The sequence below is a fragment of the Triticum urartu genome, chromosome 3A (assembly GCF_056163025.1).
Source record: "Triticum urartu cultivar PI428250 chromosome 3A, HENAU_Tu73, whole genome shotgun sequence".
Classification (NCBI taxonomy): Eukaryota; Viridiplantae; Streptophyta; class Magnoliopsida; order Poales; family Poaceae; genus Triticum; species Triticum urartu.
In genome coordinates this window covers 479,733,496-479,801,489 of record NC_141875.1, presented here as the reverse complement: position 1 = coordinate 479,801,489, position 67,994 = coordinate 479,733,496, and the positions used below count along the sequence as shown (strand labels likewise).

Sequence of the window (67,994 nt, the reverse complement as noted above, 5' to 3'; positions counted from 1 at the left end):
CTCATGCCCGAGTCGAGAGATATGAAGTATCCGACAAGTTCTATAGTTGTAAGATGGAGGAGAATAGTTCTGTCAGCGAGCACATACTCAAAATGTCTGGGTTGCACAACCGCTTATCTCAGCTGGGAGTTAATCTCCCGGATGATGCGGTCGTTGACAGAATCCTTTAGTCGCTCCCACCTAGCTACAAGAGCTTTGTGATGAACTTCAATATGCAGGGGATGGAAAAGACCATTCCAGAGGTATATTCAATGCTGAAATCAGCGGAGGTGGAGATCAAAAAGGAACATCAAGTGTTGATGGTGAATAAAACCACTAAGTTCAAGAAAGGCAAGGGTAAGAAGAACTTCAAGAAGGACGGCAAGGGAGTTGCCGCGCCCGGTAAGCCAGTTGCCGGGAAGAAGCCAAAGCATGGACCCAAGCCTGAGACTGAGTGCTTTTATTGCAAGGGAAACGGTCACTGGAAGCGGAACTGGCCCAAGTACTTAGCGGATAAGAAGGCCGGCAATACCAAAGGTATATGTGATATACATGTTATTGATGTGTACCTAACCAACGCTCGTAGTAGCTCCTGGGTATTTGATACCGGTGCGGTTGCTCATATTTGTAACTCAAAACAGGAGCTGCAGAATAAGCGGAGACTGGCGAAGGACGAGGTGACGATGCGCGTCTGAAATGGTTCCAAGGTCGATGTGATCGCCATCGGCACGCTACCTCTACATCTACCCACGGGATTAGTTTTAAACCTCAATACTTGTTATTTAGTACCAGCTTTGAGCATGAACATTGTATCTGGATCTCGTTTAATGCGAGATGGCTACTCATTTAAATCCGAGAATAATGGTTGTTCCATTTATATGAGAGATATGTTTTATGGTCATGCCCCGCTGGTCAATGGTTTATTTTTGTTTAATCTCGAACGTGATGTTACACATATTCATAGTGTGAATGCCAAAAGATGTAAGGTTGATAATGATAGTCCCACATACTTGTGGCACTGCCGCCTTGGTCACATTGGTGTCAAACGCATGAAGAAACTCCATGTAGATGGACTTTTGGAGTCTCTTGATTATGAATCATTTGACACATGCGAACCATGCCTCATGGGAAAAATGACCAAGACTCCGTTCTCCGGAACAATGGAGCGAGCAACCAACTTATTGGAAATCATACATACTGATGTGTGCGGTCCAATGAGTGTTGAGGCTCGTGGTGGTTGTCGTTATGTCCTCACCCTCACTGATGACTTAAGTAGATATGGGCATGTCTACTTGATGAAACACAAGTTTGAGACTTCTGAAAAGTTCAAGGAATTTCAGAGTGAGGTTGAGAATCAACATGACAGGAAAATAAAGTTCTTATGATCAGATCGTGGAGGGGAATATTTGAGTCATGAAGTTGGCATGCACTTAAGGAAATGTGGAATTGTTTCACAACTCACGCCGCCTAGAACACCTCAGCGTAATGGTGTGTCCGAACGTCGTAATCGCACTCTATTGGATATGGTGCAATCTATGATGTCTCTTACCGATCTACCACTATAATTTTGGGGTTATGCTATAGAGACTGCCGCATTCACTTTAAATAGGGCTCCGTCGAAATCCGTTGAGACGACACCGTATGAATTGTGGTTCGGGAAGAAACCTAAGCTGTCGTTTCTGAAAGTTTGGGGATGCGATGCTTATGTCAAGAAACTTCAACCTGAAAAGCTCGAACCCAAATCGGAAAAATGCGTTTTCATACGATACCCTAAGGAAACTATTGGGTATACCTTCTACCTCAGATCCGAAGGCAAGATCTTTGTTGCCAAGAATGGATCCTTTCTAGAGAAAGAATTTCTCTCGAAAGAAGTAAGTGGGAGGAAAGTAGAACTTGATGAAGTATTGCCTCTTGAACCGGAGAGTAGCGCAGGTCAAGAAAATGTTTCTGTGGTGCCTGCACCGACTAGAGAGGAAGTTAATGATGATGATCATGAAACTTCAGATCAAGTTGCTACTGAACTTCATAGGTCCACAAGGACACGTTCCGCACCAGAGTGGTACGGCAACCCTATCCTGGAAATCATGTTGTTAGACAATGGTGAACCTTCGAACTATGAAGAAGCGATGGCGGGCCCGAATTCCGACAAATGGCTTGAAGCCATGAAATCCGAGATAGGATCCATGTATGAAAACAAAGTATGGACTTTGACTGACTTGCCCGATGATCGGCGAGCCATAGAAAATAAATGGATCTTTAAGAAGAAGATATACGCGGATGGTAATGTAACCATCTATAAGGCTCGGCTTGTCTCTAAGGGTTATCTACAAGTTCAAGGGGTTGACTACGATGAGACCTTCTCACCCGTAGCGAAGCTGAAGTCTGTCCGAATCATGTTAGCAATTGCCGCATTCTATGATTATGAGATGTGGCAAATGGACGTCAAAACGACATTCCTTAATGGTTTCCTTAAGGAAGAATTGTATATGATGTAGCCGGAAGGTTTTGTCGATCCTAAGAATGCTGACAAGGTATGCAAGCTCCAACGCTCGATCTATGGGCTGGTGCAAGCATCTTGGAGTTGGAACATTCGTTTTGATGAGATGATCAAAGCGTTTGGGTTTACGCAGATTTATGGAGAAGCCTGTGTTTACAAGAAAGTGAGTGGGAGCTCTGTAGCATTTCTCATATTATATGTGGATGACATACTACTGATGGGAAATGATATAGAACTCTTGGAAAGCATAAAGGCCTACTTAAATAAGTGTTTTTCAATGAAGGACCTTGGAGAAGCTGCTTACATATTAGGCATCAAGATCTATAGAGATAGATCGAGACGCCTCATTGGTCTTTCACAAAGCACGTACCTTGACAAGATATTGAAGAAGTTCAATATGGATCTGTCCAAGAAGGGGATCTTGCCTGTATTGCAAGGTGTGAGATTGAGCATGGCTCAATGCCCGACCACGGCAGAAGATAGAGAAAATATGAGTGTCATCCCCTATGCCTCGGCCATAGGGTCTATTATGTATGCCATGCTGTGTACCAGACCTGATGTAAAACTTGTCGTAAGTTTGGTAGGAAGGTACCAAAATAATCCCGGCATGGAACACTGGACAGCGGTCAAGAATATCCTGAAGTACCTGAAAAGGACTAAGGATATGTTTCTCGTTTATGGAGGTGATGAAGAGCTCATCGTAAAGGGTTACGTCGATGCTAGTTTCGACACAGATCTGGATGACTCCAAGTCACAAACCGGATACGTGTATATTTTGAATGGTGGGGCAGTCAGCTGGTGCAGTTGCAAGCAAAGCGTCATGGCGGGATCTACATGTGAAGCGGAGTACATGGCAGCCTCGGAGGCAGCACATGAAGCAATCTGGATGAAGGAGTTCATTACCGACCTAGGAGTTATTCCCAATGCGTCAGGCCCGATGACTCTCTTCTGTGACAACACTGGAGCTATTGCCCTTGCCAAGGAGCCCAGGTTTCACAAGAAGACCAGACATATCAAGCGTCGCTTCAACTCCATTCGTGAAAATGTTCAAGATGGAGACATAGAGATTTGTAAAGTGCATACGGACCTGAATGTCGCAGATCCGTTGACTAAACCTCTTCCACGTGCAAAGCATGATCAACACCAGAACTCTATGGGTGTTCGATTCATCACATTGTAACTAGGTTATTGACTCTAGTGCAAGTGGGATACTGTTGGAAATATGCCCCAGAGGCAATAATAAAATGGTTATTATTATATTTCCTTGTTCATGATAATTGTCAATTGTTCATACTATAATTGTGTTATCCGGAAATCGTAATACATGTGTGAATACAAAGACCACAACATGTCCCTAGTGAGCCTCTAGTTGACTAGCTCGTTGATCAATAGATGGTTATGGTTACCTAACCATGGACATAGGATGTCATTGATAACGGGATCACATCATTAGGATAATGATGTGATGGACAAGACCCAATCCTAAGCACAGCACAAGATCATGTAGTTTGTCTGCTAAAGCTTTTCTAATGTCAAGTATCTTTTCCTTAGACCATGAGATTGTGCAACTCCCGGATAACGTAAGGGTACTTTGGGTGTGCCAAACGTCACAACGTAACTGGGTGGCTATAAAGGTACACTACGGGTATCCCCGAAAGTATCTGTTGGGTTGGCATGAATCGAGACTGGGATTTGTCACTCCGTATGATGGAGAGGTATCTCTGGGCCCACTTGGTTAGACATCATCGTAATGAGCTCAATGTGACTAAGGGGTTGGTCACGGGATGACGTGCTACAGAACGAGTAAAGAGACTTGCCGTAACGAGATTGAACAAGGTATCGGTATACCGATGATCGAATCTCGGGCAAGTGCTATACCGGTAGACAACGGGAATCATATACGGGATTGATTGAATCCTTGACATCGTGGTTCATCCGATGAGATCATCGTGGAACATGTGGGAGCCAACATGGGTATCTAGATCCTGCTGTTGGTTATTGGCCGGAGAGATGTCTCGGTCATGTCTGCATAGTTCCCGAACCCGTAGGGTCTACACACTTAAGGTTCGGTGACGCTAGAGTTGTAATGGGAATTGTATGTGGTTACCGAAAGTTGTTCGGAGTCCCGGATGAGACCCCGGACGTCACAAGGAGTTCCGGAATGGTCCGGAGGTGAGGATTTATATATGGGAAGTCCAGTTTCAGTCACCAGAAAGGTTTCGAGGTTTATGTGGATTGTACCAGGACCACAAAAGGGGTTCCAGGGGTCCACCGGGAGGGTCCACGTGTCACGAAGGACCTAATGGGCTGTAGTTGGGTGGGAACCAGCCCCTTAGTGGGCTGGTGCGTCCCCAAGGGCCCAAGTTGCCTAGGGTTGGAAACCCTAGGGGGCCGCTGCCCCCCCGGGGCGGGTGCCCCCCCTAGTTGGAAACCCTAAGGGGGACGCTCCCCCCCGAGGGGCCGCCGCCCCCCTTAGGTGGAAACCCTAGGGGGCCGCCGCCCCGGGGGCTGCCGCCCCTCCTCTAGATGGATCTAGGGGGCCGGCCCCTCTCCCCTTCCCCCTATAAATAGCGGGGGAGGGTGGGAGGGCAACAGCACCCCTTCTCCTGGCGCAGCCCTCCCCCCTTCCTACACCTTCTCATCCTCCGTAGCACTTAGCGAAGCTCTGCCGGAGAACCACGAGCTCCACCGCCACCACGCCGTCGTGCTGCCGGAGCTCTCCCTCAACTTCTCCTCCCCCCTTGCTGGATCAAGAAGGAGGAGACGTCCCAGGCTGTACGTGTGCTGAACGCGGAGGCGCCGTCGTTCGGCGCTTAGATCGGAATCAACCGCGATATGAATCACTACGAGTACGACTCCTTCATCCGCGTTCTTGTAACGCTCCCGCATCATGATCTTCAAGGGTATGAAGACGCACTCTCCTCTCTCTCGTTGCTAGTCTCTCCATAGATTGATCTTGGTGATGCGTAGAATTTTTTTAATTTCTGCAACGATCCCCAACATAACGTTCGATGACGATATGTATTATATGAGTTATGTGTTTTGGCGACCAAAGGTTGTTCGGAGTCCCTGATGAGATCACGGACATGACGAGGAGTCTCTAAATGGCCGAGAGGTAAAGATTGATATATTGGAAGGTGGTATTCGGACATCAGAATGGTTTCGGAGTGTTTCAGGTATTTATCAGAGTACCGAGGGGTTACCGGAACCCCCCCAGGGGAAGTAATGGGCCACATGGGCCATAGGGGAGAGGCAAGGCAGCTCGCAAGGGGGTGGCGTGCCCCCCCATGGGGAGTCCGAAATGGACAAGGGGAGGGGGCGCCCCCCCTTTCCTTCTCCCTCTCCCTCTCCTTCCCCCTTTCCCCCTCCGTTAGAAGGAAGGGGGGGCGAATTGGACTAGGAGTCCTAGTAGGACTCCCCCCCATGGGGCGCGCCCTAGGCCAGCCTCTCCCCCTCTCCCTCCTTTATATACGGGGGCGGGGGGGGGCACCTCTAGGCACATCAATTGTTCTTAGCCATGTGCGGTGCCCCCTCCATCGTTTACTCCTCCGGTCATATTGTCGTAGTTGCTTAGGCGAAGCCCTGCACGGATCATATCACCATCACCGTCACCACGCCGTCGTACTGACAGAACTCATCTGCTCCTTCGACCCTCTTCTGGATCAAGAGCTCGAGGGACGTCATCACGCTGAACGTGTGTAGAACTCGGAGGTACCTTACGTTCGGTGCTTGATCGGTTGAATCGAGAAAACATTCGACTACATCAACCGTGTTAAGATAACGCTTCTTCTTTCGGTCTACAAGGGTAGGTGGACATACTCTCCCCCTCTTGTTGCTATGCATCTCCTGTATAGATCTTGTGTGAGCGCAGGGAATTTTTTGAAATTGCATGCTACGTTTCCCAACAGTGGCATCCAAGACAGGTTTATGCGTAGATGATATGCACGAGTAGAATACAAAGAGTTGTGGGCGGTGATCGTCATACTGCTGACCACCAACGTCTTATTTTTATTCGGCGGTATTGTTGGATGAAGCGGCCCAGACCAACCTTACATGACCACATTCATGAGACCGGTTCCACCGACAGACATGCAACTAGTTTTGCATAAAGGTGGCTGGCGGGTGTCTGTTTCTCCAACTTTAGTTGAATCGAATTTGACTGCGGCCGGTCCTTCTGATTGTTAAAACAACAAACTTGATGGAGATCAAGGTATCAAGCTGGTGACGATGGAGATCATGACGTTGCTTTGGTGATGGAGATCAAAAGCACAAGATGATGGTGGCCATACCATGTCACATATTTTGATTGCATGTAATGTTTATCTTTATGCATCTTATTTTGCTTAGTACGGCGGTAGCATTATAAGATGATCCCTTACTAAAAATTTCAAGGTATAAGTGTTCTCCCCGAGTATACACCGTTGTGAAAGTTCTTCGTGCTGAGACACCACGTGATGACCGGGTGTGATAAGCTCTACGTTCAAATACAACGGGTGCAAGCCAGATTTGCACATGCAGAATACTCGGGTTAAACTTGATGAGCCTAGCATATACATATATGGCCTCGGAACACTGGAGACTGAAAGGTCGAACGTGAATCATATAGTGGATATGATCAACATAGAAATGTTCAACATTGATGACTACTCCATCTCACGTGATGATCAGACATGGTTTAGTTGGTTTGGATCACATATCATTTAGATGACTTGAGGGATGTCTATCTAAGTGGGAGTTCTTAAGTAATATGATTAATTGAACTTACTTTATCATGAACTTAGTCCTGATAGTTTTTTGCATATCTATGTTGTAGATCAATGGCCCGTGCTACCGTTCCCTTAAATTTTAATGCGTTCCTAGAGAAAGCTAAGTTGAAAGATGATGGTAGCAACTACACGGACTGGGTCCATAACTTGAGGATTATCCTCATTGCTGCACAAAAGAATTATGTCCTTGATGTGCCGATGGGTGAAAGGCCTGCTGCAGGAGCAGAAGCTGACGTTGTGAACGTCTGGCAAGCTCGATCTAATGACTACTCGTTAGTTCAGTGTGCCATACTTTACGGCTTAGAATCAGGACTTCAAAGACGTTTTGAACGTCATGGACCATATGAGATGTTCCAGGAGTTGAAATTAATATTTCAAGCAAATGCTCGAGTTGAGAGATATGAAGTCCCCAACAAGTTCTATAGCTGCAATATGGAGGAGAACAGTTCTGTTAGTGAGCACATACTCAGAATGTCTGGGTACCATATTGATACATCTCCATCGTATCTACTTTTCCAAACACTTTTGCCCTTGTTTTGGACTCTAACTTGCATGATTTGAATGGAACTAACCCGGAGTGAAGCTGTCTTCAGCAGAATTGCCATGGTGTTATTTTTGTGCAGAAATCAAAGTTTTCGAAATGAACTGAAACTCCACGGAGAATATTTTTGGAATTAATAAAAAATACTGGAAAAGAATCAAGGCCAGGGGGCCCACACCCTTTCCATGAGGGTGGGGGGCGCGCCTACCCCCCTGGGTGCGCCCCTTGCCTCGTGGGCCCCCTGATGCTCCACCGACCTCAACTCCAACTCTATATATTCACGTTCGGGGAGAAAAAAATTAGAGAGAAGGATTCATCGCGTTTTACGAAATGGAGCCGCCGCCAAGCCCTAATCTCTCTCGGGAGGGCTGATCTGGAGTCCGTTTGGGGCTCCAGAGAGGGGAATCCGTCGCCGTTGTCATCATCAACCTTCCTCCATCACCAATTTCATGATGCTCACCGCGGTGCGTGAGTAATTCCATCGTAGGCTTGCTGGACGGTGATGGGTTGGATGAGATTTACCATGTAATCGAGTTAGTTTTGTTAGGGTTTGATCCCTAGTATCCATTATGTTCTAAGATTCATGTTGCTATGACTTTGCTATGCTTAATGCTTGTCACTAGGGCCCGAGTGCCATGATTTCAGATCTGAACCTATTATGTTTTCATGAATATATGTGAGTTCTTGATCCTATCTTGCAAGTCAATAGTCACCTACTATGTGTTATGATCCGGCAACCCCCAAGTGACAATAACCAGGGCCACTCCCGGTGATGACCGTAGTTTGAGGAGTTCATGTATTCACTAAGTGTTAATGCTTTGGTCCGGTACTCTATTAAAAGGAGGCCTTAATATCCCTTAGTTTCCAATAGGACCCCGCTGCCACGGGAGGGTAGGACAAAAGATGTCATGCAAGTTCTTTTCCATAAGCACGTATGACTATATTCGGAATACATGCCTACATTACATTGATGAACTGGAGCTAGTTCTGTGTCACCCTATGTTATAACTATTGCATGAGGAATCACATCCGACATAATTATCCATCACTGATCCAATGCCTACAAGCTTTCTTTGCTTAGTTACTTTACCGTTGCTGCTGTTACAATTACTACAAAACTGCTACTGTTACTTTTGCTACCGTTACCGTTAATTCCATACTACTTTGCTGTAGATATTAAGTTATCCAGGTGTGGTTGAATTGACAACTCAACTGCTAATACTTGAGAATATTCTTTGGCTCCCCTTGTGTCGAATCAATAAATTTGGGTTGAATACTCTACCCTCGAAAACTGTTGCGGTCCCCTATACTTGTGGGTTATCAAGACTATTTTCTGGCGCCGTTGCCGGGGAGCATAGCTCTATTCTTTGAGTTACTTGGGATTTATATCTGCCAATCACTATGAGGAACTTGAAAGACGAGAAAACCAAGATTTATCCCTCAACTACGAGGGGAGGTAAGGAACTACCATCTAGCTTTGCACTTGATTCTTCTTCTGTTTTGAGTAAACTTGCGACACCTAAACCTGCTTCTGCCATTAATTCTGATATGTCTCATGTTATTGATGATGCCACTTCTGCTATGCGTGATGCTTATGATCAAACTACTTCTATGCTTGATAATACTGTGCCATTAGGTGAATTTCTTAATGAACAACTTGCTAGGGCTAGAGAGAATGAAATTATTGAAACTGATAATACTGACGAAAGTGATGATGAAGATTCTCCCCCTAGATATGAATTGCCTGTTGTGCCTGAGGGTTATGTTAGAGATTTTCTTGCTTGCAATGATAGATCTGATCTTAAGAAATTATTAGCTAAGCTAAAAGAAAAGTCTCTGAATGCTAGAATGAAATATGACCCTGCTTTTGCTACTTCACTTATCTGTGTTACTGATAAGGATTATGATTTCTCTGTCGATCCTGAGATAATTACTTTGGTTGAATCTGATCCTTTTTATGGCTATGAATCTGAACTGTTGTGGCACATCTTACTAAGTTAAATGATATACCCACCCTATTCACTAATGATAAGAAAATTCGTTACTACTATATCCTTAAGTTATTTCCATTCTCATTAAAGGGTGATGCTAAAATATGGTTTAATTCTCTTGATCCTGCTTGTGTATGTAGTCCCTAGGATATGATTTATTACTTTTCTGCTAAATATTTCCCCGCTCATAAGAAACAAGCTGCCTTAAGGGAAATATATAATTTTGTGCAAATTGAAGAAGAGAGTCTCCCACAAGCTTGGGGGAGGCTTCTCCAATTACTTAATGCCTTGCCTGATCATCCTCTCAAGAAAAATGAAATACTTGATATCTTTTATAATGGACTAACCGATGCTTCCAGAGACCACCTGGATAGTTGTGATGGTTGTGTTTTCAGGGAAAGAACAGTTGATCAAGCTGAATTGCTATTGAATAATATTTTGACTAATGAAAACAATTGGACACTTCCCGAACCAACTCCTAAGCCAACTCCGAAGAAAAGGGGTGTTCTATTTCTCAGTCCTGAAGATATGCAAGAGGCAAAGAAATCTATGAAAGAAAAGGGTATTAAAGCCGAAGATGTTAAGAATTTACCTCCTGTTGAAGAAATACATGGCCTTAATATACCACCTATTGAAGAAATACATGGTCTTGATAACCTGACACAGGTAGTAAAGGTAAATTCTCTCTATAGATATGATAAAGCTGAAATCCCGTCTACTAAGTTTGATAGCCAATGCTTGGATGAGTTTGATGACTTTATGGCTAAACAAGAAAACTTCAATGCTTATGTTGGTAGGGAATTGAAAAGAAATGCTTATATGATTGAACACTTGAGTGATTGTATGTCTAGAGTTAAAGGTGAACTTAAACTTATTAGTAAATATGCTTCTATGGTTACCACTCAAGTAGAACAAGTGCTTAAAGCACAAAATGATTTGCTCAATGAATTAAATGATAAGAAAAGTGATAATGCTGTTAGAGTTATGACTAGAGGGGGTAAAATGACTCAGGAACCTGTGTATCCTGAGGGCCACCCTAAGAGAATTGAGCAAGATTCTCAGAGAAATAATGCTGATGCACCTAGTCCTTCTAAAAAGAAGAAAAAGAAAAATGATAGGACTTTGCATGCTTCTAGTGAACCTGTTGTAGACACACCTGAGAATCCCAATGATATTTCTATTTCTGATGCTGAAACACAATCTGGTAATTAACATGAACCTAGTGATGATGTTAATGATGATGTTCATGTTGATGCTCAACCTAGCAATAACAATGAGGTAGAGATTGAACCTGCTGTTGATCTTGATAACCCACAATCAAAGAATCAATGTTATGATAAAAGAGACTTCATTGCTAGGAAGCACGGTAAAGAAAGAGAACCATGGGTTCAGAAACCCATGCCTTTTCCTCCTAAACCATCCAAGAAAAAGGATGATGAGGATTTTGAGCGCTTTGCTGAAATGATTAGACCTATCTTTTTGCGTATGCGTTTTACTGATATGCTTAAAATGAATCCTTATGCTAAGTACATGAAAGATATTGCTACAAATAAAAGAAAGATATCGGAAGCTGAAATTTCCACCATGCTTGCTAATTATACTTTTAAGGGTGGAATACCTAAGAAACTTGGAGATCCAGGAGTACCAACTATACCATGCTCCATTAAAAGAAACTATGTTAAAACTGCTTTATGTGATCTTGGAGCCGGTGTTAGTGTTATGCCTCTCTCTTTATATCGTAGACTTGATTTGAATAAGTTGACACCTACTGAAATATCTTTGCAAATGGCCGATAAATCAACTGCTATACCTGTCAGTATTTGTGAGGATGTGCCTGTTGTGGTTGCAAACACTACTATCTTAACGAACTTTGTTATTCTTGATATTCCCGAGGACGATAGTATGTCGATTATCCTTGGTAGACCTTTTTTGAATACTGCAGGGGCTATTATTGATTGCGACAAAGGCAATGTCACTTTTCATGTTAATGGTAATGAGCATATGGTACACTTTCCGAGGAAACAACCTCAAGTTCACAGTATAAATTCTATTGGAAAAATTCCAACTATTACTATTGGAGGTTTTGAATTCCCTCTCCCTACTGTCAAGAAGAAAAATGATATTCTTCTTATTGGGGATGTACATATCCCCATTGAGGTAACCTAGTGCTATTCGAAAATTCTCCGGTTTCGTGCGATTCGGAATGAGTTTGTTAACAAGACTTGATCAACCTTGTTAGTGGATTCCTTTTTGATGAGCATGAGATGGATGAAGTTAGAAAGCACAACCTTCTATACCCTCCTTTTAGTTTCTGTTATTTAGATTAAATAAAGCAAAAATAGTATTTTCTGTCTGTTTTCTGAATTATCCTTGCAATAAAAAATACCCCCAAAAATAAAAGTTCTCCAAATGCCCGAAAATGAAATATGATTTTTTCTAGAATATTTGAGAATATCTGGCACCGAGAACACACCAGAGGGGGCAACCACCTGGCCACGAGGGTCCAGGGCGCGCCTACCCCCCTAGGGCGCGCCCCCTGCCTCGTGGGCCCCTGGTGGCCCCTCCACTTATTCCAGCACCCACACACTCCTTATTCCTCCCAAAAAAATCAGCAACCAGCTCAAGCACGAGTTCTAGCTCATCTTGCTGCCATTTTTGATCTCCTTGCTCAAAGCTCCACTCAAAAACTGCTTTGGGGGATTGTTCTTTGGTATGTGACTCCTCCAATGGTCCAATTAGTTTTTGTTCTAGTGCTTTATTCATTGCAAATTTTTAGTGCCTAGGTGACCCTGTTCTTGAGCTTGCATGTCAAATTTATATGGTCCCAAGTAGTTCTAATGCATGATATGGTCTCTAGGCACTTGTGAGAGTAGTTGCTATCAATTTTGTTGAGTTTGGTTCACTTTTATTTTGAGTTACTAAAAGTTTCAGAATTTTTTAGAAAATAATGAGGAGATTTTTGAGGGGCTCTTTGAGCCGAAGCTCGAAGGATAAGCAAGGTGAAGAGGATAAAAAGCCCAAATATAATCTCCATCGCACCGCGGAGGTTCGGCCGTGTGAATGGCCCTGTGATGAATTCTTGAGAGCAGCCGGGATTCATGATGATTTTTATTATTTGGCTGAGAGTGCAGGCCTCACCAACTTCCTCCACGACCAGCTCGATCAGTATCTCCTACTCACTAATATTTTTGTGCAAATTTTTTATTTCCATGCTAGGAAATCACCACCTTCGGTGCAGTTTCATTTATATGATGAGGTCAAGGAGATGTCACTATATGATTTTTTTGGGGTTTGCAAGATACCCTTTGAGGGCAGAATAGAGGAACCACATCGTAGTGATGTGGAAGGGTTTATTGATATGATCGCTGTAGGGGATACGAGGAAGGTTTCCGATGCAAGAATTACTAGCATACACTTTCCCGTTCTACATTACTTTGCAATATTTGCTAGTAGATGCTTAATTGGTCGCAGGAACTGTGGAAACTTTAGTGCCCCTGATATTGTTATTTTTTGCCATGCTTTGTTTCGCGATAACACTTTTAGTTTAGGCGCTATTATGGCTAAACGATTAAGTCTGAACCGTACAAAGGGCCCCATCTTTGGAGGCATCTTTGCTTCACGCCTTGCTAAACACTTAGATACCTATTAGGCATTATGAGAAAGAGGAAAAGTTGTTTCCCCCTATTTTTCTAGATTATAAGAGTATGGTAGCACATGAATTTGTTGTTAAAAATAAGAAGAAGATGGTTAAGTATAATTTTATATTTAATAAGACTCACAGTGAGACTATTATCTTGCCTGCACCCTCTTAGTTTAGCATATTTTCAAGCACGTACCTCATCTTGCCGGAGGCCGTTTACGCATACCGGAGCCTGACACCAGCTCCAGAGGCTGAGCCGGAACCACCACTTGACCCTTATCGACAGTCCGTTTATCAGTGGAATCCGGAGGAGATCACCAACCAGTGGCACCCAGATGACACTCCTCAGTACACCGGAGGGAGTAGATTTAATCCATGGGCATAGACCAACTTAGGCCAAAAGCCTAAGCTTGGGGAGTATGTATTTCTCACCGACATTACATTCATGTTCACACACTCATGCTAGTTGTCGGTGCTCATACTTTTTCATTGTACTATCCATGCTAGTTTATTTCTTTTTCTCGCTTTCTTCTTACGTGTTTGAATAACCTTAAGAAAAAAAACCAAAAAATCAGTTATAGCTTTTAGCTAGTTTACTTTCCATGCCTGTACTAGTAGTAATTAAAACAAAACTCAAAAAGATTTCTCGTTCTTCTTTTGCTTGTTGGGAGCTTTCCCGTGTAAATAGTTTTATTTCTTTTCTTTTCTTTGGGGTCGAGAGGAGAAGACCATGATGAAAATGTTGAGTGGCTCTATCGGTGTCAAAACCGGCGGATCTCGGGTAGGGGGTCCCGAACTGTGCGTCTAGGCGGATGGTAACAGGAGACAAGGGACACGATGTTTTTACCCAGGTTCGGGCCCTCTCGATGGAGGTAAAACCCTACTCCTGCTTGATTAATATTGATGATATGGGTAGTACAAGAGTAGATCTACCATGAGATCAAGGAGGCTAAACCCTAGAAGCTAGCCTATGGTATGATTGTTGTTCTGTCCTACGGACTAAAACCCTTCGGTTTATATAGACACCGGAGAGGGTTAGGGTTACACAGAGTCGGTTACAATGGTAGGAGATCTACATATCCGCACCGCCAAGCTTGCCTTCCACGCCAAGGAAAGTCCCCTCCAGACACGGGACGAAGTCTTCAATCTTGTATCTTCATAGTCCAGGAGTCCGGCTGAAGGTATAGTCCGGCTATCCGGACACCCCCTAATCTAGGACTCCCTCAGTAGCCCCTGAACCAGGCTTCAATGACAACGAGTCCGGCGCGCAGATTGTCTTCGGCATTGCAAGGCGGGTTCCTCCTCCAAGTACTTCATAGAAGATTGTGAACACAAAGGATAGTGTCCGGCTCTGCAAAATAAGTTTCCACATATTGCCATAGAGAGAATAACATTTACACAAATCTAATCTGCTGACGTATTCCGTAGCGTGACATCACACCATGTCCAAGCCTTTATTCGAATCGTTTTTACCGTCCCACCTCAGCGCGTTTAGCGAGGCGGTTTCCTTGGCACGTCCCGTCGAAGCAGAGACCGTGTCCCCTTTATTTACGGGATTCTCATCAATACGGACATGGGTAACTCAATCGTGCCCGTTGGCATGTTTTCTCGATTAAAGGCGAGTCCCAAACGGTTACGGGGAGGGCCCTTGGTATTCAACCTCTTATAAAGAGACCAAGGCCTTAGTTCTTTCTTTCAATCTCAAACGAGTTCGCCTTTCGCCTCGAGTTCCAACACCCAAGGCTCCAGATTTCAGGCGCTTTGGACCTTCGATAATGTCCGGTTCCGGCCTTCAAGGCCGATGGACGCCCTCCTCCGTCATGGAGGAGGATGTACTAAAGCTGAGAGAGGCCAGGTTCTTGACCGGCGAAATCTCGCATAGGTTGCCTGCTCAAGGGCAGGTCATTCCTACTCCCAAGCCTGATGAGAGCGTGGTGTTCATGTCTCACTTCTGTCGGGGGCTAGGCTTCCAGACGGACCCCTTCGTAAGGGGGCTCATGTTTTATTATGGGCTGGAATTTCACGACTTAGCTCCGGAGTCTATCCTCCATATTTCCTCATTCATCGTCGTGTGTGAGGCCTTCCTCCGTGTTACTCCTCACTTCGGACTATGGCTCAAGACCTTCAAAGTAGAGCCGAAGGTGATCGAGGGATGGCACGCAGAGTGCGGAGGCGCTGTTATAAGCAAGAATGCTGATGCTCCATGGCCCGGGGGCTCTTTTCAAGAGGATCCCACCTTGTGGCAACGAGAGTGGTTCTATATCACCGCTCCCAGGGGCACCAAGTGGGCGGCGCCACCTGCCTTTCGCTCGAGTCCCCCCCCCCCCACAGCTAGCGTCATGGGTCAATAAAGGACTAGACTGGGGGCCATCCAAGGACGTGCCCTTGTTGCAAGGCCGCATCAGAGATCTCTTAGACAGAGACCTCAGCCTGGTCAAAGTGACGCAGGTCATGCTGATCCGCCGAACCTTGCCCAGCAAACGTTGCCCTCTTTGCTTGTGGTAGTTCAATCCGGAGGGACCGCGAGTTCTCCAGCATTTCATGGGCGCAACGCCCGCGGAGATGTATAAATTGTTCTTCGGATCACAAGCAATGTATCCGGACTTGACCGAGGACGCAGGTCTGAGCTGCAATCGCCCGGATACTCAAGTAAGTAGCCTTGTGCCCAGACTCGCTATATATTTGTCTTAAACTTGCCCCTAAAAGAGCTGTCCTTTAAACAGGAGTGGATAGCGAAAGCAAAGCTGATCAGGTGTCCGGCTCCCCTCCCCGAGACCACGCCGGATCCCGTGCTAGTCAGGATGTTGAAGATTGTGCCTTTGGAGGAAAGCAAGGGAGGAGACAAGGAAACTACGACCTCATCAAAGGAGGCTGTTCGGAAGGGAGGAACGAAAATTCCTCTCCTCAGGGGAAGAAGAGGACCGCCTCTGAAGACCCGGAGACCATGGCCTCAAAGCAGGGGAAGAAATCCTGGTCAGAGGGTCCTGCGCTGGGGGATACCTCGGCCGAATTATTCCCTCGAGGGGATCAGCCCTCCACCGAGCCGTAAGTAGAGAGAGGCTTTCTTTTTAAGAGATGAGAGAAATCCTTGCTTTATATCGGAGAAAAGTAACCGATAATTTACCTTGTAGCTCGGACCTCAGCCCTTCTCAGCAGAGCTCGTCTTCGGGGGATCTTCTTCCGGAGATGATGGAGAGTGGAACGCCTCCCCCTGCCGTACCGCCTAGCGAGGCGGGCGACCCTGAGGTATCGTCGCGGAGGGTTTCTCCGAATCCGGCAGGGCCGGAAGGTAGTCATCTGGACCCCCAAAGCCCTCCACGTCCGGCCTTCGAAAAGGGCCATCGGACGAGTCCGGCACCGACCGGTGCGCGGTCGGAGGAGCTGAAGGATCTGCTGGGGCGAGCGTCCATCTCAGAGGAGCACCGTGCATTGATGGGTATGGTGTTTGAGAGGATTTCATCCGTGGAGAGCGGATTGCACGAGGCCGTCAGGAGTTTACTGACGGGTTTTGAGGTACGTAAAATAATGTACACTTTTGTGACAGTTGTGCATAAATAAGATGCGCCCTGTGTAGATAGTAGCCCCTAAGACTCTGTGCGTTGTCAAAAGTGACGGCGCATAGAGGATCATAATCCCAGGTCTAATATGCCGCCTTTATACGTAGGTGGCGAAGTGTCCGGCGGTCAGCCGGACTGATGAATTTGCCGAGCTAAAGCAGCAACTTGACGTGGCAGATGCTGACATCGCGCTTGTCAACAAGCGGCTTGACGAGGCACAAGGTATGTAATTCCTCTGGCGGCACCTGGTAAGAGGAGCTTTGTGCCAGTATCTTACAATGTGTGTACTTGATGCAGATGGTACTGCTGCCATGGAGAATCTTCGGGCGGAACTTGCCCGAGCCAAGGAGCAAGCCAGGAAAAGTGATGTGGCTGCCGGAAAGGCAATTGAAGAGCTGAAAGCCGAACAGGCTACTCACTGCCAAAGCAAGAAGGAGATGGCCGAGATGGCCGTGAAGCTGAAGAGTGCTGCTGACCGTTGCAAGCTTCTTGAAAAAGAAGACCGCGCGGAACAGACGGGCCTCGAGAAGGCCGTTACGGATGCCAAGGATGCTCGCTCTGCGATGAGAGCTATGAAGGAGGAGCTACGTCAGGTCGGGGAGATCACGGCTGGAAAGCCCTTTATGTTGCGTAGGAAGGTCTGTGATCCTAAACATGCTCCTTTAGACCGGATGTGGAGTTCGGCGGACACTTATCTGGATTTGGCAGCGAGTGCCGCGGATGCGGCCGAACACTTTCGAGATCAAGAAGATCGCGAAGTGGAAAGGCTTTTCTGGTCGCAGTTCCACAATCCAGAGCGTCCACTATCAGTAGCCGATCGTCTGGCCGAATGCGCCGAGCTGAATAGGTTGTCCAGACTCGCCATGAAGTGTGTCATGAGTCATCTGTGGCCGGAGAAACCAGAGCCGAAAAGTTATTTCAGCTTGGTGCAGCAGTTCCTTGGTGCGGTGCCACATATTAATGCGATGAGGAGGTCAGCGTGCATAGAGGGTGCACGGATGGCTCTTGCCCGTGTCAAGACATACTGGGCGGAGATGGAGACCACCGCTGTTGCATCCCGAGATTCGGTAGAAAGCCGAGTACCCGCCGAGCACTATTTTCAGGAAGTTCTTCAAGGCGCTCGTGTAATAGAGACGCAGTGCTCGAAGGATGTTATGTTCAAATAGCATATGTTATTGTAAAACAATGTTTTGATAAATTGTAGAAGCTTTTTATACTTGTGCCTTCAAGTATTATAACACCTCCTGTGCGGCCGTTTAAGATATATGTATATATAATCTGAAAGATGGCAGTCATCGGCTTCAGCCCCCACGCAAATATTGCGGGGGTGTTCGCAGAAGGCGCATTTTCACACTTGACCCAACGTCTTGGTCCTACAAAGGAGGTGATAGCGCAGCGAACTAGGCAATCAGACTATAATGCTTTATCACTTTCACTTAGCCATAGGAGTTTGACAGTGAGGCTACTTATATAGCCCCTGGTGGCGCCTGCGCTCGCCCGAACTCGGGGCGCGTATGTGCCTGGCCGGGAAGCGGCCCTTCGTTAATGCGGAGGAATCCTAAAGATTCCGGTAAGTCATCGAGTGGTTGACCAGTCTCACGCTATATCATGACAGTCAGTTTTCGGCTTTCTCTACTGAGGTGCTCGCCTGGCCGAACCGGGGCACAATCACAGTAGTTCTCCTGGTGCCGCCTTAGCTGATAGAGCGGAACGTAAGGCAGCAAAACACAGGAGCCGGGCAACCAAAGACATGATTTAGAGCTGATGCATATAAGGCCAAACTCGCGACGCCGAACACTCCCTAAGGTATTCGGTCTTTATGAGGGTGAGCGGTACAACACCCTTAGTTATAAGCCCCTAGTGTCTAGGTACGCGCAAAATTCTGACGTGGCCACATGCCAAGACGCCAGCCTCCTCCTCGGTTATACCAAAAAACCGGGGGATGTGTATCAACAAGAGATAGTAAAAAAGGTTTACGCATGGTCTTAATCTGAAAAGAATCCTTGGAACGGGTCCCTGCTGCACGTCTGCGCCTGTGTCTCCGTTGTGCCGTATCCTGGACGGGCGCAGCATGGTGTTCATCTGTAAAAGAGAGGAACTTAGTTGAAGAAAGGTCGTGCCGAACAAAAGTTATACTAAATAAACAAAGTATAAATTAAAATGGGTGAAATTGAGCTTGATTGTCTCTTGTTTTATATGCGCGGAGCCCCTAGTACAGGGGTGTAAGTGCATCTAGTGCCCCTTAGTGATTTTGGTGTATTGAAGACTTATAGGTTAAGGATCTAATGTGTTTATGAGTGTACACAGGTCTATAAGTCTATGAGGAGTTTCATATTTACAGAGAAAGTCGACCCCTAAAAATGAAGTTCTTCGACTGAAGACTTTGATATTCTGAAGACTTTCTGAAGACTTTGAAAGTGAAGAAATTGGTGTAACCCTGAAGACTTGGTATTCATTCAAGGAACATGAAGCGTGAAGACTTTTGTTTTCGTAGTTTCATTTTCTCTTTCTTGAGTCATAGGAAACACCGTACTATTAAAGGGGGTCGAGGAAATACTAAGGAGAAATTTCCATGTGATGCTCAACTCAAATCCTACACCTACCAATCCCTTCGAGTGAAGCCATTGGAAATCTCATACAGTTCAGTTAATTTGTTCAGTGACAGAGACGCAGTTCTTCTGGTCATTGAGGACTTTGTTCTGACTGAGGAGTTAGGAATTCGCCAGTGCGGATTGCCTACACAGTGAGGAACATGATAGCCCTGAGGAATTTGTACCTCAAATTTCCGACCGTTGCTGTGCTGCGCGCCAGCTGTCCCAAAATATCTTATCCATCCAACGGTCATATCATTGAAGGGCATTTATGTCTTATCATGTCGGGCTGCTCCCGAGGCTATAAATAGCCGCCCCCACAACCACTAGCTGGTTGGCTGCTCCGATAGAAACTGACACTTGTCATTTGAGAGCATCCCATCCTCCGAGGACTTTGAGCGAAAATCATGAAGTGAGGAAAATCCAAACCCAAACCCAAACACCTACAAACCCAAAGTGATTGAGCATCACTGAAGAGATTGATCCTGCATGGATCCGACGCTTGTTACCTTTGAAGACTGTGCTTCTTCCAGACGGTTAGGCGTCATGGTCTAGAGCATCCAAGAGGAATTGTGGATCGCTGAGTGACCGAGTTTGTGAAGGTTCGAAAGTCACCTGAAGACTTACCATGAGTGATTGGGCAAGGACTGTGTGTCCTTAGCTCAAGGAGAATACAGTGAGGACTATGTGTCTGGGACTATGTGTCCTTAGGTTTAAATACCTAGCCGCTCCAACCAGATGTACAACTGAGAAAGCAGTTGGAACTGGTCTACCAAATCATTGTCTTCACCAAGCTAACTGGTTCTATTTCCTCAACACTTTCGTTTCCTCATTACTGTGTTGTGTGTTTGTTCATATCTGTGTTTGAAGACTTTGAATGAAGACTTTCTCAATTTCCTTAGTTCAATTTCTTCAGTCTGCTTGTCTTCATCTTGTGCTATCCTGTGTTTACGCTTTCTGTACTTTGTGTTTGTCTTCATTTCATCATGATGACCATGCATGTATTCTGCTATGTTTACTTCTGAGTACTTATTCCGCTGCTAGTAGTTCTTCACTAAGGAATTTCCTCACTAGCAAATTCCTCAGTGAAGAATTTCATAAAAATCGCCTATTCACCCCCTCTAGTCGATATAACGCACTTTCAATTGGTATCAGAGCAAGGTACTCCCTTGTTCTGTGTGATTTTGGTTTAACCACCTGGAGTTTTAGTTATGTCGACCGCAGGTATGATCAAGGTCTCTGCTGGGTGTCCTACCTTCGATGGGACGGACTAACCCTACTGGAAGAACAAGATGCGAATGCATCTTGAGGCAATTGATAATGATCTCTAGTACGTTGTGGAAAATGGTGTTCCCTCCGTCTCACCCTCACTGAACGCTACCGATGTGAAGAGATTCAAGCAACTCAATTCCCAAGTGAAGAATATCATATGTGGCCATCTGAGTAAAGGACAGTATGGCAGAGTGAGTGCTTTGGAAACTGCTAAGCTTATCTGGGATAGGCTGTCCAAAGTCAATGAAGGAGTTTCAATTCAGTGTGATTCTCGAGTTGATGTTCTTCGCAATCTCTTCAACCGCTTCAAAAGACTCGACAATGAAAATGTTCAGCAAACCTTCGATCGCCTCACTGACATCTCAAATGAGCTTCAAGCACTTGGTGCCACTGACATCACCGACCATGAGGTGGTGAAGAAATTGCTGAGATCGCTTGATTCCTCATTTGATACTCTGGCATTGATGATACAAGAGCGTGCTAATTACAAGTCACTTGATCCCGCTGATATCCTCGAGAGGCTAAACACTCATGAGTTCCAGCTTGCTGAAAAGAGAGATCTCTATGGTTCGAGCTATGGCAGATCACGTGCACTGAAGGCCAAGGCAGTATCAGAATCCGAAGATGAAGACTCTGGTAGCAGCCTTGGTGACCCTGAAGAACTGAGTCATGATCTAGCACTGCTTGTGAAGAAATTCCAGAAGTTCTCGAGACGTGGTCTCTTTGGAAAACCCTCAAGGAGCAATGATTCCTCATCCAGTGACTACAAGAAGAGGCTTTGTCACAAGTGCAAGAAACCAGGACATTACATTCAAGATTGTCCTCAGTGGGAAAAGGAATCAAAGAAGAAGAAATACAAGGATTACAGTTCTGATGATGCGAAGAAAAAGAAGAAGTCATCAAAATCTTCATCGCCAAAATCCTCAAAGTCTTAATTTCACAAGAAGAGCAGCTCCAAGAAGGCTCGGGCATTCATTGGCAAGGAAATGGACTCTGAAGCTGAATCTGAGGAACAAGAGGAAGAGGAGGCTTCTGAGGACTCTGAATCAGGTGTGGCGAGCCTAGCCCTCGCTACCGCATTCGTCAGCAAGTCTATCTTCAACTCTGAAGAAAATGATCTCACCAACAAGGCTGATGAAGGCAACGATGACTACGCTCCCACCTATTGCTTCATGGCAAAGGGTGCCAAGGTACCTAGATATACCTCCTCTGAGTCTAGTGAAGATGAATCTGATGACAATCTTAAGCCTAGCTACTCTAAACTTGCTAAGATTGCTGTAAAACAACAAAAGGCTTTTGAAAAGGTTCAAAACATGCTAGACAAAAGTGATGATATGTTGGGTGAAGAAATGGATCGCACTAAAGCCTTGACTAAAAATCTTCAAAGACTTCAGACCAGGTTTGACAACCTTCAAGGTCATCATAACACTCTCTTGTCTGATCATGAGAAGCTTTCTTATGAATTTCTTCAAAGAAAGCAAGATCTTGAGGAGCTAAGAGTGAGTTATGAAGATCTTCAGAAGGAGCGCGATTCATTACTTGCTCAACAAATCAGCGCTGCTCAGGAAGAATTTATTCCTCCATGTTTAAAATGCATTGAACGAGAATCTACTAATTCTTCACCTGAATGTTCAAATGCTTCTAATGTTACAAATTCTTCACCTGCCTCTGCTATCACTAATTCCTCATCTGAGGACATTGCTAGTATGACTGACGATGCAGGGCTGAAGGAATTGTACATGACAGGCATGTACAAAAGCCTCAAAGGGCATCAGACTCTTTGTGATGTGCTTAAAAAGCAGATCCTCAATAGGAACCCTAGGAAAGAGGGTATTGCCATTGAGAGGAAACTCAATGCTGATGGTACATATTGGAAGCCTGAGAAGTACCCCAAAACCTCATGGGTTGCTGCAAAGGGACCTCCAGTTGACCCATCTAATTTATCTGGCTATACATGTGAATCTTCTCATTCTTCTGATGAGTCATTTGACTCCAACTATAAACTGTTCAAAAATCAGAATGGTGAAGTATTTGCTAGATATGTTGGCACTAACTGCAGGAACGGTTCCCCTATGAAGAAAATCTAGGTTCCCAAAAAGTGCCTTGAAAGTCTTCAGGTGAATGTCCTCATGACACCACCTGTGAAGAATAGGAACCCTAGATCAAATTCTTCATATGGATCCAAGTCCTCATACAGACCAAATTCCTCACATGGATCAAATTTCTCATATGGATCACAGTCCTCATATGAACATCATCGTGCTAACAACTCTGTTTCGTAGGGAAGAGCCAAGGGCTATGAATATGAGCATTATTCTTCTAATCATTATGTTCATAAATCCTCGAAGAATTTCTCTGCTTATTCATATGCTTACCCTAACCCCTCTTATGTGAAACGAAATGGTTTGGCCTCTATGCCACCGTTCTCATATGGAGCCCACAGAGTGATGAACTCTTTGCCACCCCTTCAGATGTGGGTGGTGAAGAAAAAGAACTAATCTCTTCTGCAGGGTCAGGTCTCCAGACGTACTGTAGCGTCTGAAGAATTTGTTGGGGACCTGACAAAGTGCCTGAAAGGACGCAGGCTAATCATGAAGAAATGAATTTTGATTTCTCACGTCCTCACACTGTTTTATCTGTCTTACTACTTGATGAAATTGATATGATGAATTGTGATATCATATTCTTCACTGCTGAAGTATATGAGGTTCGTAAGTTGCACTAATTCATCTGCAGGATGATCAACCCAAAGCCACTAAGTGGGTCCTTGATAGTGGATGTACAAATCACATGACTGGTGAAAGGAATCTATTGATGGATGCTCCCTTATCGTCATCACATCTGAAGCATATCATCTTCGCTGACAAAAGCAAAAGTCAGGTATTGGGTCTAGGTAAAGTTGCTATCACAAAGGATTGACACATGGACAAAGTCATGCTTGTTGAGTCCTTAGGATACAACCTTATGTCTGTGTCAATGCTTTGTGATCTTGATATGGTTGTTGTCTTCGGCAAGTATCGTTGTGTTGTGATTATGGAAGCTGACAAGTCCAAAGTCTTCGAAGGCTTTAGGAGAGGAGACTTGTATATTGTTGATTTCTCTGCAGATTCACAACCAGCCGTGTGCCTACTTGCAAAAGCTTCAGAAGGATGGCTATGGCATCGACGACTTGGTCATGCAGGCATGAGGAATTTGCACACGCTTGCAAAGAAGAAGCATGTTATTGGCATTGAGAATGTCAAATTCCTCAAGGATCACTTATGCGGTGCCTGTGAAGCTGGAAAGATGACCAAGGCCAAGCATCCAGCGAAGACTATCATGACCACTACTCGTCCATTTGAATTGCTTCACATGGATCTCTTCGGTCCTAATCACTATTCCTCTGTTTGAAATGAAGCATCTCAATATGGCTTTGTTATTGTTGATGATTACTCTCGTTACACATGGGTACACCTTGTTTCTTACAAACATGAAGTGCAGGAAGTCTTCAAATGATTTTCCTCGAGGGCTTCAACCAACTTTGGTGTGAAGATCAAGCACATCAGAAGTGACAATGGCACTGAGTTCAAGAATTCGGGTCTCGATGATTATCTTGATGAACTTGGTATTACTCATGAGTTATCTGCTTCTTATACTCCTCAACAGAATGGCGTCGTGGAGCGCAAGAACATGACTCTTGATGAGATGGCTCGCACTATGCTTGACGAGTACAAAACCCCTCGTCGTTTCTGGGTTGATGCAATTGATACTGCGTGCCATATCATCAACAGAGTATATCTTCACAAATTCTTCAAGAAGACTGCCTATGAACTCCTCACTGTCAAGAAACCCAATGTGAGTTATTTCAAAGTCTTCGGTGCTAAATGCTAGATTAGAGACCCTTATCACAACTCTAAATTTACACCGAAAGCACATGAAGGTTTTATGCTTGGTTACGGAAAGTACTCGCACACCTACAGAGTCTTCAACAATGTTCTTCACAAGATTGTTGAAACTGTAGATGTGCGGTTCGATGAAACTAATGGCTCGCAAAGAGAGCACCTACCTTCTGTGTTAGATGAACCAGCACCTGAGGATTCTATCAAGCACAAGGCTACTGAAGGTGTCATTCCTACTGAAGAATCTGCTGAAGAATTCATTCCAGAACGTGAAGAACGTCGAGCTGATGTACTTGAAGAAAATGCTGAGGAAATTGATGCTAAAGAAAATGCTGATCAAATTCCTCAATGACAACCAGCTCATCCTCGCGTTGCGAAAGAAGTGCAAGTGGAGAAGATCATCGATGACATTAGAGCACCAGGTCCTCTCACCCGCTCAAAAGCTTCACATCTATCTAACTTTTGTGGGCACTTTGCTTTTGTCTCTATCACAAAGCCCACTAAGGTAGATGAGGCATTTCTGGAGCCTGAGTGGATTCAGGCCATGCAAGAAGAATTACATCAGTTCAAGCTCAACAATGTCTGGGAACTGGTCAATCGTCCAGATCCTCGCAAGCATAATATCATTGGCACAAAGTGGATCTACCGCAACAAGCAAGATGAAAATGGTGTTGTGGTGAGGAATAAGGCACATTTAGTAGCTCAAGGCTACACACAGGTTGAAGGAATTGATTTCGATTAAACTTTTGCACCTGTTGCTAGACTTGAGGCTATTCGCATATTACTTGCTTATGCTAACCATCATGATATCATCTTGTATCAAATGGATGTGAAAAGTGCATTCCTCAATGGTAAGCTTGAGGAAGAAGTATATGTTGCTCAACCCCCAGGTTTTGAAGATCCAAAACTTCCTGACAAAGTCTTCAGACTCAATAAGGCCCTCTATGGTCTCAAGCAGGCCCCACGGGCGTGGTATGATACTTTGAAGGAATTCTTCATGGTGAACTGTCTGTGTGTCAAATATATGTTGATGATATCATCTTTGGCTGTACTGACCAACGTTACAGTGATGAATTTGCCTATATGATGAGTGAAGAATATCAAATGTCTATGATGGGAGAGTTGAAATTCTTCTTAGGTCTTCAAATTCGTCAACAGCGCAATGGCATATTCATATCTCAGGAGAAATACCTCAAGGATGTCCTGAAGAAATTCGGCATGCAAGATTGCAAAGGCATCAAAATTCCTATGCCCACAAATGGTCATCTATGCACTGATGAAAATGGTATTGACTTCGATCATAAGGTATACCGCTCCATGATTGGCTCTTTATTGTACTTATGTGCATCTAGGCCAGATATAATGCTTAGTGTTTGCATGTGTGCCCGATTTCAAGCTGCACCGAAGGAATCACACCATAAGGCTGTGAAGCATATTCTTCGATATCTAGCTCACACACCAACACTAGGATTATGGTATCGCAAGGGCTCGGATTTTGATCTCATTGGATATTCTGAATCTGACTATGCTGGTGATCGTGTGGACCGCAAGTCAACATCTGGTACTTGTCATTTCCTCGGACGATCCTTGGTCTGTTGGTCCTCAAAGAAACAGAACTGCGTATCACTGTCTACTGCTGAAGCTGAGTACATTGCTGCTGGTTCTTGCTGTGCTCAACTGCTATGGATGAAGCAAACACTCAAGGACTATGGCGTCTACGTGAAGAATGTGCCACTCCTCTGTGACAATGAGAGTGCCATCAAGATTGCTCACAACCTAGTTCAACACTCGAAGACAAAGCACATTCAGATTCGTCATCATTTTCTTCGTGATCATGTGTTGAAGGGCGACATTTCTATTGAGCATGTGAAGACTGAAGAACAGCTAGCCGATATCTTCACTAAGCCCTTGAATGAGAAGAGATTTAGCAAGTTGCGGTGTGAGCTAAATATCTTAGAGTCTTCGAATGTACTTTGAAAAGGCACTCATCCTAACACTTATGCAAAATTGACGACTTAGATGTGCAACACATGAAGAAACGTTTTTCTTCAATCAATGAAGAATAACACTCTAAGTGTGAAGAAATTAATGAAGAATTTGATTCTCAGAACCCTACGACAATTGTACGCGGTGTCTGAAATCAGCATTCTTATACGGTGGGTCACGCCACCACAAAACTTGAAAAATCTTCAATTTTAGTTTTTCCTCAGTTTTGAAATTCCTCAGTTGCTCAAATTCTTCAAGTATTCAAAATCTTCACTGTTTCCGTTGTTTTTCTTCATTGGCTATATATATATATATGATTTTATGTCCTCTACAGCATTCACTTATGGCTATTTCTTCAAGTTGGTTTTTCTGCTAAGTGAATGTGATCGGACCCTTCCCCCTCTATGCTATACTCAATCCAATCTATTCACAAATTCTTCATGTGCGCTCTATTTGAAACTCGTTCAAAATCTTCACTGTGTCCTTGTCAGCTGAAGAAATTGCGAACGAAACATTAAAACTAATCTTATCCAAATTTTCCGTTTTGCCGCTCAAACCGTTCCGCATCCCACGATGCATTATTCTATTCACCCACGATCTAACACGATCTCCACTACACAGTACGTGGGTGACACATGTCGTGCGAAGGAGAAGGGTCAGGGGCACGTTCGTCCCAAAATCTTCGGGCGAACAGTTTTTCACTGCCACTATAAATACCCCCTCACCCCTTCCTCACTTCCTTTACTCTGCTCGATCTCTCTCTCCCGCTCGAGCTTCCCAAACCCTAGCGCCGCCGCTACTCCATCATCGCCGGTGAGGAAGAGCTTCACTGCCTCGACCTCGTTGCCGTCGTACTCGCGCCGACCGCGGAAATCTTCACCTCCGCCGCCGCCGTAGACGTCTTCCTCCGCCGAGTTAGGGCGTGGAAGATCTGCACCGACGAACTTCACTGTTTCACCTCACTATTCGTCGTGTTCTTCATTTAGGGTAATTAAAAGTTACTTTTACTGCCCTCTTTGATTCGAAACTTTTCTACAAAATCTTCAAAAGGTGTTTTATTTCTCAAATCGTCACACACAAAACACCTCACAAATCTTTTGTTCTTGATTCATTTCTCTAAGCTTTATTTTCTTCAAGATTCCTCAATTGTGTGGATCTCTGATCTATACAACTCTGGAACCTAAGACAAAGCATGCTTAGTGAAATTCTTCAAGACGCATCTGGTCAAATTCCTCAAACTTGTCCTTTTTGAAAAACCTTCTGAGAACGCATATGACCTCTCCAAATTCCTCGCAACTATATTCTGTTCACAGGTACTCATGTCCGCTGCTGAATCACTAGGTTCTCATCAACTTAACTCATTTGCAGCGTTCCTCGAAGAAAAACTGCATACTTCTTCAGAGAATTCGATTGTTCAAATTCCTCAGCTGAAGAATATGGCAGATGGTAAGAAGCCGCAGAAAGGAGGAAAGAAACCTGAGGTTATGAATGCGTTTGAAATCCCTGAGGATATATATGCTGAGTACTGCACACCTGATGAAGCCAAGTTTAGCAAAGAGAACAAAAATCAGCGCAAGGTGCGCATTCAGAGGATAGAACGGAGATGGGCACGTGAATGGAGGGAGTACAGATACGTTACTCCAAAGTACATGAAGAAATTAGCTCTCAACCCTCCATGCCCAAGACTTCCACTAGCACCTGGCCAAGTGGCTGATCCCACTAGCGTCAAACGTGGTGAGGACTTTCCTGAAGAATGGGCCAGGCGTCAAGCCAAGTTGGCAAGACAAGCCAGAGAAGTAGTGAGGAAATTCAACAAATATTCTGCTGCTGCTGCTGCCACTGAGGCCTCTGTCAAGCCGAGGAAATCAATGGCAAAGAAGCCCGCTCGAAAGCCAAGTGCTTCACCAACAGTGCCCTCACGGCCAAGTTCCTCAGCTGCGCCCTCACGGCCAGGAACGTCAAAATCTTCACGACCAATTCCTCAAGCTGCTCCTGCTCCTTCAAAATCCTTAGCACCTCCTCCAAAGTCCTCAGCTGTTCCGACAAAGTCGTCAGGACCTGTGCATCTGGCCTCGTGCCAAAGGACTGCAGGCATCTCTATTGCCTCTGGTGTCTCAGCAAGTTCCTCAGTTGCACCAAATTCTTCATCTGGCCCCACTCTGCTGAAGACTAAGGCAACTGCTGGACGAGGTCCTCGGCCAAGTCCCAAGAAGAAACAGGTCGCCTTCCAAGAGCCACCTGAAGATGATGAGGCTGATGATGATGAACTTGCGGAAATCATCAGAGATAGACAAGAAAGGGCCGTTAGAGCCAAAGGCACACCTGTGCCACTGCTTTTGGATCCAAGGGCGATTCTCGATTACATTGAGCTCTGGCATAAGGATCCAAATACGCCTATGCCTGACTTCAAGTTGACACCTGGTCAAAATCACATGTTGACTCACTTCATCCAAGAGGAGAAGTGGAAGTATGACCAGGCCAGGCAGATCAAGAAGGCCCAGTACATGAAAGAGAAGTTTCTGAAGACCAACATGGTCAAAATGTCGACTGATGAACTCATCAAAGTCCAGTCTGACATCAAAGCCCTCAGCGACAAATTTGACTCATACTATGCTGATTGGAAAGGAGCCAAAGTCAGGTTTGTGAAACTGACTGAGAATTTCACCAATGTTGCTGCCCCATCGCAACAAGAAGTTCCTCAAGCTGAAGCTTCTACTCAGCCCACTGAAGAACATGCCAGCACCGCTGATGACTTTCAGGCTGCTGAAGAAAATGCTAGTTCCAGGGCTGATGACTCCATTCCAGCTGCTGAAGAAATTGCCAGGGCATTCACTAGTGGTGCGCCTGAAGAAACTGAACAAGTCAGGGCAACTGCATCAGTTGCGCCTGAGGAAATTCAAACAGATTCCTCAGCTCCACCTGCGCCAACACCAACTCCTATCCTTCCATCTGCATCAGATGTGAAGAAGACCAAGGCTGCAGAGCGAGCTGCAGTGAAGAAAAGGAAAACATCAAGTGCTTCAGAATCTTCAGCTCCAAAGAAGATGAAGCCTATGACCAGCTCATACGAAAATCCAATTGATGCTGTTCCGATTTCTACCATGCCATCAAAGGACCTTGTTCCTTTTGATGAAGAATATGTGATCCCAAGTGGATCTGATGAAGAAACTCAATCTGCTGCTTCGTCAGAGCAGATTGATGAGGAAATTGAAGTGGATGCAATCCCTTCAACCCCAGTGGTATCATCACCAATGCCTCAGTTTACTGCTGAAGAGGCAAGTGTTGAAGAAATTGATGATGAAGATGTGGACATTGGAAGCACAACTCCAGTAATGAATGACGACTTTTGGGAAAGTCAGCATCCCAATTCTCCACTCTTCACCCCACTACAGCAAATCCTTCACTCCCCTGCACCAACAGTTCAATTGGGCTCTGAAGAAACTCATCCCACCTCATCTGTCCGTGAAGACATTCCAGCCACTAGTGCTGAAGAAACTGCTACTGCTGACAATGTGACTGCACCTGAGGAGGAACCAGAAATTCCTCAGACCGATGAACCTGAGATTGCGATTCCTGAGGTAGTGATGCAACTCACTGATACTCCTCTACCAAAACCAAAGGATCCATTCTCGCGCAAGCAAAAGTTCAAGGCTGAAAACTTCTTTGGTGAGCATGTATTCTTCACTGATTACAATCCATATGACTCTGCTCGCATAAGGAAGAGGCGTTTCTGGACTGCTAGTCAAGCCAACTTCTATTCCTCAGTGCTGTTCAACAAAGACAAAGTCTTCGACTATGCACATATTCCTCATGTAGACATGGAATCTCTGCCATGCTTCCAGCCAGTCCTCAGTGTTCTTCACGACGCTGGGCTGCTTAACTTCTGCACTGACATCTGTGATTGGAATGAAGAACTCATTCTTCAGTTCTATGCAACGCTGCACATCACAGGAGATTCTGAAGATGTGAATTCATGGGTGCTCGACTGGATGTCTGAAAATACTCATCACAAGGCACCAGCGTCTGAATTGCTTCGTGCCCTACCACTCAGTCCTCCCTTTGAAGATGCACGTTGTGTCTATAGTGAACCTGAGCTTTCAAATCACTACACGCAAGTGCTGATGAAGCCTTTGAAGCCAGGATAGGCCCCTCGAACCAATTTCCTCGTCAAGGAATTGTTGTATGTGCCTCGGACTGTCTATCGCATTCTGTCGAAGACGATGAGTCCTATCAAAGGCCACGACTCAAATGATGAAGAAGTCGTTGGCATCATGAAGAACATGCTTTTCAACATCTGTCATGGCGTTCCCGTCAACTTCCATGATTTCTTCATGAGGACTCTGGCCAATATTGCTATGTCACCATTTGAGCTGAAGCCTTATGCGCCATGGATTATGAGATTCATCAGGACAAGGTCTTCACTCAACTATAAAGCTGACACTCTGAACCACTGTAGCTACTTGCCTCCTATTGAAGTCCTCAAAAGGACATTTTCTCAGCTGATGAAAAGGGCAAGGAAACTGCTATGATTGATGAAGGCATTCGTCCATTGGATGGTCAATTTCGCAAGGCTGCATCTTATTCCACCAATGATGACTCTGCCACACATGACTCTGCCGCCAACAATGCCAAGCAAAATCCTCAAGCCACAGCACCCAGGGTGATGACTGATCGTGAGTTACTCCTCAGTCTTCATCAGAAGGTTGATCACAATCATAAATGGGTCAAGCGTCAGTTTGGTTCAATTCTTCACAACATGACTTCAACACACAATGCAGTGAAGAAAAACCACTACTACCTCCATGAAACCCTCAACCGAACCTGGGCTGTTCTGTCTCAAGTTTACAGCGCTGAAGATCTGAAGAAAATGGGTCTCAAGGAAGAGTTTGACTGGTCTGCACCTCCTCCGAAGAAGTACAAGAAGGTCAAGGTTCCTTCTTTGGTGGCCAGCTCCTATTCTTCATCGCGTGACACTGATGAAAATGAAGACTTGGACGACACTGCGCCAGGCCCTACTACGACAAACGACCCCAACAACGCTGGCGCTCCTTCATCAACTTGATTATCTTCAGGGGCGTTAGTCCTCAGTTTCGAAACTTTTGGTCATTTGATGACAAAGGGGGAGAAATTTGAGTTAGTCTTCAAGCGGGTCTACTATATGGGCGCTTTTTTGCTAAGTTACAACTCTCGTTCTTCTGAAACTTTTATTTGATCGAGTTGTAAACTTAAATCCGATGGTGGTCTGATACTTTTGCTACGTTATTCTGCATGCTTATTCCTCGTTAATATTATCGCACGCATGCTGAAATTCGTCAGTCACCATTTTTCATCATGCATTTCAAATTCTTCATATTATATATCAAATGCGTGTATGAATTACAAGATATAGGGGGAGATCTCCATGATTCAACTCTTCAAGTGTGCATTTCTTCAAAAGCAAATTCCTCACTATGCACATCTTCAGGGGGAGTTCTTCTATATCTTGCAATCAAATTCCTAAATATCAGTATTTACACTTCATATATTTATCCCCGTTGAAAACTTAACCTATATTGTCATCAATCACCAAAAAGGGGGAGATTGTAAGTGCATCTAGTGCCCCTTAGTGATTTTGGTGTATTGAAGACTTATAGGTTAAGGATCTAATGTGTTTATGAGTGTACACAGGTCTATAAGTCTATGAGGAGTTTCATATTTACAGAGAAAGTCAACCCCTAAAAATGAAGTTCTTCGACTGAAGACTTTGATATTCTGAAGACTTTCTGAAGACTTTGAAAGTGAAGAAATTGGTGTAACCCTGAAGACTTGGTATTCATTCGAGGAACATGAAGCGTGAAGACTTTTGTTTTCGTAGTTTCATTTTCTCTTTCTTGAGTCATAGGAAACACCGTACTATTAAAGGGGGTCGAGGAAATACTAAGGAGAAATTTCCATGTGATGCTCAACTCAAATCCTACACCTACCAATCCCTTCGAGTGAAGCCATTGGAAATCTCATACAGTTCAGTCAATTTCTTCAGTGACAGAGACGCGGTTTTTCTGGTCACTGAGGACTTTGTTCTGACTGAGGAGTTAGGAATTCGCTAGTGTGGATTGCTTACACAGTGAGGAACATGATAGCCCTGAGGAATTTGTACCTCAAATTTCCGACCGTTGCTGTGCTGCGCGCCAGCTGTCCCAAAATATCTTATCCATCCAACGGTCATATCATTGAAGGGCATTTATGTCTTATCATGTCGGGCTGCTCCCTAGGCTATAAATAGCCGCCCCCCACAACCACTAGCTAGTTGGCTGCTCCGCTAGAAACTGACACTTGTCATTTGAGAGCATCCCATCCTCCGAGGACTTTGAGCGAAAATCATCAAGTGAGGAAAATCCAAACCCAAACCCAAACACCTACAAACCCAAAGTGATTGAGCATCACTGAAGAGATTGATCCTGCATGGATCCGACGCTTGTTACCTTTGAAGACTATGCTTCTTCCATACGGTTAGGCGTCATGGTCTAGAGCATCCAAGAGGAATTGTGGATCGCTGAGTGACCGAGTTTGTGAAGGTTCGGAAGTCACCTAAAGACTTACCACGAGTGATTGGGCGAGGACTGTGTGTCCTTAGCTCAAGGAGAATACGGTGAGGACTGTGTGTCCGGGACTGTGTGTCCTCAGGTTTAAATACCTAGCCGCTCCAACCAGATGTACAACTGAGACAGCAGTTGGAACTAGTCTACCAAATCATTGTCTTCACCAAGCCAACTGGTTCTATTTCCTCAACACTTTCATTTCCTCATTACTGTGTTGTGTGTTTGTTCATATCTGTGTTTGAAGACTTTGACTGAAGACTTTCTCAATTTCCTTAGTTTAATTTCTTCAGTCTGCTTGTCTTCATCTTGTGCTATCATGTGTTTACGCTTTCTGTACTTTGTGTTTGTCTTCATTTCATCATGATGACCATGCATGTATTCTGCTATGTTTACTTCTGAGTACTTATTCCCCTGCTAGTAGTTCTTCGCTAAGGAATTTCCTCACTAGAAAATTCCTAAGTGAAGAATTTCATAAAAATCACCTATTCACCCTCCTCTAGTCGATATAACGCACTTTCAAGGGGTGTACGGCTATTAAGCCTTTACCGAGTATATTTTTATGCCGGACTTGTCTAGCCGTGTCCGTGGTTTTAATGACCTGTCTAGGTGTTTTGGCTGGTGAAGCCGTTTTATTGTGGGGCTGTTAAGGCAGCCGCACAATCTTCCGCGCGAGAGGCGCGCTCAATGCTTTCCCTTTAATGAGATGATGCCTCGTGGACCGGGCATCTTAAGCGTAAGAGATGCATAATGCGGAATTGCGTTAAAGCGGGCGAAAGCTTCGTGTCCCAATAGTGCTTGATAGCTACTTGAAAATGGGGCGATATGGAAGGTTAGCCTTTTGCGACGGAAGTTGTCGGAGGAGCCGAACATAACTTCTAGCCGGAGAGAACCCATGCAATGGGCATCCGGGCCTGGCATTACCCCTTGAAAGGAGGTTTTGCTATGGCGAATTTTTGTTGGGTCTATCCCCATGGGGCGGATTGTATCCAGATATATCAGGTTTAGGCCACTACCGCCATCCATCAGGACATTTGTAAAGTGGAACCCGCCGATTATTCGATCTAATACCAAGGCAGTCCATCCTGCTTTCCGGAAACTTCTAGAGTAATCCAGATTGTCGAAGGTTATCGATTTTAACAACCAGTGGCGAGACTCCTTTGGGATAGGCCGTGTGGCGCGTATCTCTATGGGCGCCGCTCGCTTTGTTATGTGAAGTAAGTTTACTGTTTTAACTTCTTGTGGAAAATTCTTTTATTTCCTGGTGCTCTGCTTTGGGGGTTCGTCGTCGTCTTCACTTGGTGTGTCGAGCCCCTTGTGTTCGGCGTTGAGTTTGCCGGATTGCTTGAAAACCCAACAATCTCTGTGGGTATGGTTCACAGGCTTACCGAGAGTACTGTGTATTTGACATATCTTGTCCAAGATTTTGTTTAAGTTGGATAGCTCGTCCCTATTATCTTTGAGGGGCGGCTTTTTCTGATTCTGCCGAGAGCTTTTGAATCCGGCATTGACTGCCGTGCTCTTCGGACTGCTTCCCTTAGTCCGGCGCTGGTCCTTGTTGCGTCGCGGTTTTCTGTTTCCATCCCTAATTTCGAATGTGCTTGGGTCGCTGGTGCTACATCTTGCCAACTAGCTGTCCTCTCCTGCGCAAAAGCGGGTCATCAGGCTTGTTAATGCGGCCATTGTTCTTGGCTTTTCTTGGCCGAGGTGTCTGACAAGCCATTCATCTCGAACGTTATGCTTAAAAGCTGCTAGGGCTTCGGCGTCCAGACAGTCGACTATCTGATTCTTTTTAGTAAGGAATCTGTTCCAGAATTTCCGGGCTGACTCTCCGGCTTGTTGAGTTATGTGACTTAGATCGTCTGCATCCGGAGGGCGGACATAGGTCCCTTGAAAATTTGCCCGGAAAGCGTCTTCGAGCTCTCCCCAACTTCCAATAGTGTTTTCGGGAAGGCTTTTAAGCCAATGCCGAGCTGGCCCTTTAAACTTGAGGGGTAAGTATTTTATGGCGTGGAGGTCATCTCCTCTTGCCATGTGTATATGGAGGATATAATCCTCAATCCAGACTCTAGGGTCTGTTGTTCCGTCATACGCCTCTATGTTTACGGGCTTGAATCCCGCTGGAAATTCGTGGTCCAGAACCTCATCGGTGAAACATAGGGGGTGTGCGGCACCCCTGTATTTGGGTGTGCCGTGATGTTCGGATATTGGGTGTGTTGCATTGCTTACGAGAGCTTGCTTTCTTGGCCTATAGATAGATCTAGCTGGGCCATCTTTTTGATTCTAATCCTTTAGTGGGTCGCGTGCCGGCTTGTGTGTGGCGCCACCTGCCGCTTTATGCTGGCCATGGGGTCGTCTATCCGACCGGGTGGCTTTCTTATTTTTTGATTGTGGGGGCTCTAAGGCCTCCTCGTCGAATTTAGGCAGTAGCTTTCGCTTCGGATAGCTTTTAGTGTGGCGACTACCGTCGTATTTGTCTGCGGTATTGAATACTTTGCTCCATTTGATTCTGAGTGTGTCTTCCACAGTTTTAAGCTTCCGCTTCTGCCTTTTCAGGCTACACGCAGTAGCAACGAGCCTTTGGTGGAGGTTCTTCTGCTCCATGAGCTTGTCCGGCGTAAGGTTGTCCGGAATACTGTTCTCGCCGGGGGCGGGTTGTTCGGTTTGTTTATCCAAGTTTCCCTGTTCGGATGTTTGCTCGAGGGCATGTTCATCGTCCGCCGGCTCGTCCTGCTCTATGGCTGGGTCTATATTGCTTCTGTCTCTGTCGAGGCGGGGCTTGGAGCAGCGTTTACGTCACCGCTTTGATTGCTTTTCGAGAGGGCGGTCCCTCGTTGCATCCCTGTGTTCCTCGTCGTCGCTTCCTTTAGGTGTGTCCACCATGTACACATCATGAGATGAGGTGGCTGTCCAGTGCCCTATAGGCGTTGGTTCATGTTCGTCTCCTACATCGTTGTCCATACCGTCGATGTCTTCGGAGTTGAAGTCGAGCACGTCATTTAAATTATCGACAGTGGCTACCAAGTGGGTGGTGGGTGGGCTTTGAATTTCTTCATCGTCCGTATCCCAACCTTGCTGACCGTAGTCCAGCCAGGGCTCTCTTGATAAAGAGAGAGACTTTAGTGACTTCAGAATATCGCCGAAGGGCGAATGCTGAAAGATGTCCGCGGCGGTGAACTCCATGATCGGCGCCCAATCGGATTCGATCGGCAGGGGCACGGAGGGCTCGGAGTCCGGAGAGGAGTCCGGCTCCTTGGAGTCACGAGCCTCGCAGAGGACAGGGCTGGTGTTCGGCTCAATCGCCGTAAAGATTGTAGCCCCCGAGGCGGTGTCCAACCACCCATCCTCGATCGGCGCAGTTGGCTCCGAATTAAGGATCAGAGCTGAAGCGGGTGCGGCCTCCAAGGCACTGTTCGGCGGCAGAGCTAGATCATGCCCATCGTGACAGTGCAGCGTGCTCGGCTGTGGCTCGAATCCGTCGAAGATCAAGTCCCCGTGGATGTCAGCCGTGTAATTTAAACTTCCAAATCTGACCTGACGGCCAGGGGCGTAGCTTTTGATCTGCTCCAGATGGCCAAGCGAATTGGCCCGCAGTGCGAAGCCGCCGAAGACAAAGATCTGTCCGGGAAGAAAAGTCTCACCCTGGACCGCATCGCTATTGATGATCGGAGGAGCCATCGGGCCTAAAAGTGATGACACAGAGGAACTCTCAATGAAAGCACCAATGTCGGTGTCAAAACCGGCGGATCTCGGGTAGGGGGTCCTGAACTGTGCATCTAGGCGGATGGTAACATGAGACAAGGGACACGATGTTTTTACCCAGGTTCGGGCCCTCTCGATGGAGGTAAAACCCTACTCCTTCTTGATTAATATTGATGATATGGGTAGTACAAGAGTAGATCTACCACGAGATCAAGGAGGCTAAACCCTAGAAGCTAGCCTATGGTATGATTGTTGTTCTGTCCTACGGACTAAAACCCTCCGGTTTATATAGACACCGGAGAGGGTTAGGGTTACACAGAGTCGGTTACAATGGTAGGAGATCTACATATCCGCACCGCGAAGCTTGCCTTCCACGCCAAGGAAAGTCCCCTCCGGACATGGGACGAAGTCTTCAATCTTGTATCTTCATAGTCCAGGAGTCCGGCTGAAGGTATAGTCCGGCTATCCGGACACCCCCTAATCCAGGACTCCCTCAGGCTCTCATATGCATTATTGTTGATTTAACCAAGAGCCCATATTACCTTGTCTTCTCCCTTGAATTGAATGCTTGCAGATTCCAGCTTAGTCCCATGCACGTGCACTATTATTATTATCCACACTGTTCCGTCGTGCGAGTGAAAAGCAATAATGATGATATATTATGAAATGATTGAGATGAGAGAAGCTAGTATGAACTCGACCTATCTTGTTTTTTAAATATGATTAGTTCATCATTCCTGATTCAGCCTATTATGAATAACATGTTTGCAATGACAATTAGAGATTATAGTTGCTTATGCCATGCTTAATTAGTTAGGAGTTTATAATGGTTTACCTTGCGTGCCAACATGCTATTAAAATGGTTGTGATGTGGCATGATAGGGTGGTATCCTCCTTTGAACGGTTCGAGTCTTGACTTGGCACATGTTCACGCATGTAGTTGAAATAAAATCAACATAGCCTCCATGATATTTATGTTCATGGTGGATTATATCCTACTCATGCTTGCACTCAATGTCTATTAATTTTAATGCATGTTCATGACTGTTGTTGCTCTCTAGTTGGTCGCTTCCCAGTCTCTTTCTAGCCTTCACTTGTACTAAGCGGAAATACTGCTTGTGCATCCAAAATCCATAAACCCCAAAGTTATTCCATATGAGTCCACCATACCTTCCTATATGCGGTATCTACCTGCCGTTTCAAGTAAATTTGTATGTGCCAAACTCCAAACCTTCAAATGAAATTCTGTTTTGTATGCTCGAACAGCTCATGTATCAAGTAGGGATGTCTGTATCTTCCATGCTAGGTGGGTTATTCTCAAGAGGAGTGGACTCCGCTCCTAACTCACGAGAAAATGGCTGGTCACCGGGATGCCCAGTCCCATACTCAAATCAAATCAAAATAACTGCAAACAAAACTCCCCCAGGATTGTTGTTAGTTGGAGGCACCCGTTGTTTCGGGCAAGCCATGGATTGATGATTCTTGGTGGAGGGGGAGTACAAACTTTACCATTCTGTTTGGGAACCGCCTATAATGTGTGTAGCATGGAAGATATCGAGATCTCTTAGTTGTTATGTTGACAATGAAAGTATGCCGCTCAAAATATTATTTATCTTTATTTCAAAATCGAGCTCTAGCACCTCTATAAATCCATGCTTCCCTCTATGAAGGGCCTATCTATTTACTTTTATGTTGAGTCATCATCCTCTTATTAAAAAGCACCAGTTGGAGAGCACCATTGTCATTTGCATGCATTACTATTAATTTATATTGAGTATGATTATGACTGGATCTCTTTTACCATGAATTAAAATGTCTAGTCAGTCCTTGATCTTCACACGTGCTTTGCATTTATGTTTTGTGGTCTCAGAAAGGGCTAGCGAGATACCATCTTGTTATATCATATTATGATTGTTTTGAGAAAGTGTTGTCATCCGAGATTTATTATTATTGCTCGCTAGCTGATTATGCCATTGATATGAGTAAACATGAGACCTAAGTATTATTGTGAATATGGTTAGTTCATAATCTTTGCTGAAAACTAGAATGCTGGCTTTACATATTTGCAACAACAAGAGCAAACAAAATTTGTAAAGGTTTTTCTTTATCACTTTCAGTTTATCAACTGAATTGCTTGAGGACAAGCAAAGGTTTAAGCTTGGGGGAGTTGATACGTCTACATCGTATCTACTTTTCCAAACACTTTTGCCCTTGTTTTGGACTCTAACTTGCATGATTTGAATGGAACTAACCCGGACTGACGCTGTTTTCAGCAGAATTGCCATGGTGTTATTTTTGTGCATAAATCAAAGTTCTCGGAATGACCTGAAACTCCACGGAGAATATTTTTGGAATTAATAAAAAATACATGCGAAGGAATCAAGGCCAGGGGGCCCACACCCTGTCCACGAGGGTGGGAGGCACGCCCCTGCCTCGTGGGCCCCCTGATGCTCCACCGACCTCAACTCCAACTCTATATATTCATGTTCTGGGAGGAAAAAAAATCAGAGAGAAGGATTCATCACGTTTTACGATACGGAGCCGCCGCCAAGCCCTAATCTCTCTCGGGAGGGCTGATCTGGAGTCCGTTCGGGGTTCCGGAGAGGGGAACCCGTCGCCGTCGTCATCATCAACCTTCCTCCATCACCAATTTCATGATGCTCACCGCCGTGCGTGAGTAATTCCATCGTAGGCTTGCTGGACGGTGATGGGTTGGATGAGATTTACCATGTAATCGAGTTAGTTTTGTTAGGGTTTGATCCCTAGTATCCATTATGTTCTAAGATTGATGTTGCTATGACTTTGCTATGCTTAATGCTTGTCACTAGGGCACGAGTGCCATGATTTCAGATCTGAACCTATTATGTTTTCATGAATATATGTGAGTTCTTGATCCTATCTTGCAAGTCAATAGTCACCTACTATGTGTTATGATCTGGCAACCCCCAAGTGACAATAATCGGGACCACTCCCGGTGATGACCGTAGTTTGAGGAGTTCATGTATTCACTAAGTGTTAATGCTTTGGTCCGGTACTCTATTAAAAAGGAGGCCTTAATATCCCTTAGTTTCCAATAGGACCCCGCTACCACGGGAGGGTAGGACAAAAAATGTCATGCAAGTTATTTTCCATAAGCACGTATGACTATATTCGGAATACATGCCTACATTACATTGATGAATTGGAGCTAGTTCCGTGTCACCCTACGTTATAACTATTGCATGAGGAATCACATCCGACATAATTATCCATCACTGATCCAATGCCTACGAGCTTTTCACATATTGATCTTTACTTAGTTACATTACCATTGCTGCTGTTACAATTACTACAAACCTGCTACTGTTACTTTTGCTACCGTTACCGTTACTTCCATACTACTTTGCTGCAGATATTAAGTTATCCAGGTGTGGTTGAATTGACAACTCAACTGCTAATACTTGAGAATATTCTTTGGCTCCCCTTGTGTTGAATCAATAAATTTGGGTTGAATACTCTACCCTCGAAAACTGTTGCGATCCCCTATACTTGTGGGTTATCACATATCACTTGACTCAACTGGGAGTTAATCTTCTAGATGATTGTGTCATTGACAGAGTTCTTCAATCACTGCCTCCAAGCTACAAAGGCTTCGTGATGAACTACAATATGCAAGGGATGGAAAAAACTATTCCTGAGCTCTTCGCAATGCTAAAGGCTGCAGAGTTAGAAATCAAGAAGGAGCATCAAGTGTTGATGGTTAAGAAGACCACTAGTTTCAAGAAGAAGGGCAAGGGTAAGAAGGGGAAATTCAAGAAGAATGACAAGCAAGTTGTCACTCCCGGGAAGAAACCCAAAGCTGGACCCATGCTTGAAACTAAGTGCTTCTACTGCAAAGGGACTGGTCACTGGAAGCGGAACTGCCCCAAGTATTTGGCGGATAAGAAGGATGGCAAAGTGAACAAAGGTATATTTGATATACATGTTATTGATGTGTACCTTACTAATTCTCGTAGTAGTGCCTGGGTATTTGATATCGGTTCGGTTGCTCATATTTGTAACTCGAAGCAGGGACTATGGATCAAATGAAGATTGGCTAAGGCCGAGGTGACAATACGCGTCGGGAATGGTTCCAAGGTCGATGTGATCGCCGTCGGCATGCTACCTCTACATCTACCTTTGGGATTAGTTTTAGACCCGAATAATTGTTATTTGGTGCCAGCGTTGAGCATGAACATTATATCTTGATCTGTTTAGTGCGAGACAGATATTCATTTAAATCAGGGAATAATGGTTGTTCTATTTATATGAGTAATATCTTTTATGGTCATGCACCCTTGAAGAGTGGTCTATTTCTGTTGAATCTTGATCATGATGATACACATATTCATAATATTGATGCTAAAAGATGCAAAGTTGATAATGATAGTACTACTTATTTGTGGCATGTCGATGTACAAAAGAAGGGGCGCACCTTTGTACCCCTTTACCTGTGCACGGACAGTCGGAGCCGTGCCCACGGCCACACCAAGCAGAGCAGGGGAAGTGAACCGAGGTAAAACCAAAGCCCGAGGCAGCCAGAGCAACACCAAGGCCAAGACCGCAAAGAGCAGAGGGACGAAGCAGGTTCCCCTGGCAAGACCCTTGCCGGGACAACCTCAGCGGCCCCGGCAAGACCCTTGCCGGGGCGACTCGTCCAACACCAGCGGAGCACGCCACCCTTGAGCTCGTGTTTTCCAACGCCATCAACTACGTTGGGCCAAGGTTCGGGAGGCGCCTCCATGGTGGCATGCAGATCTTTGTGAAGACAAGGAACACTCCAAATCAGAAGAGGATTAGAAGACGACAATCCTCGGCAAGATCCTTGCCGAGGAAAGCCACAAGACCCCCGGCAAGATCCTTGCCGGGGACGACAGTGCGCCACGGCAAGACCCTTGCCGGGCCACCCGGCAAGGCCCTCGCCAAGGACGACAGCGGGGCCACTGCCAGGCCCGCACCAACCAAGTCTCCACCGTCGTTCGCATGCAGCTGTCAGCCCGACCAGCTGGGTAGGCGCCTGCATGGCAACATGCAGCTTCCAGGCCAACTTAGCACACGCCCGCGTGGCGACATCCAGATCTTCGTGAAGACCCTACCACCGCGCCACCTCAGCTGCCTGCCTACCTACATGGCGCCGCATGCGTCGCTGGCCAGGGCGCGTGTTGAAGCGAGGGACGGGACGGGCCTCGTTCCCGTCCCCAATAAAGCAAGAGGACACCTCAGCAGCGCATTAAATGCGTCTTGTCCTGTAATACGAGCGATAAGCTCGCAATACTGTACGCCTTTCCACTTCCTGTATGCCACTGTGGCAGCCCCTTTTCGACTATAAAAGGAGGCCCATGGCATACTGGAGAAGGATTCGGCTCTTTCGAACCACGCACTCACCATAGCTAGTTCGAGAGCTCAAGAACTCTCTGAAATACACCCACCAAAGCAGGACTAGGGTTTTACGCATCCTCGCGCCACGAACCTGGGTAAATGATCCTTGTGCTGACTACTAATCTTGCTCTTCTCACAACCCTGCGCCCCCGCAACCGTAGTAGGGATTCCTGTGATCCCATAGGTTTCGTTCCACATCGACATGACACTACAATTTGGGTCATATCGGTGTAAAGCGCATGAAGAAACTTCATAAAGATGGCCTTTTGGAATCACTTGATTATGAATCATTTGATACTTGCGAAACGTGCCTTATGGGCAAGATGACTAAAACTCCGTTCTCTGGAACGATGGAACGAGCTAGTGTGTAACGCCCCAAGACCGACGCTCCAGATGTCTTCCTTGTTTTGCGAGTCAGCTGCGTTATTTATTTGTTTGTTTCATCTCATCTCATAGCATCATGTGCATTGCATTTGCATGTTTCATAAAGCTTGCATCGTTTGTAGTTGCCACTCCTCGCTTGTCTCCGTTGACCTCTTGACATGCCCCTTTGTCGTTATCGACCTGTCTCAGACCCCCTTGGGTGCGTGTCAAGTTGTCCCGAACCCGACCCGCTCTGTCGTTACCAATGACTCGGATCATCACCAAACATCTATAAAACATCGTCGTTTTCTTTTTTGGACTCCATATCTATTTTCAAACCCTAACCACTAGCTGTCTCATCCCCATTCCCGTAGCCGCCGCCACCCCTCTCATGTCTCCCTCGGGATCCCTCCCGATCCAAATCCCCGCCAACCGGACCGCTCCGACCAGCTCCCTTGATTTCTGCCACCACCCAATTACAGCAAGCCACCACCTTTTCCTCGTCTCTGCAGCGAACCCAACCAGCCCCCCTCGACCGAGCTCCACCGGCGACCACTTCCAGCAGGACCCTCGCGTCCCTCTCCTCTGCTTTCTCCCGTTTGCCTTCTTCATGTCTCTCTCTCAGAGGACTGCCTCTCATCTTCTTCTACAGGAGCTCTCCGCCATGGCCGTCGAGAGGAGCTTGCGTCCCCGCACCCAGATGCTCCTCCGTCGCTGCTGTTCCGCTGGAGCACCAGTGGCTCGGATCCGCCCCCTCGTCCACCTGTCTTCCCCATCTCTGGGGAGCCTCTTCAGCCTCCTGCAGACCGCCGCTGCCTCTGCTTCACGAAACCACGCCTTGCTGCCCTGGCAAGCATGGCCTCGCCTTTGCGCCTCCGACGACTGGCCTCGTCGTCGCCAGCAGCCCCAGGCAGGCCCCATCGCACCCCTGCCATCTCCCTCGCCGTCTCTTTCTTCTTCACTTCCCCGTTTTATTCTCCGAATTCCCTCTGTCTTCGTTCTTCAGGCAACAGCCGAAGTCGTGGACGCCAACCGCCAAGCCGTCGCCTTCCACCGCTGCCATGGCCTCGGATCCGGCCGGTTCCCGCGGTCCCTCGCCCCGCCAAGTCCCTCTGCTGCTCCCTACTTCGCGCCGATGCCTCCCCTACGTCCAGAGGAGGACGAACGCCTCCGCGCCCGGCAAACCCTAAACGGCGCCCTCTACGCCCGTTCCTTCGATCTATGCAAACGGGAGCACACCCCCCACGCCGAGCTGTGCTGGCCCATATTTCCTTCCTTTTCTTTTTAAATTGGCGCAAAAAAGAGCGATCAGCAGGATTCGAACCCCCCACGTCCTCATGCAAGCTAGCTTCGATAGCCAACCACACCAATCCCATCGATGTGGTGATATGCAACCTTTTTATCATTTTGTTCTTTCTTCCGTTTTTTATTTTTTATTTTTCTCTTTCATTTTTCTAATTCAACGAAAAAAGTTCATCAAATTTGATGAACCTTTTATCAAATCTGAAGGCGCCGGTTAGTAGCTCCCTCTGCGCCCTGCTTCTCGTTCTGTCCATGAACGAGCGACTGCGCCTGTTGACCTGGCCTCGTGGGGCTCATCCCTGCCCATCAGCCTCCAAGCCCAGCACCTCCACGGACTCAGGCCTTGGGCCTTGGTGAGCGCCCAGTCCGCCCAGATTCAGCCCGATGTGTTTTTTTCCAGATCTGTGAATTTAGCTATTATCCCAGGAATGTCTATTTTACAGAAAACCCCTTGAGTTCATGCATATAATAACTAATTAACCATGCATCAGAATTAAATAAACTATATATGTAAAATGCTTAGATTTCATCTAGATTCACAATATGCCACTTTCACAATATGCCACTTTCATGTATGTTAAAATGTTTAAAATGTTGCTTGATTAAATTTTGCTCAAATAGCATGTTAAAATGATTTATTTCATAACTAAATAACCGTAGCTCCAAATTTAATAAACTTTATATGTAAATGGGGTGGAAAAATGCGTAGATTAAGATGGTGGCTTTACTTTGCATGTTTAACAACTCTAAAATATGATTTAGGGCAGAACAGTACCAAATTCGAATATTATTCATGGGGATTTTCCGGAATTGTTGTTTGTTGTTCCGGCCTCATTTAAACTTGCCTAAATAGTTAGTTTTCATATGCTTCACCTCTTGGCTTATTAATCAACATTTAATATTTTTGGGTACATAAACGAGAGCGAACTAAATAACTTGAATGTGGTGTTTCGTCAACATGCATCTTGTTACATGTTGAGCTCCACTTAACTTGTAGTTTTGTTTGTGCACTTTACCATGCCATGCATCATTAAACCGGACATGCATCATACTTGCTTCTTCATCATGCCATGCTAGTTTGTTGGTTTACCATGTTGTTTTGCTTCTTTCTGGTTGCGCTTCTCCTTAATAGTTCCGGTTACTTTGCGATTGTGGGGATCTGTTCGACTACGTCCGTTTGTCTTCTTCATGGACTCGTTCTTCTTCCTTGCTGAATTTCAGGCAAGATGACCATTTACCCTCGATATCACTTATATCTTTGCTTGCTAGTTGTTCGCTCTGTCGCTATGTTGCGCTATCTACCTGTTTATCATGCCTCCCATATTGCCATGTCAAGCCTCTAACTCACCTTTCCTAGCAAACCGTTGTTTGGCTATGTTACCGCTTTTGCTCAGCCCCTCTTATAGCATTGTTAGTTGTAGGTGAAGTTGAAGTTTGCTCCATGTTGGAACATGTTTATGTTGGGATATCACAATATCTCTTATTTAATTAATGCATCTATATACTTGGTAAAGGGTGGAAGGCTCGGCCTTATGCCTGGTGTTTTGTTCCACTCTTGCCGCCCTAGTTTCCGTCATACCGGTGTTATGTTCCTTGATTTTGCGTTCCTTACGCGGTTGGGGATTTATGGGACCCCCTTGTGATGAGGACATCAATACCATTGTTACACCCACAGCCCCTACTGTTACATATACTGGACCAATTACTAGAGCTCGCGCATGCCAATTAAATTACCAGGTACTTTCGTTTCTTGGTAATGATTCTAATGTTCATGAGATTATGATGCTGCCTAAATTGGATACATTTGTTTTGCTTACAAATGAAGGGCCTAGCTTGGAGAAGGATGAACATTGGAGCAAGAACACGCATGGAGTTGATGGCATGCGCAAGGGGATCAAGAACGGAGTTACAAGTGATGATTTCAGGACTTTGAAGCCGCCATAAGGAGTGCATGAAGCCTTGGACGAAATATACAAGATGCCACTTCATAATATTCGTCCATAGGCTATTCTAGGTGCTGCGTCACCTTATTAATGGGTCAGGCCCATGTAATTTTGAAATACTTAAGTATAGGCTATTTTTAGAGTCCGTATGTGTGGGGAAACAAGAGTTAGGGTTGGTTTCGGACCCCACCCTCAAGGGCCACGAAATTCCCCCCTCTTCCTCCATATATACAGCCCTTAGGGCGTCGTTTATACTTTGGGTTTTGTTTAGATTAAAAGTTCGCCATAGCTGCAACTTCGCGTACTTCGTTTGTGTCCAACGACCAGACCAAGACGTCACAGAACCCCACCTTGATCAATAGAGCTTTCATCTTATATTCGCAATATCCCGATTGCAATCTCAGTTTCTTGCTTGTTCTTCGTTTGCTCGCAGGAAACAGACCCTCGTGGTCAGGTTGATCGTGCTCCGGCGTGGTCAATAACCCTCGGAAGTTGGTTTAGCGATTGCTAAGGCGCGACGTCTCGCACGTTCGTAGTCGGATCGTCAAGGTCGACTCCCACAGAAAACGATAGCCACCATCTCATCGAAACATCGGGACACCTTAGCCTCTATCAAGTGGTATCAGATTTCCAGGTTGCTCGGTGAGATTTTTACAGTTTTTCGTAGATTAGATCGAGTCTGTTCTTCATACCTACAGTCCACGAAAAAAAAGCCACACAAAAAAAATTAGGGTTAGTTCATCATATCCGAACCAATCTGAGCCTTTGCATAATCTTTTTAGGGCTTTTGCTTTGTTGAATTTGCGGTTGCATCGCCGTGTCAAGTTGCTGGTCTTAGAGTCTAGTCTTTTAGAGTTTCGAGTTCTGGTCATAAGTTGTCACGCCGCCGCCGCACCATCATCATCGCCCATCTACCACTTTTGCTTATCCGCCACCGCTCTGGATCCATATCCATATACCACTACCAATCCGTATCCATATACCACCACCAATCTCTATCCATATACCACCACCGCTACCATATACCACCACCGCTGCCATATACCACAACCATATATCCACCACCAATCCGAGTTCTTCTCATATTAGGTTTGTTCTTGAGATCAATCTAAATTCCGAGTCGTGTTTCCTTGCCTGCGTAGGTCTCGGAAAAAAAAAGTGATTTTTTTTTCGTGCCCATCCTATCAGTTTGACGAGGGAAGAGTTTTGAGACACTCGCCATTATAGTGATTTTTCGCAAAAAAAAAGAAAAAGAGGAGCTCAAAAAAAAGGAGCGCAAAAAAAAGAGCGAAAAAAAAGTTCCAGAGTGTGCTTTTCCCTTATTTACGTGCAGCGCCGTGATTTTGTTAGTGTTCTAGGCTCGCGTCTCTAGCACGGTCTAGCCTAGGACCAGCACAGTACCGTCGTTGAGCGTTTATTCAACTTTGCATCTCTGAATTGATTATTGCTGACCCTTTTTGCTACCATACTATAAGCCTTCCCAGCTCCACATACATCTACGTCGTGCGTTTGACTCTCCCTGGCAATCGCTCTATCCAAGCTTTTGAGAGTTTTTGACTACAACGGTTGCCGATCACCGCCTGCTGCTGGGTAAGAACTGGTAAGAATTTGAGATTTGCTTGACGGATTTGTGACACCCGCCACCACCACCACTTGTTAGTAGTCTGTAGGATCATATTCTTGTGTGTTTCTATTGCTGCTAACCATGCCAGGATCACAAGCCGACGAGACTGACTGGGAGAACTTGACGAACAAGGAGCTTCATGATACGTTTCAGCAAATGATGAATGGACAGGTGCAAGATGTGATAAACAGATTTGAAGAGGCCATGGAGAAGATAGATGGCATGGAGAAGACGTTTGAAACAAAGCTCGATAACAAGTTTGCTGAATTGCTTTCGCGTTTTCCACCACCACCATCGGCTGCTCCTGCCGCACCTCTGCAACAACAGCAACAACACCGACTACCTCCACGTCGGGAAACAGCCCTCCGCCGAGCGAGCCGTGTCCCTCTTCAGTCGGGCCAAACTGCTGGTGCTGCTGTGGATACTTCTGTGGCTCCTACTGCTGATGTGGAGGAGGATGCTTATGTGGGAGATTATGAGGATGAGGTTGATCAAAATCAGAACTACGTGCCACCAACAGCACAGCAACCACCAGGTCGTCCACATGCAAATAATGGCAATGGTAGGGCTCACCCTTAGGTACGAGATCATGACCATCTCCCTAAACTAAAATTGAATATTCCACCATTTGAGGGTAGATATGTTCCTGATATATATCTTACTTGGGAGTTAGAAACTGAACAACGATTTACATGTTTACAATATCCCGAGGAGAGACGTGTTCCTGCTGCTGTTTGTGCTTTCACTAGTTTTGCATGTGTTTGGTGGTCTGAGCATTGTAGATTATATCCTATTCCGGCTACTTGGGCTGCTTTGAAAACTGCTATGCGTACTCGTTGGGTTCCACCATATTATCAACGTGAATTACTTCAAACATTGCAGCGCTTAAGACAGGGAAAAAATTATGTAGAAGAATATTATCAGGAATTACAAACTGGCATGATTAGATGTGGTATTGTTGAGGAGAATGAAGCTATGCTTGCACGTTTTATGGGTGGATTAAATAGAGAGATTCAGACGATTCTAGAGTATAAGGAGTATACTAATATCACTCGTTTATTCCATCTTGCTTGTAAAGCTGAACGTGAAGTGCAGGATCAACAGGCATTGGCGCGGACTAACTTTTCTGCAGGTTGACCTTCATCATAGACACCACGTGCATCATCTACTTCCACACGTTCTGCTACACCGGCGCCTCCGTCGGCTGCCACCTCCAACCGTGATACAATAAAGCAGGCACAATCACCACTATCTGCCAAGAGCACACCTTCTGGGCCTGCAAAGAGCTCTTCTTCATCCATGGCATCAACAGGGCAAACACATGATATTATTTGTCGATGTTGCAAGGGTGGAGGTCATTATGCGAGAGAATGCCCATCTAAGCGTGTGATGATTGTTACTGAGGATGGTGGGTATGAGTCCGCTAGTGACTATGATGAGGAGACTTTGGCTCTTATTACACGTGACGAACACGGTGGAGACGATTCTGATCATGAGACGCAATACATGGCTCCTGAAGATGCTGACAGGTATGAAAGTTTAGTTGCTCAACGTGTTTTGAGTGTGCAGGTTACACAAGCTGAGCAAAATCAGAGGCATAATTTGTTCCATACAAAGGGAGTTGTGAAGGAACGTTCTGTTCGCGTGATCATAGATGGAGGGAGCTGCAATAACTTGGCTAGCATGGAGATGGTGGAGAAGCTATCTCTCACCACAAGACCACATCCACATCCTTACTACATCCAATGGTTCAACAATAGCGGCAAGGTTAAGGTAACACGTACTGTTCGTGTGCATTTTAGTATCTCTACATATGCTGATTATGTTGATTGTGATGTGGTACCTATGCAAGCATGTTCCTTATTACTTGGTAGACCATGGCAATTTGATAAAAATTCTGTACACCATGGTAGAAACAATCAGTATACTCTTGTTCATAACAATAAAAATATTACTTTGCTTCCTATGACTCCTGATTCCATTTTGAAAGATGATATTAATAGAGCTAATAAAGCAAAACAGGAGACAAATAAGAGTGAAAATCAGATTGTGGCAAAATAATTTGAGCACCAAATGAAGCCTAATAATAAACCATCTACTGTTGTTTCTGAAATTAAATTGAAAAGTGCATGTTTACTTGCCACCAAATCTGATATTGATGAGCTAGATTTCAGCAAATCTGTTTGCTATGCTTTTGTGTGCAAAGAGGCATTATTTTCATTCGAGGACGTGCCTTCCTCTTTGCCCCCTGCTGTCACTAACATTTTGCAGGAGTTCGCTGACGTCTTTCCACAAGACGTGCCACCGGGATTACCACCTATTCGAGGGATTGAGCATCAAATTGACTTAATTCCCGGTGCTTCGCTACCCAACCGTGCACCATACCGTACCAATCCAGAGGAGACGAAGGAGATTATGCGTCAAGTACAAGAACTGCTCGACAAAGGTTATATACGTGAATCCCTTAGTCCTTGTGCTGTTCCTATCATTTTAGTGCCGAAAAAGGATGGTACGTCGCGTATGTGCGTTGATTGTAGAGGCATTAATAATATTACTATTCGTTATCGCCATCCTATTCCTAGGCTAGATGATATGCTTGATGAATTGAGTGGCTCTACAATATTCTCCAAAGTTGATTTGCGTAGTGGATACCATTAAATTCGTATGAAATTGGGTGATGAATGGAAAACAACATTTAAAACTAAGTTTGGATTATATGAGTGGTTAGTCATGCCTTTTGGGTTAACTAATGCACCTAGTACTTTCACGAGGTTAATGAACGAAGTTTTACGTGCTTTCATTGGACGATTTGTGGTAGTTTACTTTGATGACATATTGATTTATAGCAAATCTTTGGAGGAACATTTGGAACATTTACGTGCTGTTTTTATTGCTCTACGTGATGCACGTTTGTTTGGAAACCTTGGAAAGTGCACCTTTTGCACCGACCGAGTATCTTTTCTTGGCTATGTTGTTACTCCACAGGGAATTGAAGTTGATAAAGCCAAGATTGAAGCTATTGAGAGTTGGCCGCAACCCAAAACGGTCACACAAGTGAGGAGTTTCCTTGGCCTCGCTGGTTTCTATAGGCGTTTTGTGAGAGATTTCAGCACCATTGCTGCACCTCTCAACGAGCTTACAAAGAAGGATGTGCCTTTTGTTTGGGGTACCGCACAGGAAGAAGCCTTCACGGTTTTGAAAGATAAGTTGACACATGCTCCTTTACTCCAACTTCCTAATTTCAATAAGACTTTTGAGCTTGAATGTGATGCTAGTGGAATTGGATTAGGAGGTGTGTTATTACAAGATGGAAAACCTGTTGCATACTTTTCTGAAAAATTGAGTGGGCCTAGTCTGAACTATTCTACTTATGATAAAGAATTATATGCTCTTGTTCGGACCTTAGAAACATGGCAACATTATTTATGGCCCAAGGAATTTGTTATACATTCTGATCATGAATCTTTGAAACACATTAAAAGTCAAGCAAAACTGAACCGTAGACATGCTAAATGGGTTGAATTCATTGAGACTTTCCCTTATGTCATTAAACACAAGAAGGGTAAAGAAAATGTTATTGCTGATGCCTTGTCTCGTCGTTATACTATGCTTTCACAACTTGACTTTAAAATATTTGGTTTGGAGACCATCAAAGATCAATATGTTCATGATGCTGAATTTAAAGATGTATTGCAGAATTGTAAGGAAGGGAGAACTTGGAACAAGTTCGTTCTTAACGATGGATTTGTGTTTCGTGCTAACAAGCTATGCATTCCAGCTAGCTCCGTTCGTCTTTTGTTGTTGCAGGAGGCGCGTGGAGGAGGATTAATGGGACACTTTGGCATCAAGAAGACGGAGGATATACTTGCTACACATTTCTTTTGGCCAAAGATGAGACGGGATGTTGAGCGTTTTGTTGCTCGCTGCACTACATGTCAAAGAGCTAAGTCACGACTCAATCCTCATGGTTTATATATGCCTTTGCCTGTACCTAGTGTTCCTTGGGAGGATATATCTATGGACTTTGTTTTAGGTTTACCTCGAACAAAGAAGGGGAGGGATAGCATATTTGTTGTCGTGGATAGGTTCTCGAAAATGGCACACTTTATACCATGTCATAAAAGCGATGATGCTGTTAATGTTGCTGATTTGTTCTTTCGTGAAATTATTCGCTTACATGGTGTGCCAAATACTATTGTTTCAGATCATGATACTAAATTTCTTAGCCACTTTTGGAGATGTTTATGGGCTAAGTTGGGGACTAAGCTGCTTTTTAGTACTACTTGTCACCCCCAAACTGATGGACAAACTGAAGTAGTCAATAGAACATTGTCTACTATGCTTAGGGCTGTTTTGAAGAATAACAAGAAAATGTGGGAAGAATGCTTGCCTCATATTGAATTTGCTTATAATCGTTCATTGCATTCTACTACTAAGATGTGCCCTTTTGAAATTGTGTATGGTTTCCTACCTCATGCACCTATTGATTTGTTGCCTCTTCCATCTTCAGAGAAGGTTAATTTTGATGCTAAAGAATGTTCTGAATTGATTTTAAAAATGCATGAGTTAACTAAGGAAAACATTGAGCGTATGAATGCTAAATATAAACTTGCTGGAGATAAGGGTAGAAAACATGTTGTGTTTGCGCCTGGAGATCTTGTTTGGTTACATTTGCGTAAAGATAGATTTCCTAATCTGCGCAAATCAAAGCTACTGCCACGTGCTGATGGTCCTTTTAAGGTGTTAGAGAAAATAAATGATAATGCATATAAACTTGAGCTACCCGTAGACTTTGGGGTTAGTCCCACTTTTAACATTGCAGATTTGAAGCCTTATTTGGGTGAGGAAGATGCGCTTCCGTCGAGGACGACTTCATTTCAAGAAGGGGAGGATGATGAGGACATCAATACCATTGTTACACCCACAGCCCCTACTGTTACATATACTGGACCAATTACTAGAGCTCGCGCACGCCAATTAAATTACCAGGTACTTTCGTTTCTTGGTAATGATTCTAATGTTCATGAGATTATGATGCTGCCTAAATTGGATACATTTGTTTTGCTTACAAATGAAGGGCCTAGCTTGGAGAAGGATGAACATTGGAGCAAGAACACACATGGAGTTGATGGCATGCGCAAGGGGATCAAGAACGGAGTTACAAGTGATGATTTCAGGACTTTGAAGCCGCCATAAGGAGTGCATGAAGCCTTGGACGAAATATACAAGATGCCACTTCATAATATTCGTCCATAGGCTATTCTAGGTGCTGCGTCACCTTATTAATGGGCCAGGCCCATGTAATTTCGAAATACTTAAGTATAGGCTATTTTTAGAGTCCGTATGTGTGGGGAAACAAGAGTTAGGGTTGGTTTCGGACCCCACCCTCAAGGGCCACGAAATTCCCCCTCTTCCTCCATATATACAGCCCTTAGGGCGTCGTTTAGACTTTGGGTTTTGTTTAGATTAAAAGTTCGCCATAGCTGCAACTTCGCGTACTTCGTTTGTGTCCAACGACCAGACCAAGACGTCACAGAACCCCACCTTGATCAATAAAGCTTTCATATTATATTCGCAATATCCCGATTGCAATCTCAGTTTCTTGCTTGTTCTTCGTTTGCTCGTAGGAAACAGACCCTCGTGGTCAGGTTGATCGTGCTCCGGCGTGGTCAATAACCCTCGGAAGTTGGTTTAGCGATTGCTAAGGCACGACGTCTCGCACGTTCGTAGTCGGATCGTCAAGGTCGACTCCCACAGAAAACGATAGCCACCATCTCATCGAAACATCGGGACACCTTAGCCTCTATCACCTTGACAGTTCGCTTTGAATAAAACTCCTCCAGCAAGGCCCAACCTTGGTTTTAACATTTGCCACCTAAGCCTTTTTCCCTTGGGTTCTGCAGACTCAAGGGTCATCTTTATTTTAACCCCTCGGGCCAGTGCTCCTCCGAGTGCTGGTCCAACCTGGGCGCTGTCCGGCGCCCCCTGGGCAACCAGGGTCTATGCCAACCCGACGTCTTGCCCATCCAGTGTGCCCTAAGAATGAGATACGTGCGAATCCTATCGGGATTTGTCGGCACATCGGGTGGCTTTGCTGATCTTGTTTTACCATTGTCGAAAAGTCTTGTAACCAGGATCCCGAGACTGATCAGGTCTTCCCGGGAGAAGGAATATCCTTCGTTGACCGTGAGAGCTTGTGATGGGCTAAGTTGGGACACCCCTGTAGGGCATAAACTTTCGAGAGCCGTGCCCGCGGTTATGTGGCAGATGGGAATTTGTTAATGTCCGATTGTAGAGAACTTGACACTTGACTTAACTAAAATACATCAACCGCATGTGTAGCCGTTATGGTCTCTTCTCGGTGGAGTCCGGGAAATGAACACGGTCTTGTGTTATGTATGAACGTAAGCAGTTTCAGGATCACTTCTTGATCACTTCTAGCTTCTCAACCGTTGCATTGCTTCTCTTCTCGCTCTTATTTACGTATGTTAGACACCATATTTGCTTAGTTCTTGCTGCAACTCCACCTCATTACCCCATCCTACCCATAAGCTTAAATAGTCTTGATCTCGCGGGTTTTGAGATTGCTGAGTCCTCGTGACTCACAGATACTACCAAAACAGTTGCAGGTGCCGATGATACCAGTGCAGGTGATGCTACCGAACTCAAGTGGGAGTTCGACGAGGAACTTGGTCGTTACTACGTTTCCTTTCCTGATGATCAGTAGTGGTGCCCAGTTGGGACGATCGGGGATCTAGCATTTGGGGTTATCTTCTTTTCTTTTGGCTTTGACCGTTGTCAGTCTATGTGTGTACTCTGATGATGTATGAATTATTTAAGTACTGTGTGAAGTGGCGATTGTAAGCCAACCCTCTTTATCCCTTTCTTGTTCATTACATGGGATTGTGTGAAGATGACCCTTCTTGCGACAAAACCACCATGCGGTTATGCCTCCAAGTCATGCCTCGACACGTGGGAGATATAGCCACATCATGGGTGTTACAAGTTGGTAATCAGAGCCAGCCCCGACTTAGGAGCCCCCTGCTTGATCGAATCGCTGACGTTGTTGAGTCTAGAACAAAAATGTTTTGAGTCTTAGGATTATATATATCGGAGAGTAGGATTCTTTTTACTCCTCAGTCCCCTCGTCGCTCAGGTGAGGTCTCCTGACGTAGATGTTTTGACTTTCCTCTCCTCAAATTTCACTAATTTTTTTAGGATCACACGGGTATCTTGGGATCGTTCCGATATTATTGTGACGAGAACATTGTTCTTGGTGCCTCCTGACATTTAGGGGTTGTGGCAGTGTCCTGGGGAGTTGAGCTCTGAGGTGTTGTCGTCACAATTTTATCGTTGCATTTCTGAAATACCTGAGTTTTTCGCCGACATCGAAAATCTCTTTTATGCAGTTGTTGGTGAGATAACCTCGACGCCACCCAGTACTGGGGCGGGAGTTCGGGAGTATTGCCATAGCTCGTATAACGGATGCTTTTTGAAGGTTGAGGTACACGATTTCTGAAGGTTTCTTGGTTATGTGTTGACGGATGGATACAACTGGATGTAGGGATTGTTAGTTTGGGTGAGATATTATGCTTCCCCTGTATCCCCAACACCAGATTGCATAACCAGAAAGTTTCGGGAGTTAATAAGTGGGAATTCAAGTATCACGTAGGAATTCTTTCCAACAGACACATCATACGATATGGGATCTATCATATGTTTGTTTCCGGCTTATTTTGCAAGCCAATCCTTTGTTTTGTTTGAGTTGTGGTATTTGAGTTGCTTCAATGTCAAGTGTTGATTCCATACCTTTCCTAAGCGGTGTTCTCAAATTTCTATGGGAATACTAATCCTTCTTGATCATCGAGTTTGTCATCTCAATTTCTTCTCACCGGTGTGCTCCTCTTCAAGTGGATCCGATCATTTTCAACATCCACAAGATCAACTCTAAGTATTCTCAACGGTGTTTGTTTCATTCGTCCCAAGTTGTCTTTGTTTTTCCTGCCCCCACCCTTTTCTTCAAGGACTCAGATTTCTTAATCGAATATCCATTTTATTCATGTGAATTCTCTTCATTCTTTTCAATCAATGTTCTTACCGGTGGTTCTCATGAAGATGCTTTACAACTTTATCATTCTTCATTCTCGTATTATTTTCCGGTGGATTCAATTCAAGTTGTAGGTGTTGATCTTATCCCCTTCCTCGTTTCAAGTGCTTTCTTATGCCGGTGTATCTCTTAATCATTCACCTCTCACTTTTCCATTTGTTCCGGTGTGTTGAAGATATCTCAGAAGATTCATGTTTCCATTCTTAATCCGTTCAAGCTATTTGGAGATTATTATCTCATTCAAGTCATTCAATTCAACTGGTGCAATCTCTCTTCAAAATTGCTCAACGGTGTATCTTTTGAGTGGGCCCTAACCCACATGTCTTTTCCCCAGGATCTTACCTGACGCTTCTAATTTTTCTGGAGTTATTCCCAAATTCTTTTTGAAAGTTTGACGTAAGAATGAATTATCATTAGTCAAATGTTTTTCTTCAAGATCTTACAAATTCTTTTCATCGTGGTTCAACCTTTCTAATTTTCATTCCGGAGTGGCTCCTCAATTGTCATGGTGGTTCTCATCATCATTCTCAACATTTGAAGACCGAAGAAGAGTTTTTTCCTCCAACTTATCCGTTCTCTCAGAGATTCATGGTTCCAGCTTCATGCCATCCACTCATAATTTTTTTCAATTGTGAGAATTATTTTCACCCATCCGGAGCAATTCAGGAGTCTTTTCAGTTTGATTCTTCGGAGCCCATCATCTCAGAATTATTCATTCCAGCTTTCAGCTCTCGTTCTCCAAATCTTACCGGTGCATCGTTGAAATATCCTCTAATCAGTTCATGATCTCTTCGTTCTCATATATCTAAATTTTGTCAAGTATCTTTATTCGTTTTCTAATTCTTCCCGGTGAATTGTGCCTTTGCTATTTTCATTTCCAATTCTTACGGTGGTTCATTCAAGAGTTCTCTTCCTTGGTTATCATATCAATTCATTTGTTCTCTCATAATCCTACCGGTGGTTTGTTCAACATTCCTATTCCTTTATTACCGTATCTTTTATTCATTCTTTCCAATCCTCCTGGTGGTTCATTGAAGACCTTCCCAAGTTTACGCTATATCTCTCTTCAATCCTTGCAAAAGGATAAGTAGTGTGCCAAATCCGTTGCTTATCATCAATCTAAATTGGTGAAGGATACGCATAACATAATTCTTATTCTTGTTTCATCCAAGTGATTCATCTTTCTTTCCGGAGTTGTTCATCATATCACATTCTTGGTTCGAGACGCTTCATCTTTTGTTTCCGGAGTTCCAAGCTCTCTCAGTTAACTGGTGGCGAAGATCCATCTAAATCATTGCAAGGCTTCTCCTTGTGTTCTCAACTTCTCTTTCTTTTTATCATCCTTTTATTACCAGAGTTCTTCATGGAGGCTCTACATGGTGGTTCATCAAGGATTATTTTCATTCTTCAATTGTTCTTTAGAAATTTCTCTCGAAGTTATGATCCGCCAAGCTATACTCAAAATTAAACAGGGTGCTTAACACATGTTTTGTTTTGAGGAGTTCAAGTATTCTTCATCTTGCATTCCGAAATGCAATTCTTTCTACCGTATCTTTTGAAGTGGTGTTATATCATTCTTGACAACTTCTCTTCGTGGTTCATGATTCACATGTTGTCAAGAATGAGATATTTTAAATCCACCAACCTCTTCGTTGGAGTTATCTTGTGTCATATTTCAACTAAAGCCTTCCATTGGAAATGTTGCTATTTGTGGTGCTAATTAATGATCCAAGTTTCTCCTTATCTTCTCGGTGAAAGAGTTCTCATCTCCGTGTTGCTCTCAATCCAATCTATTGTTTCCGTTAGTGGCGGAATTTCACCTCATAATTTTGAGAAGTTTTCCAAAAGCCCACTACAAGCTTACTCGTTTCATTGTTGGTTTTCCAACAACCCTGTTATAACCTTCTTGGAAGGGTGCTTTCCAAGCTCATTTGTGGCAGAAGTTGGCATTTTCTTCTCCATTCTTTTATTCCAATGATCTATCTTCTATTCTCTCTTCCGGAGGCAATTTGATGTTGCTCTCTTCGCTCATCATCTCGAATTGTGAAGATCATGTTCTTTTCGTGCTTATCCATTTAACCGGAGTGTTGTGTCATCTCTTCAAGTTCTTTTCATCTTATCAAGTCTTGCATCTCTTTTCAACCAGAGTGCTGTCCGAATTTGTTCTTCCTTATTCCTTGTTTATCTTGTTTCAACCAGAGTGGTTCCGATTGCTTCTTGTCCATTGTACTCATCATTCATAGCTTTGCAACCTCCAAGGTTCATATGGTGTTCCTTGTTTCTATTTTCTACCGCAATGCTCTCAATTGCGTTCATTTCCGTTGTGTTCTTTCTTTCAACCTTTCAACCTCTCAAGGTTCTTTGGTTTCACTCGTTTGTCCAAGAAGCAACTTAGTTTTACCTCTTCCTCTTCCGCTTCTCTTTGGTGCCAGCCTTAGATCTCGGGACGAGATCCTCTTGTAGTGGTGGAGTGTTGTAACGCCCCAAGACCGACGCTCCAGATGTCTTCCTTGTTTTGCGAGTCAGTTGCGTTATTTATTTGTTTGTTGCATCTCATCTCATAGCATCATGCGCATTGCATTTTCATGTTTCATAAAGCTTGCATAGTTCATAGTTGTCGCTCCTCGCTTGTCTCTGTTGACCTCTTGACATGCCCCTTTGTCGTTGTCGACCTCTCTCAGACCCCCTTGGGTGCGCGTCAAGTTGTCCCGAACCCGACCCGCTCTGTCGTTACCAATGAATTCGGATCATCACCAAACATCTATAAAACATCTCCGTTTTCTTTTTTGGACTCCATATCAATTTATTTCTCGAGCGTCCAATTACGATCGGAGGGTCCGATTAACCCCTAACCAAATTCCACATGCTATTTAAACAGATCAAACCCTAGCCACTAGCTGTCCCATCCCCATTCCCGCAGCCGCCGCCACCCCTCTCATGTCTCCCTCGGGATCCCTCCCGATCCAAATCCCCGCCAACCGGATCGCTCCGACCAGCTCCCTTGATTTCTGCCGCCACCCAATTACAGCAAGCCACCACCTTCTCCTCGTCTCTGCAGCGAACCCAACCAGCCCCCGTCGACCGAGCTCCACCGGCGACCACTTCCAGCAGGACCCTCGCGTCCCTCTCCTCTGCTTCCTCCCGTTTCCCTTCTTCATGTCTCTCTCTCAGAGGGCTGCCTCTCATCTTCTTCTACAGGAGCTCTCCGCCATGGCCGTCGAGAGGAGCTTGCGTCCCCATGCCCAGATGCTCCTCCGCCGCTGCTGTTCCGCCGGAGCACCAGTGGCTCGGATCCGCCCCCTCGTCCACCTGTCGTCCCCATCTCCGGGGCTCCCTCTTCAGCCTCCTGCAGACCGCCGATGCCTCTGCTTCACGAAACCACGCCTTGCCGCCCTGGCAAGCATGGCCTCGCCTTCGCGCCTTCGATGACTGGCCTCGTCATCGCCGGCAACCCCAGGCAGGCCCCGTCGCGCCCCTGCCATCTCCCTCGCCGTCTCTTTCTTCTTCACTTCCTCGTTTTCTTCTCTGAATTCCCTCTATCTTCGTTCTTCAGGCAACAGCCGAAGTCGTGGACGCCAACCGCCAAGCCGTCGCCTTCCACCGTCGCCATGGCCTCGGATCCGGCCGGTTCCCGCGGTCCCTCGCCCCGCCAAGTCCCTCTGCTGCTCCCTGCTTCGCGCCGCTGCCTACCCTGCGTCCAGAGGAGGACGAACGCCTCCGCGCCCGGCAAACCCTAAACGGCGCCCTCTGCGCCCGTTCCTTCGATCTATGCAAACGGGCGCACACCCCCCACGTCGAGCTGGGCTGGCCCATATTCCCTTTCTTTTCTGTTTTAAACTGACGCAAAAAAGAGCGATCGGCAGGATTCGAACCCCCCACGTCCTCGTGCAAGCTAGCTTCGATAGCCAACCACACCAATCCCACTGATGTGGTGATATGCAACCTTTTTATCATTTTGTTCTTTCTTCTGTTTTTTTCTGTTTTCTTTTTCTCTTTCATTTTTCTAATTCAACGGAAAAAGTTCATCGAATTTGATGAACCTTTTTTCAAATCTGTTAAACTTTGTCAAAACTCAATGAACCTTTTCATTTTCGATGCACTTTTTTCAAACCCGATATCGGTGAACTCTTTTTTTTTAAATTTGGTGAACTATTTTTTAGATGTGAACGTTTTCTAAAAATCGATGAATTTTTTTCAAAATCGGTGAACTTTTTTTCAAAATCGATGAACTTTTTTCAAATTTGATGAACTATTTAGAAAACCGATGATTTTTTTACTTGTGAAGTTTTTTGAAAATCGATGAACTTTTTTCAAAATCAGTGAACTTTTTTTCAAAATTGATGAACTTTTTTCAAACTTGATGAACTATTTTAGAAAACCGATGATTTTTTTACTTGTGAACGTTTTTTGAAAATCGATGAACTTTTTCAAAATCGGTGAACTTTTTTTCAAAATTGATGAACTTTTTTCAAATTTGATGAACTATTTTAGGAAACCGATGATTTTTTTACTTGTGAATGTTTTTTGAAGATCGATGAACTTTTTTCAAAATTGGTGATTTTTTTTTTCAAAATCGATGAACTTTTTTCAAATTTAATGAACTATTATAAAAACCGATGAACTTATTTTTGAATATGGATGAACTTTTTTTTCGTACGTTTCTTTGAGTGGAGGACGAAGCGTACGTTTTTTTAGTGAAAGAAGAAGCATAGTTTTTTTAAAGAGAACAAAGCGTGAGCTGGCGAGCGATTCACTGAATTGTCTCGTGATGGGCTGGCCCATACCAGGTGCTACGTGGGCGCCAGAAACTCCATCCGGCGCTGAAGGTGCCGGTTAGTGGGAGCAACTAGTTAACGAGCGCTCCTTCGGGAGCCTCGCAACGATCAGCGTCACTTGGCGCGCTCTCAGCCATTCGCCACGTCTCGCGCTCTGGACGCTTTCTTCGGATTTTTTTCCGCACGCGTTTTCGGCTTTTTAAACGGTTTTTTTTCTGATTTTTTTCGACGTTTTGGTTTTTCCCTGGTCTTTCTTAGCTTTTCGATCACAAAAAATTTCGAATTTTTTTTTGCGAAAAAACGCATTTTCTTTTTTTGTCCTTTCGCGAAAGTCACGGTTTTTCTTCCGCGAGAGGCATGGTTGTGCTTTAGCGAGAGTCACGGCCGTGCCTTTCGGAAACGAAAAAAAACATGTTTTCTGTTTTTTTTCTTTCGCGAGAGTCACGGTTTTGCTTCCGCGAGAGGCACGGTTGTGCTTTCGCGAGAGTCACGGCCGTGCCTCTCGGAAAGTGTCGGGGATATACCCCACGGTATGACCCGGCTGGATGTATAACCCAGCCGGACTTGGCGACTCACTAATGACCCGCCCTGATTGGATGACACACTAAGTGACCCGCCCGATCCTGGCGACTTATGGGTGACCTGGCAAGCGGATCAGAGGAGCGACAAGACCCGGGGGCTCAGGAGGCTCAAGGCCCAGAATGTCGGCTTACGTTATGGTAGGCCGGCTTAAGAGGAAAGGCGTGAGGAATATCTCCCTTACAAGGAATCAAGAATCGAACTTGTATCCGGCTTGTAGTAGAAGATAGGCTAGTCCTAATCCTATTTGGACTCCATATGTAACCCGCCCCTCTAATTTATATAAGGAGGGGCAGGGCTCCCCAAAAAGGAGGGGGAACAAGAAACAAGATCTAGGGCTAGACACAAAGAGGCGGCTTACCGACAACTCTCTCGTGATCATAATGAGACCTAACCACAAACAACATGTAGGGTTATTACCGGATGATGTTTACCGGGGCCCGAAGCTGTCTAAATCCTCGTCTTGTGTGTTGCGTCTCTCAATTCCGCTCGACCCCTTCAAGCTACCACGTAGATGCGTTGGCATCGCGACTAAGTCCTTTCATGAGGATATCTGCCGTGACAATTTCACGACAGTTGGCGCCCACCGTGGGGCCTGCGCACGATGGTGATGAGTTCTTGGAGGGATCTCTACATGATTAAGAAGTTTGTGATGTGCTGGATGAAAAAAAACCGACGCAGAAGGATACAAATCGTCTCTGTGGTAAGCAGTCGGAGCAACATACAATATTGAGATTAAAGAAATTAGGGTTTGCGTTCTGTGAACGCCGCCGCCAACGCAAGACAATCTGTTCAAACCGACGGGAGATTGGTTTCACCGAATCCTGCAATCTGTCGAGTAGCAGTTTCCGTCGGGACGGATAACAGAAAGTTTCCGAGGTGGATCCGCCGGGTTCTATCAATCAGCGAGGGGACTGCTAGTACAAACTGGGTCAAAGAAATAGTCAAAGGAAAAGAAAGCCACAAGCTCGGATTCCTCCTGCGATTCACTTCGTTGAAACGCCGCGCCGCCGCTGTCCTGTCGCGGCCTTGTCTCTGCCGCGAGGCCGTCCTGTTTGAAACACCTCGTCGCCGTAAGTCGCCGGTGCCGCCTCGTCTTGCTTTGGATTTGAAGCCGTCGTCCCCGCGGCCTTACCAACCGCCTGATGCATTCACTTCTAACGTGATCTACCGCCGACGGCCGTTGACCAACTGCTGCTGTGAGCCGCCAAGCGCCACGGCCTCACCTGCGAGTCGCCGCTCCCGCTGTCGTGATGAGCTGCCGCTGACCGAGGGCCCCGACTGCGCCTGTGAGCTGCTGTCCATCTCAACTACGGTGGTGAACCGCCATGCTTGTCCAGAAACCAAAGCTGGTCATCGTTCCAACTGCAAGTTGATCAAAGCTAAAAGAAATCAGATCTAGTACTGTCTCCCTCCGATCGGATACGACTTCAAGTGCTTAAAAAGGAAGAAAAAGGGGTTTGGACGGGGCAAAATCCCTCAAGCCCTGGACGTAGAGCCGCCGGACTCCGCCTGTGAACCACCTCGTTTGGGCCGCCTTGAGCCACCACACCGCGCCGCTAGCTCGCCACCACTGCTGGGTCTGCGTCGGTCGCTGCCGGGTCTCCTCCGAGCCGCCACCAGTCGTTGTGCCTGCGCGCCTGGCTAAGAAGGAAAAGACAACAAGGATTTCAGTGGACACATGGATCAAGGAAGTAACCAAGTAATCTGAATATTTCTTCTGTAAATGCCTGTGCAGGCTACTGGTCAAAAGTGGTCTGTCATCGCCATTGTTTTAACACTATACGGACATGAGTTCTACAAACTGACTGCGACCCGGAGAAGAAGACTCGAGCCGGATGCTATTTCGCCAGGGTGTTCTGCTCTGCCTCCTCTATGACCGCAGCGACCGCCGTGGACATCTCACCTTTGCAGCTGTCGTGGTTCACCCGCGCTGAGTAGCCGACCTTCTGTTCCAGGCCTGCTTCAACTGCCTGTCGCGACCCAAACCTCGTTCGGTTTGATGATCCGCCATCACCATGGAGCTGCACTAAGCCGCCCCGTCGAGTCCCCCGCGCCGTGAGCCGCCCCGGCCTACGCTGCTACTCCGGGCTGCCGGCAGCCCGTCTTGGCCTCGTCCTTTGAAAAACATATACTGGAGCTTGTGGAACAGTCAGTGAATCAATACATACACGGGCAAATGGTTTCAGAAAACAAAACGCCTCAGAGTTGCAAAGAAAACTTAGCTCTGTGATGAGTGAAGCTAATTCTCTGAAGGAAGAACTTGAAAAATGCCCGATGAGTCTCAGATTATTCATGCGCACTCGGAAAGCTGCTCGCATAAGACAGGGGAAGGAGAATCATCAGGTTCATGTGTCTTTTCTCTGGCCTTTGTTGTGGCCGCTGCTGTTTCCACATCGATCAAGGCGAATCACATCAACTGCTGGTACTATCTATTCCACGTGAAGACTACAGTCAATGCATCTATCAAGCATTACCTTTGCCCTGTGCTCTTGAGCTGCCACTGTTTCAACCGAACCGGCCGCGCTGGCTTATAACTGTCAAAATACGCTGACCCGCGATAAGTCGCTGGCTTTTGTTGAACCGCTGCCTCTGATACATGTTACCGCGGCCCTGAGTCGGCTGTCTCCGTTGTCACAGCTTCGTCATTGCTATTAATTGAAAGAAAGGGATAAGAAGAGACTGGCTGAAAGACAAGTCAAAGTTGCCAGATGTTTAATGACCTAGAAAATGACCCGGAGGGTCTCTGCCTGAATCGCCGGGATTATATTGAGTAGCCGGCCTGCCTGAACAACCTCTGTCGCGATAAACGGATCATCCGTCGTTCAAACAAATCAGGTGATATCCATCCAAATTTGTTTTATTAGCACATGTTGTTTTTGTCAAAGAACAAGTTTATCTTTGCCTTGGTCTGCAATATTGTTTATGCAGGGCAATTATTTATGACAAAAAGTGATATTATACCGAGGAGATGGAGGCACGCCAACACCTTTTGACACAGGTGGTCGTCGTTACTCAATGGACTCCCGCACCGGCTTACAACGTCGTGGCTGTCTCTCGCGACCACGCCGGCTTACAACGTCGTGGCCGTCTCTTGCGACCACGCCGGCTTACAACGGCGTGGCCGTCTCTCGCGACCACGCTGGCTTACAACAAGGAGGACAACTTGCCTGTCCGCACCGGTTTACAATGCCACGACCGGTTCATCTGTCTGTGCCGCCTCAGATCTTGCGGTCGTCTTCACCGTCCGTCTCTCGCGGCCTGGTCTACAACAACACACCGGGCCGCACCTGTCTGCATGAGCTGTTTATTGAGTATGAGCAAGTCATTACTTGGGAAGCCCGGTTTTCTTCCAATAAATTGGAGGCAAATTATCATGTATTATCAGCCGCCATCTGCACTGGATGGCTCAATGGGCAGGCACATAAGTCGCCGCCACTACGGTTCGGTTAACTTCAAAACAGCCAGTTGGAAGGAACCATTGGCCGAGTTGCTGACACGGCTCATACGGGATTCATTTATAACCTGCCGCAGTCGCCTCAAACTTCTGTGGATTCACATCGCGTTATCAACGCCAATGATATACGCCTTCTGCTATGGTCAAATATGGAGAATCTCAAGCCAACTCTTCGAGTCATCTTGAGACTCGGGGGCTACAATGGTATGGCTCGGCAAAATTAACTGGTTTCAATGAATTCAAGAACCCCGGGTTATTGAAGGGAAGATAACTCGGCCCCGGAGGCTATTCTTTATTGGCGAATATTTAAAGGCCGTCAGAAAAATTTCCGGCTCAAAATGAAGATTCCGGTTTAAAATATAGCTCAAGAGACATCTCTCTCCCGTAAAGTTTTGAAGCTATCAAATCCGGTTCAAAATCCGGCTCAAGGTAAATTTGTCTCTTACAAAGTTTTGAAGCTTTAAAATCCGGTTTAAAGTTCCGGTTCAAAAAGATTTAATCTCTCGCAAGTTCGAGTTCTCAGAAAAATTAAAGGTTGCCAAAAGAACTTGCTGCCATGATGCGCGGTTCAAACTTGGATATCCTGCTTTACGGCTTATCTTATTATGATCACTTGGGGGCTTCCTGCTCATCGAGCATAGCTAGCAGTACCCTCTTGATCGGCGCAATGCCAAAATTTATATGGTCACTTGGGGGCTTCCTGTTCAAACATAGGTCGTATTCGAACTAAAGAGAACATAGCTGTCGAAACCCTTTTAATTGGCAAACTGCCGAACCTACTTGGGGGCTTCTTGATCGTATCCGAATCATAGCTCAACCCCTTTGGGAATCGACGTGGATCGTATTCGAATCAGCGTCGCTAAACAACTCTTAATGGTCACTTGGGGGCTTCCTGTTCAAACATAGATTGTATTCGAACCAAAGAGAACATAGCTGTCGATACCCACTTGATCGGCATCGCCAAAGCCACTGGGGGCTATATGATCGTATTCGAATCTTAGCTTAACCCCTTTGGAACGGTTTACTGTTCGTATCCGAATCAGAAGCCTCAAAAAGTTTTATTCTGTCTCTGGTAAAGTTTATTGCAGCCACAATTACTTAACTTGAGACCTTTTTGGGATTATATCTCAAATATATATAAGTGTTTTATGCTTAACCCGGCTTGACTTTTGACTATAAGTCGCCAGTTTATGACAATCATCATCTATATGGAAGCATTGGCTTCTAAGGATTGGGTTATCACCCTTACTGCACAGGTTATGTAAGCTGGCAGTACAAATTCAATATCACAGTGGTTATATGTGAGATATTATGACCCGCCATGGTTTTGACGCTAAGTCGCTAGGGCATATGTTGTTTAAACTCTCTGCAGGATTTGCAAAAATGTGACATATAAATGATTAAGTTCAAGCTCATTACCAAAGTTGATGCTTCAAAATGATTATCCGTTCTAAATTTTTCTCAAAAGGCTATAAGCCGCCGGGTTATAAAAATTCCAGTCTACAATGAAGGCGTATTGAATCGCCATTGGCCAAAAGCCGCCGGGTATTTAAACTTCGGATTTACTTGTCAACAGATAAGGTATTTGAAATCTTTAAATAGCCAAACATGGCTGGATTTTCATGATGATATTGAATGATTGAGGTTTTCATACCGGATTATATTATTCAAATCTTGAATAGCCAACATGGCTGGATTTCTATTATGATTATCAATAACCAGTATTATGATTGAGGTTTTCAAAGTCGCTTTAGCGCAACAGCTATTATCTTTATCAATGGGCATGATTTATTTTACAATGGAGGAAATAGTCCCGAGTCACTGCAGGCTTACGGCCCGGCACTTGGGGGCTACATTATTCAAGTTGAGGTTACATCAAATATGCAAGTCTCATGTCGCTGCAAGCATGCACCATGACACTTGGGGGCTAATGCAAAGTCATTTTTATTGGCCTTATTGAAGACCCGACTCATCCCATTGTAATGAGCCGGCCCTTGGGGGCTACCAATTGCTCCTGTTAAAATTCAAAATACACAAGCCTTATTCCATTATATATTGAAGGATCCACTCCTTAGTTGGTAAAGCATAAAGCTCTTAACCTTGTGGACGTGGGTTCAAGCCCAGGATGGGGGTAACATCATATGATATTATTTTTAATGAAAAGTCCCAGCTCAGTATTATCTTACTAAGCCGGCCCTTGGGGGCTACACGTTACTGCTCAAATTAACATCATCATATTTACAAAGTCCCTGCTCATTATTACATAATGATCCGACACTTGGGGGCTAATGCATATTGCTCTTTGCTGATGACAATTCTAGGATGACCCGGCTACACTACTATGACTATAGCCGACTCATGGGGGCTACACAGCTGGATTTTATTTAAAGCCATGGTGATAAGTCCCGGCTTATTCATGCTGATTAAACCGGACCTTGGGGGCTACATGTAATATGGATATAAGGGAGAAATATGTTCAAATTCTCAGTTTTGAGCAGATCGGATTGACCCGGGGTTTACAACAATCATGATCCGGTGTCACCAATAATTATGAGTATTTCAAGACCAATATGTTTTAAGCCGGCGCTTTGGAAGCCGATTCAAGTGGATTATTTCTTACAATATTTCTCTACAAGAGACCAATGCCAGCAAATTGACTCTGAAGCTGGCCTATTTACCCGGATTTCTCAAAAGAAGTATCTGGATTTTTTGCATTCACAAAAGTTTGAACATATCTACTAAAGGAGAATTGCTATGAGTACATGGGCATGTATCAAGAAGGAAATGACAAGGATTTAAAAATGATCAGGTGCCGGCTTACAAGAATATTTAACCCGGAGTACAACCTGTCAGTTTGTTCTTGTGTTTATGTTGCAGATCAGTTTAACATGGATAAATCCAAATTAAACTTGGGGGCTAATGTCGGGGATATACCCCGCGGTATGACCCGGCTGGATGTATAACCCAGTCGGACTTGGCGACTCACTAATGACCCGCCCTGACTGGATGACACACTAAGTGACCCGCCCGATCCTGGCGACTTATGGGTGACCTGGCAAGCGGATCAGAGGAGCGACAAGACCCGGGGGCTCAGGAGGCTCAAGGCCCAGAAGGTCGGCTTACGTTATGGTAGGCCGGCTTAAGAGGAAAGGCGTGAGGAATATCTCCCTTACAAGGAATCAAGAACCGGACTTGTATCCGGCTTGTAGTAGAAGATAGGCTAGTCCTAATCCTATTTGGACTCCACATGTAACCCGCCCCTCTAACTTATATAAGGAGGGGCAGGGCTCCCCAAAGAGGAGGGGGAACAAGAAACAAGATCTAGGGCTAGACACAAAGAGCCGGCTTACCGGCAACTCTCTCGTGATCATAATGAGACCTAGCCACAAACAGCATGTAGGGTTATTACCGGATGATGTTTCCTGGGGCCCGAAGCTGTCTAAATCCTCGTCTTGTGTGTTGCGTCTCTCAA

The 67,994-nt window shown here is 45.2% G+C and overlaps 1 long non-coding RNA gene and 1 pseudogene across 5 annotated transcripts; one reads left to right on the top strand and one right to left on the bottom strand.

Moving 5' to 3' along the window:
• The first annotated feature begins 20,773 nt into the window (after positions 1-20,773).
• On the top strand, positions 20,774-36,081 carry LOC147980190 (uncharacterized; annotated as a pseudogene).
• Positions 36,082-61,787: 25,706 nt separating this feature from the next.
• Positions 61,788-63,688, bottom strand: LOC147980189 (uncharacterized). 5 transcript variants are annotated; one of them, XR_015599772.1, is made up of 3 exons: positions 63,543-63,688; positions 62,972-63,450; positions 61,788-62,709 (listed from the first exon to the last, which is right to left on the bottom strand). It is a non-coding gene; the product is annotated as an uncharacterized LOC147980189 (long non-coding RNA). The 5 variants fall into 5 exon arrangements; XR_015599771.1 differs by having other exon boundaries at positions 62,972-63,447; positions 63,543-63,677; XR_015599774.1 differs by having other exon boundaries at positions 62,972-63,376; positions 63,543-63,673.
• Positions 63,689-67,994: the final 4,306 nt, after the last annotated feature.